The sequence below is a fragment of the Prionailurus bengalensis genome, chromosome A3, assembly GCF_016509475.1.
Source record: "Prionailurus bengalensis isolate Pbe53 chromosome A3, Fcat_Pben_1.1_paternal_pri, whole genome shotgun sequence".
NCBI classification, from domain to species: Eukaryota; Metazoa; Chordata; class Mammalia; order Carnivora; family Felidae; genus Prionailurus; species Prionailurus bengalensis.
Window position 1 is genome coordinate 125,969,975 of NC_057354.1, and position 72,089 is coordinate 126,042,063.

Consider the following 72,089-nt stretch of genomic DNA (forward strand, 5'->3'; position numbering starts at 1 on the left):
GACTTTGCTCGGGGCTAGTTCCTGAACAATACATAAATTGTCGGGATCAACGAGAAGAGTACACTGTGTTCTCTAAGTGCCTTTAGGACCAGTGTCTCCACCTCCCAAGACAATATTACTATTGTCTCCAACGCTCAAGCCTGTTGTTTTATCTTTGAGGAAGTTTATTCCTAGATAGAGATCTTCAAACACCAGCTGAAAATGGAGGCATTGACAGACTGGCTCACATTTATTGCTGCTGTATAAGAGAACCATTTAAAAGCTGGTGGAGTTTTCCTCCTCAGCAAATACAGCCACTTACTCTGGTCAAGCCATCTGCCTTTCTAGAAGGCTCAGGACTTAGGAATCAGCCCAGTTATGAGCAGAATCCACAGAGCTGTAAAGGCCAACAGGGAAGGGAAAGAGTTTAAACTTTAACTTCTTCAGACATCATGGAACCATCACAAAAATGAATCAGAAACACCCAACGGAGAGCATTTTTCATAGTCACTGTGCAGATGACAGAAGATAAGAAATGTCAGTAAAGGTGGAAAGTTCTATACTGATAACATCTTCTACCTTGTGGATAGAGACACTATTTCTCAGGAGTTCGCTGGATAGTTCACATCACTGGTTTTCTTCTGACCTACAGAAACGGAAAGAAAAATGTATCCAAAAATCGCTGTTAGGAGACATATTGTCCACTCCTTGCCCCTGGTTCTGGAATGCTGAGTTCAGAGAGCCCCAGCCCCAACACTTGTCTTTTTTTCTTGAGGAAGAAGAACCAAGAACATGAAAAGAGAGGGACTTGTTTACAGTGACCTATAATGTAGCAGCCAAGTGAAATCTTGTACCCAGTTTTGGACTCTCATTTTAAGGTTTTTTTTTTTTATTTCTGTTCCCCCCACCAGGCCATGCTATTCCCTCTCTCATTTAATCCTCTTCCATGACCGCTGGAGATTAGGCATCCTTCCAGTGAAAATGATTGCTCACTCAGTCTCATTCTGCACTTCAAGCGTTACTTTATTCTCATGTTTGCTATGATGATTTGTGCAGGGTTTTAATTAACTCTTCAATGAATTCGGCAAAGGAGCAGTTAAAAATGAATTAGTTTGTGATTAAAAAAAAGGGTCCTTTGGGGCACCTGGGTGACTCAGTGGGTTGAGCGCCGACTTCAGCTCAGGTCATGATCTCACAGTCCGTGAGTTTGAACCCTGCATCGGGCTCTGTGGTGACAGCTCAGAGCCTGGAGCCTGCTTTGGATTCTGTGTCTCCCTTTCTCTCTCTGCCCCTCCCCCTTGTGTTCTCTCTCTCTCTCTCTCAAAAATAAAAAAAACATAAAAAATGTTTTAAAAAAATTTATAAAAGGTCCTTTATCCTAGAGACCTGAGGACTTTTAGAACAAGGTTTTCCTTCTAGTAAAGGAAGAGAATCTTATTTTTCCTTCCCTTTGTTCCAGGTATGGATGGGTCAATCTCCTGATGTCTCTATCAGGTGACTGCAGAACCATGGGCAGAACATGTTTAGTGGAGATACTCTCGGGCTTTTGTCTCATACCAAAGACCAGGAATCTAAAGCTGTTTCAATTGTTTAGGCACCTAGAGTGGAAAGTCATATCAGTCTCCTGATATGGTCTGCCAGGCTCTAATCTTTGGATAACTATCTGCTACCCACTGGTAGACAGAACTGGACAGGTTCTTAGAGGCCATGAGATCCAACCCATTTTATGAGTGGAGAAACTTAGTGCCATAAATGGTATGGTAGTCAGAATGGTGGCCCTCCCAAAAATGTCCATGTTTTAATCCCAGAACTTGTGAATATGCTACCTTACATGGTACAAGCGTCTCTGTAGATATGAGTGAATATAGAATAAAATTAGGGATCTTGAGGTGGGGAGATTATCTTGGATTATCCATGTTGCCCAGAGTAATCACAGGGTCCTTATAAGGGGAAGAGGGAGGCAGGCGAGTGAGAGTTTGAAGAGAAGTGAACATGGAAGTAAAGGTCAGGGTGATGTAATTGCTGGCTGGGAGTCACCTGCCAAGGAATGTGGGCATCCTCTAGAATCTTGAAGAGCTAAGGAAATGAGTTCTCCCCTAGAGCCTCCCTGCGGGCACCTTGACTGCAGCTCCATGGGACCCATTTCAGACTTTTGATCTCTAGAACTCTATAGTCATAAGTCTGTATTGTTGTAAGCTACTACACTTGTGGTAGCTTGTTATAGCAGCAACAGAAAGCAGATGCAGGGAATAGGAAAAACTGGGACAAGGACATCCCTTCTATCTGCTTCCTTGGTCTGGAAACCTTCTCTCTTCAGCCCCTTTCTTTGGTTGACCAACTGCTGTCATGTTCAACCTTAGCCGAGGATGTGTTATAGCAGAGCCTCCCTTCGCTTGATTCAGAACCTTACCTCAGTTCTCCTACAGTTCCCTGTGTCTTCTATGGAATATTCCACGTTGTGGGCTGTGAGACTGAGTTTTTCCCCTCCCCCAACCAACTGTGGACTCCTCCAGGGCATCAACTAGCGTCATTCATTCTTTGATCACCAATCTCTATCACAGGAGAGTCTTGATTGGTTCTGAGTGAATACATCAATGAATACACAAAATATATTTTTTAAACTCAGCATTTTGAAGCTTTTTAGCAATCATTAATGAATAAATGTATTTTTCTCTGAATATTTTTGCCTTTTTTTCTCCCCCCCCCCCCTTCATCCAGGCAAGTTTGAAGATGACTGCGGAGACTGTAAATTCAGGAGTGTTAACTGTGGAGTGACAGGACCCTGGGGACAGGCTCAGAATTGCTGATCCCAGGCAGGACTTGTGCCTCAAGCTCCTCACAAAGGGGCTTCTTTAAGCTTGTCACTGAGTTGTCCCAGCAACCTGGAAAAACAGCTCCCCTCTTTGAGGTGGTAGACCAGTTTTCTGATATTCCCCAACCCCCAGACTATCAAGTTCATCTCCCCAAAAGGGAAGCTTTTTTTCTAAGATGGTGAGAAAACACCAATGCCAGATATCATCTGGTTTCCGTTGAGGGGCTCCAAAACTCTGTCATGGGCTAATTGTTTCTATTCATACACATGAAGATAACCATGAATGGAGATCTGTCACCAGCTCCTGGTTCTTGATATCACTGGATTGACCTAGGCATATGGGTTATTTTGGAGAAGCTAGTCCTTTGTTTTCTAGGCTCTTCTATGGCACATACTCATGATTCCTGCAGGGGCCTTTGGTGGCTTCTTGAGTATCTCAGACCCTTAGGAGACAATAGGGTTCCTTTACCTCATTCCTTCAGTCTGGAAGTTGTGGGGCTGTTTCTGTCATCCAGCTCCTTCACTTTAACCTCTGTGGATGTGGCTCCTGCTCAGGGTTTAGAGGGTGCAGCTCATATGCCATCACCAGGAAGTATCTAGATACTGGTGAGATAGGAACTCAAGTTGCTGGCTGCTCCGTTCTCTTTACCAATATTTATTTCCACTTTGCAGATGAAAACAATTTATTATGAAAGCATGCTGATAGCCTGAAATAACCTGAAGTGGGCACAGTCTTGTGAAATACTTGGCAAGGAAATAAATACATATTCAGCCACTGAAACCAAAAGGTTTATTGCCTAGGAGGGGCTCCATGGAAACTCCTTCGCAAGGATATGTCTAAAGCAGTTATTTTCCCGACTTTGGTCTTTAGTATATCACTCAAGAAGACAAGATTCTGGAGAACCACGTGGAAAGGCGCTCAATGACTAGGTGAACTTGGAAAAAGTGGCCTTGGATGTCTCTCACAAATTTACAACACACCCTAGAAAAATCTACAGCACAGAAACCTATTTACATTTGTTTAACTCAGAATTTCCTATTTCCCCATGAAATTTTCCCTGCACAGAATACCTGTTAATATGTCACAGAATCAGTGTTCTGCAGCCCACATTTTGTGAATCCCCACATCTTGAGAAGCTTTCTCTAGGCTTCTTGGAGAGGTAGGCTTCCTTATCAGACTTTCTAAGTTGCACATATTTATCATTTATGAGACAAGTGTCAGAGACCATCTCAGTTAATATAGCAACTTTGAGGTAGCTATTAAGCCTTCAATCAGTATTTAATTACATAATTGATATTAGTTATCTACTATGGCATGACCCCAGGGCAAGTTTGTTATTACCTTTATTTTATAGGTGTAGATGGGGAAACTGAGTCCCAGGAAAGGTAAATAATCTATCCGAAGTCACATGATCTTCAGGTAATAGAGCCAGAAAGAAAATCCAGTTTCTCTGATTCCCAGTCTTTGGTTGTTTCCACTTTTTTCAGACTGCAGAGGAGTTACTACTGCCATTCTTGCACCAACATCACTCTAGAAGTTCAGAACAGGGTTGCTAAAGAGGTCTTTTTTATGAACTTGATTGAGATCTTGTCCTTCCTCATCTCCCAGCCTGTGCTTTCCCTGCGTCCAGCTCTGAGTTAGAGGAGGGAGGTTGGAGAGTTACTTTTTTAAAGATGTTTTTATTTATTTTTGAGAGAGCACAAGCAAGGAAGGAGCATAGAGAGAGGGGGACAGAGGAACTGACATGGGCTCTGCACTGACAGCAGCGAGCCTGATGTGGGGCTTGAACTCACAAACTGAACCACAAGATCATGACCTGAGCTGAAGTCGGGACACTCAACTGACTGAGCTACCCAGATGCCCTGCATATCACTCAAGTAGAGAGACCCACTCAGACCTGGGGAGAAGGAGTCATGTCCACACGACGCTCAGAACCCCAGTGGCTTTTGCATTTGCATATCCCAAAGACGGGAAGCAAGATGGCTTAACTCAAGACCTTTGAATCTCCCCCTCCTTGGCTGCTATGTAAGAGATTCTCTCCCAGACACGAAGCTTCAAGATGATCATTCTAATGGATTCCGAAGCACAGTGTGTAGAGTGGGAAGCCTTTGGACTCTGGGTTTCCTGTGTTGTGGTCTAAAACCTGTTCAGTCAAGTCGAATTGTACTGGTATTCTTCAGTTTGTGTTGGGAGCCCATGGCCAGCTGTTTATTATTTTAAAAACTCTGGGTTGCTGCCTTTATGCATGGGGGTGGGAGGGCAGCCTACTGTGCAAGGCGGCTGCCACCTTCTTCTGGGAATGTCAATGTTGCTCTGTATACTCCACGGGGGCCCCTCAGGCAGAGCTACCGCATTCCGGAGCTCTACCCAGCCAGATGAACAGAGACTATTTCATCTCACCAGTTATCGAGACAAAGTCAGGGCTCTAGCAATTGTGTTCCTCCCTGTCATATAACCTTTTCATGAGGAAGACCCCACTAAGGCCTTGAGACCAGGACCCTCACAGCTTCACCAGAGTACTGGGGAAACGTGTTCACACTGGGCTTTATGAAACACACTCTTGCCTTCCTCACCTTTCAAAATGTGTCCCTGCTGGGTGCCCCATGGTAAGAATTTCTCAGTGTCCCACTGGAACATTTGTTATTGCCCAATCCAGCTCAACACCCCTTCCAGCCATGTCCCAAGAAGCCAGCGCTGAGCACTTGAAATAAAACAGAGCGATGTCCTCGAGCTGTAAATGCCTCCCAAAGACAAACGGACAGAACTTCATTGTTTCAGGGAAGAAGGCGCCTCACATAGCGGTCACATTGTGGTTACCGGGGGCCCGATGATTAATCCACAGAGAGGATGTGCAGGAGAGAGGAGCTGGCATCATTCCTGCAGATGAAGATTCTTTAAAATTTCATGTCTCTGACTGAACATGTGCCCCAGAAACACAAGATTTCCATTGTTAAGGTCTCTTTGGTGACCTCATTTTCCCAGTCGTGAGTTGGCAGTAAGTAATTACCTTTTCTGTCTGCACAGGGATACCGTGTTCCTGAAACTTAAGTGTTTCACACTTTAAAATATACATTGTGCTGCTTATAATTATGCTTCTGAAGGGGCACACTTACAGCGATTTATGAAATTTCTAATTTAGAAATGGGATATGAGCCACTAGTGCATGGAGAAATTAGCAAAATCAGATACTGATCAGTGTACATATATACTCAGCATAAATAATTAGATTATTTTTAGAATCATTTTTTTAAAAGCTCTGTGCTAAGCTCTTTTAAAGGCACTCCAGAAGATTCCAGCAGTATCCACCAATGCCTACCATCGCTCTTGTCCATTGCATGATCACCACTGGGGGAGGTGGACTCTCTTACAATGGCAAATACTGTATGTGAGGGGCCGACGCAGATGTCATGATGATGCTGATGGGTGAAAATCCACAGTTCTGTCACTTACTAGTACTGGGCCGAGGACAACTTCTCTGAGCTTCTGTTCCCTCATCCAGGTATAAGGAATAAATCATAAACTATGTATATAAGATGCCCTTGCACATACAGCTTATTGGAGTAACCTCTTAAATATGAATTTCAGCTCAGGGTGACACTATGATTTGGGACTGTTGTGGAAGTTTTTAGACATGGTTTCAGAGATTGTGCCTCTCAGGTCACTTTCAGAACTCGTGGGCTAAATGGACAGTATAATACGGATGGATATGGGAGTGGTGCAGGAAGCAATGGGGGAATGGATTGGTTACCAGAATGAGGGAGATGAGTCTCAGAGAGTTTGTATTTATGTACCAGATGACTGGGTCTTTGACCCAGCTCCTTTACTGCCAAGATTAAATGGATGCTAGAGCCTTTGGGGGGACCCACGTCAGAGGGCACTGCCTCCGGGTCTATGTCCAGAAGCTAGCTCTCTGTCAAGGCAGACTGAGATAAGATGTCACCTGTTTTTATAACCTCCCATCACACAAGCCAGGTCTAAAGCTCAGAAGACAACGCAGAGAGAGTTGTGTCCCTTTGTTTTGAGCTCAAGGGCTTTTTAATGCCATCAAATGTCTCCTTGTTCCCTTGTTGTGCAACAGGGCATGCAGCTCTGAATGGGACCTTTTGTAACTGGAAATTCCACAGTTCCAGCTGCCCCTGACTCTCGTCCATGCCAGACGACATCCCCAGAGACTTTGAAGTTGCATGTTTGAATGAAGCACAGCCCCACCCCACCTCTCACCCTATGTGCCTGCCCACAGTATCAGTCAGACTCTGGGAGAGCAGTGGGACCAGCTTCTGGCTACCAACAGGTAAGAGCTAGAGCTAGGGGGCCGGTGCTGCCCCGCCAGTCAGCTCTCCTAGTGTCTGGAGCTACAAGGATAGCACTTCCAGCAGCTCTATCTTAAGGAGGGACTGGGCTCATCTTGAGGGAATCCATCTAAGTCTCTTCTGAATCCTGGTTAGGCTGTCTTATCTGATGTAGACCCAAGCAGCCCTAGCCACATCGTGCCTGAAGTCAGCACAGCATCTGCTTTGCCTGCAGCCTCTGCTTTCCTGATTTGAAATTTTTTAAGTTTATTTTTGAAAGAGAGAGAGAGAGACGCAGAGGTGAGCAGGGGAGGGGCAGAGATAGAGGGAGACACACAGAATCCGAAGCGGGCTCCAGGCTCTGAGCCATCAGCACAGAGCTCGATGTGGGGCTCGAACTCACCAAGTGTGAGATCATGACCTGAGGTGAAGTCGGACGCTTAACCGACTGAGCCACCCAGGTGCCCTACCTGCTTTCTTGATTTGTAGGTGAAGAGATATATAGCCATGTGGATTGAAAACACATCAAAGCACAGAGATTGCTTTGTACTTAGTAAGAGAGGAGAAAAGAGTGGCATTTATTGAGCACATGCAATCTAACTGGCTGTTTGGTACTAAATTTTATTTATTTATTTATTTATTATTAAAAACAATTTTTTTTAACGTTCATTTATTTTTGAGACAGAGAGAGACAGAGCATGAACAGGGGAGGGTCAGAGAGAGAGGGAGACACAGAATCTGAAACAGGCTCCAGGCTTTGAGCTGTCAGCGCAGAGCCCAACTCGGGGCTTGAACTCACGAACCGCAAGATCATGACCTGAGCCGAAGTTGGATGCTTAACCAGCTGAGCCACCCAGGTGCTCCACTAAATTTTATTTAAACATGACAACAGACACCATGAGGCCATCTCCATTTGCACAGATGAGGAAATTGAAGATCAGAGACTATGAAGTTTGCCCAGGTCTTTCTAGCTACTAAGTGGAGAGATGAGATTCAAACTATGGTCTATTTAGCTCCAAGATAGACTTTTTCTTTTAGAGCATCATTATTTTCAGATCCCTTTCCCGCTGAGACTAATTATTAATAAGCCTTCCTCCTGGGCCAGCTCCTTCAGTGATGTGTCTTAAGCAGAGACATTCTGACTTGGCCCCCTCTAGCTCTTTCCTTTCCTCCCTGACAATCATTTCCCTGGCCCTCTCTAAATGCCCAGAGGCCTCAGGTTCTCCCTATTTCTCCCTCAGTGCCCCAGCCAGAATGTATCTGAGATCCTTCATTCATGTTCCAAAGGCATAAAGGACATTTAGAGAAGAGCTTCCTGTGCACACACTGTCCAAACTCAAAATAGGGATTTAAAACCATCAGCACAGGGGAAGACTGTTGTGGAGTAGCATCCAGGTCTGATTGTGTTTTATACTACAGGAATCCAGCACAGTGTTGTGCCTATCTATGCAAGGATAGATGAATTAGCGGAGCTCTGAGAGATGAGGCCCCTGGTGGAAGGGCGCTTGAGGACATCAGGCCACTTTCCTTGCATCTATGAAGTCATACCATGTTGGCTGACACCTCATAAGCCTGGACACAATGCAAGTATCCCAATATGTTAAACTTATTTGTCCATTTACAATTTCATTCGATGTTTACTGAGCACCAACTTTCTGTTAGGTCATGCTGGGGAAGATAGCAGAATGAAAAAATGTAGTCTCTGTCTCAACAATCCAGGTGGGAGAAGACTTGAGTTTCATGCAGAAAGCAACATAGCAAGGAATGGACACTTATCTCACCTGAGGGATATCTATGAGAAGTGGGATGGCTTTGAGTTGCTACAAGGATGTAGTAAGAAATAAAAATCCATAAAGGCATTAAGCAACAACCACAGCAACACTGTTTTTTTCTGTATTCACACCAACATTTCTGACATCAGATGTGTGGGTTTTTCCACACCAAGCAATTCTCTAGGTCTCGGCAGTCACAGTTGAGTGTCCTACAATTTAAATTCCTACACTAACTGGACAGACCACACAGGTTAAGAGCTTAGTCCACAAGACTGTCCCCCACTTCATAAACCAATTGCAAGGCCTGGATTGTCACCTGTACTTCTAACTGACTGGCCATAAATGGGGGTTCCCACAACTCCTCCTTGGATTGGTACATTTGCTAGAACAAGTCACAGAACTTGGGAAAATAGTTTACTTACTAGTGTACCAGTTTATTATAAAAGGATACAACTCAGGAACAGCAAGAAGGAAGAGAAGCAAGCATAGGGCAAGGTGGGAAGGGGTTCATGGAGCTTCCATGCCTTCTCTGGGTTCACCACCCTCCCAACATCTCAATGTGTTCACTAACCAGGAACCTCTCTCTACCCTGTTGTTTGGGGCTTTTGTGGGGGATTCATTACGTAGGCATGGTTGCTTAAATCATTGGCCACCAGTAATTGAAAATCTCCAGCCCCTCTCCCCTTCCTGAGGAGGTTGGGGAAGGGACTGAAAGTTACAACCCTGTAATCACATGGCTGGTTCTCCTGGAAGCATCCCTCCATCTTTTGGAGCTTTCCACAAGTCACCCCATTAGTATAAACTCACGTATGGTTGAAAGGGATATATTATGAAAAATAAAAGATGTTCCTTTCTCCTCTATCACTCAGGAAACTCCAAGAGTTTGGAAGTTCTGTGCCAGGAATTGGGAACAAAGATCAAGTATACACTTCTTATTATATTACAGTATCACAGCTTTCCATGCAGAGGGGGCAGAGCAATTAAAGCAGAGCAGGTGTGAAAAAAAATGTGAGGTGTGGCTATAACGAATTTCTGTGAGAGGGTGGGAATGAGCTTGAACAATCAGTAGCAGACTTGCCGTGTTAATGAGTTTGAAACTATATTATTCTCTTGTGGGGGCATGGATAGTAATTATACTTTACACACATAGAATGATTCTGTGAGCAGTAAGCAGTCTGCTTTTTGTGAATGATCTCATTAAATATTTGCTACTACTCTGACTTGGCTACTCTTATTATTTCCACATGATATATGAATAAACTGAAGGCCAAAGCCACACAAATAGTCCATGTCAGAAAGTTTTAACCACCATACCCTTCTGCCTCTAAGAGATATGATGGAGTGAGCTCCCCAGAAACGGAGGTTATCCCCTCTGAGGACAAGCAACTCATGGACATAAAAGACAAATTATAACCTCAAGCCCTGGCTTGGTAGCTGTGCTCGCAAAGATCCACCTCCAGATGACACAGCCAGGATGGCAAGTACCATTGTGCTGGCCTGGCTGGCTCATCAAATTGGCTTAGTGTGTTCAACATTTAGGAGACATTTAATCCATTGGAAGCCAAGAACACGTGGAAAATGACCTCGTTGGCTCAGGGCTGAAGTTGAAATGCCTGGCTTGAATTTTGGCTTCACCTGCCCCTTCCTCTTTTCTGGCTGCTCCTGTGGCCATGTGGCCCAATCCCAAGGCCACTATAGAGTAGTCTGTGCACAGAGTTGTAGCTCCTGGCCACCTCGTGTATCTACTTTGCTCCATTACAGAATCCACTAATTTGAGTAACAATCTGTAAAATTATCCAAGAAGACCAAAGTTGAGACATTGCTAATGTGTGAAAAGGTTCCCTGCTATGAGAAAAACTGGAAGGAGATGTGATTCATTGAAAAATTTTGCTGAAAGTCCCAAATAATCATTTGGGGTGCAACATTTCTACATTAGTTCATATATATATATATATATTTTTTTTTTTTTTGCAGAGAACTCATATATCTTCTTTTCTCTACCAGCCCAGTGAAGCAGGAAAGTATTCTTTTCCTTTTTTGCAGGTGAGAAATCTGAAACTCAGAAAGTGACTAACAGAGCCAGGCTTTCCAAATCAAATCTGTTTGACTTTTCCTTCAGTACTTCTCCTTGTTGGCGGTGCTTTTCCTAGTCCTTTGAATCCAAGCCAAATGCTCTCTTCCACCTGAAATGATGCTGCTTAGTTTGTTGATCAGCAAGGATGGTGTTCTGCTTGCTTGCACCAGTGTGACATTTTTGTTCATTAATGGGTAGCACCTTTCTGATTGGTCGATGACAATGTCATAGTAGTTATTAAATATTTTGATTATTGATTCTGTTTTTATATAAATATGTAATATTTCTACTACATTACTTTAATTCGAAAAGGATTTATGGCTGTTTATAAAAATACCACAAACCAGTAGGATAGCATCTATCAGAAGTAGATAACAGTAGGGGCCCCTGGGTGGCTCAGTCGGTTGGGCGTCTGACTTAGGCTCCGGTCATGATCTCACAGCTTGTGAATTCGAGCCCAGCGTCGGGCTCTGCGCTGACAGCTCAGAGCCTGGAGCCTGCTTTGGATTCTGTGTCTCCCTCTCTCTCTGCCCCTCCCCTGCTCGCACTCTGTCTCTCTCTCAAAAATAAACATTAAAAAAATTTTAATAAAAGTAGACAACAATAAGATAACATCTATCAGAACTAGGTAAAGAAGCAAAAAGTAATACAAGGGTAGAAAGATAAATTTACGCAGGAATGAGACCACCACAAAAGTGTAGATTGTAAGTCTGAGACACTTGCTAGAGAAGAGATGAGCTACTTGTTGGATTCTAAACCTGCCAGGAGCCAGTGGCAGAAGAAATAGTGATTGGTTACGATGCACTGTGTCTTCAAGAAAAACTAAATGAAAAGCGTATCTTAAAATTATCTTCCCTAGACCCCTCAGAAATAGATCACTAATTTCATTAATACTATTCCCATGATATCTACGGAGTGGTCAGGATGGCAATGAGTTTCAAAGGGTCATTCCATGGGCTGCTTGACTGACAGCCCCAATATCCTGCACATGTCTCTATTGCCTTGAGTTGTCTGGTGACCTTTGGGGCAGATTTGCCTTCTCTCTCTACTTATAGTTTCTCTGATTAGATTCAAAGTTTCCTTGGAAAATTACCAAAAACAGTAACTTTTTAAAACTAGAAAAATAAGAGTTAAACAACTGAGGGGATGGGAATACCAGGTTCTGCTCTAAGATTTTACATTTCTTACCTAACTGAGCTCCTTTGTCCACAAGACAGGAAAACCAAGTCGTGTCCATTGCCTTCTGACCTAACAGGTGGATAATATTACAGATGTTCCTGGAATGCTTGTCAACTTCAGACAGAAAGTAGTCAGTGCAATTCTTATGCCCATTCATTGCCACTTATTCATTCATCCTTTTATCAGAAGTGTGTAGAAAGTGACTGTGTGCCTGCCCTGCAGACATAGAGGTGGGTACGACACAGTGCTATCCTGGAAGGGCTTATGCAATGAAAAAGAAGACAAAAATGCTCATGGATGATCATAGCACAACACAAGAAGAACCGTAATGGGGATATGTACAATGTGATGGGGAATAGGGAGAAAAGAAGCATTATTACCATCTGGGAGGCCAGAGATGGACTTCTAGTGGAGTTGATGCTTGATTCTAGTCCTGGCACAAATCCCTCAAAGAATGAAGGATGGAAAGATATTGATGGGGAGAAAAACATATTTATAGCAGGCAGTGAGCATGTGTTTGGGCAATAGAGAAAATCTGAGGAGCACAGAGCAGAGTTGATCAGACTATCTCATCCACAAACCATGACTGTTTATTATATTCTAAAAGAAAAAAATGCCTAAGCACATGACTAATTTAAATTTTAACATGGTGTTCTTAGGAGCCAAACCTTCTCCATCTGCATTCATTAACACTCTGACGTGGGTTGCTGACAGAATCAGCCAGAAGCACAGTGCCATGTGCTGGGCACACGCAGGGCTGTCTGATGGCCATGCCTCAAAAGATGAGCTAGTGACTGCCCATTTCCCCAAAGACATAACACTTTTTTTTTAATTTGAGCAACAGAATATGATGTTACATCTTCCATGATGTACTTCTCTTCTTTTTGGTGAAAAGTGTTGGGCTTTGGCTTCATGTTTTGGTCTTGCATAAACTCTACTCTGTATGATTAATATGCAGCTCAATGGCCAAGAAAGAATGTTCTGCCTCCAACCCAGTTGCATAGGCAATAATCCCAAAGCCATAGATTTTCAAAAATCATACTACGAGTTAATTTTTTTCTAGCGGGAAGATCACATTGCCAGAAGAATGAAGTGCATTTGGAGTTGCCAAGTGCCAGGTTAAAGCTTTGCTTTGTGAGCTGTCTTCAAATGGGGGGGAAAAATCAGTCTTCAGATAGTAAGTGTTTGAGTTTTAAAAAATTAAATCCATATTGGAAGTAACCTTTGAGGATTTAGGACACATCATTCAATATTTTTAATTTCATCAGTAGCAGTGGAATCAATATGAATATCAGGGGATTTGTTATGTAAATTTAATAGACTTGAAAAATCTTAAAGTCCAAATGAATGAATTATAAATGTTCTATTAAGACAGATAATTGGCCAAATATATAAATATATAATTCTCCTTAAGAATTGGTGGTAAAGTCCTTTTTATTTTCAAAGAGAAAAAAGTTAGAATATTTGTCTTAACTTCACAAGAGTTCACAGACTCAGAATCTGTGCTCACATCCCTTGTTTGCTGAGTGATTGGAGTCATCCAAGCTAATCAGTAGACCTAATATTGGGTTTCAGTCAGTTGTCTAAGTTTGCCAGATCCCTGAAAGGGTTCTGCCACAAGCAAATGCTCATTAGCCAGCTTCCTTACTGCAATAGTAATTTTCTTTCATTCTATTTAAAGCAACCCTCACTCATACCATGGTAAATGATTTTACACTGCACAAAATGTGCTGAAGTGCTCACATTTTGGCTGATCACAAACCACACAGGAATAGGACTTTACTCTTAAAGAATAGTTTGTGCCTGCCTTGGGTCTTTGCTGCTCGCTTTTGACATTCTTTGCCAACTCCACATTCTCCAAGAAAGTGTAAATCCTACCACGGGAAAACGAGGTGTAGAATATGTGCCTCATTTGATGACATCACCTTCTGGTCAGGGCCGTAAATTGTGTGAGACTATGCATACAGATATTGGCTCCTAAGTGCTGGATTTTATAGGTGTATGTTCTGAGCTTGAAAACACATCATCTGAGGAATGGAGAGCATCGCTTCTGCCTAGCTGAGTGTTGTTCTGGGATCTAAAGGGAGTGCACTGGCCCAGAAGTCCAATGAATCGGAGGTTTTACACCTGAAACTGCTACTGCTTTGGGCCAAATGCTTGTGATCACTTTATTATAGGTCTCAATTATATAATTCTGATAAATGCTAATGACTGCATGGGATGCCTTACCCTCAAGAAGAGCCTGCCTTCATTAAGTGACCTCAGGATCCCCAGGAAGGGCATTAAGCTGGTGAATGCTCCAAATTTCATCATTATAAGACAGCTAATTGTCAATTTCCTAGGAAAGGGTCACGTTGAGGTCCTTTTGGTGCAGTGGTTCTCCATCTAGGATGATGGTGTCCCCAAGGAGACATCTGTCAAAGTCTGAAGACATTTTTAGTTGTTATAACTGGAGAGAGACAGGGTGCTACCAGCATCTAATGGGTAGAAGCCAGGGATGCTGCTAAGCATCCTCCAGTGTACAAGGCAGCCCCCCCCCACAACAAAGAATTGATCGGCCCCAGATGTCAATAATGCCGAAGTGGAGAAATCCTGCCTTAACATAAATAAAAGAAGCTATGAAAAGGGGGAGAGGGAAGCAGAATGGGGAAAGGCCCTTTGTGTGGGGAGTTGGAAGCCATCAGCACAGAGAGGAACACATAATGGCAAACTTTTCATTTCGCTGAGGCTTACCCTGAATCTATGCTAGAAAGGCATGGTTATTAGGATTTGTTGCTATAGTTAAGAGTTCAGAATGAAATGAAACAAAAAAGTAGAATGTCCCTAGGCTTTACTCATGGCTGGTGGAAAAGAGGAGCATGAAAAGAAGTCCCCTAGAGAATACAGAATGCAGGATCTAGATGAGCAGCCTGGATCAACCCCCGTGGGGATCTTTCCATTGAGAAAGATGGACATAGTGAACTGCTTCCCCTAATTAGTTGGGTTTTCCATCTTTGCAAAAATACACAGATCAGTATTATCCAGTCAGTTGGGAATGAAATTGCACACCTGCGGCAGGTAGTGGGATGATAGATTCGGAACCCTCAGATACCCACAGACAGGCCTCTCTAAAAGGTAACAATGGGAAAATCATGGAGAGTAGTCATTTTTCCCAGGCAAATTCTCCAAAAGTGGTGTGTATTCAATAATTTCCAACAAAGACTTGAACATGGCAGTTGTTGGCTACTCTGTGATAAAAGGGCATTAGAGAAGGCTGTGGAAAGCCAGACTGTGAAGCATGTAGAGAAGGTGCTGAAAGGGTAGCACATTATATTGCAGGCTTGCTTTTCCCCATCAACCACCAACACACGCCCCCTCTCAAACACGCACTGTTGATGTTTAAATTTGTGTACGTCCCTATCAGTTCCTACAAATTCTATCACTGAGGTATCCACAGCGACTCACTACCTTCTTACACTAGACCATGAGTTAGCTCTCTCTTTGCTTCCTGTTTGTCCATAAACTGTCCAGACTTATTTGGTGTTTTCTTTGCTCAGATGTCAGCTACATGAAGTCACATTGTTCCCACAAGGGGACTTCTTGCTTGTGCCGCTGCCTAGTGTTAACAGAGCGCTAATGCTGCTTGGCATGAAGAAGGCTAGTCATTGTGGCCAAACTTCTGAGAGGTGCAAGAGGCCAAATGTCAGACTGCCAATTAAGCAGCAAGGTGGAAAATTCTTGCCTCTCTTTTGGCTCCAATGAGCCGGTTGGGGGAAAAAATAAACTGAACAGGCAATGAGAAGAAAGATTTCATTTGTTAATGTATTTGAGCAGTGCAACAAATTGTGCTACCATTACTGTCCTGTTCATAGTCACAAATCACATTTATATCGCACACACACACACACACACATGCATGCACCACAAGGACTCCAAGAAAGGGTCTCTTTGGCTTCAACTGCTGGAGCTCCTCGCTGGGAAAATCTATATGACAGAATAAGTCAGCTTGCACCCCAAGTTCTGCCCACATGGTCCTATTAAGCCAATCAATCCAGTTTCGGGGATTCATATTGAGTTATAGAATGTCTATTATTAGGAAAATAGTAGTCATACCTCCGTGTAGTGTTGCACAGTATGTGCACATGCACAATCTTGTTTGATCTGCACAACATCATTCTCCCATTCATTCATAGGATGACACACACAACACACACACGGCAAGTGTGTTGTGTGCCTGGCAAGGGGTTTGTGGGATTAACTGGGGAGAGAGATTAAGTAACTTGACCAGGATCATACAACTTCTAAGTGGTACAACTTGTACCTAAACCTGAGTCTTCTGACCTGAAGCCCACAGGCTTTCAATAAGCTACATGTTCCACTATTCACTCCCTTCAATAATTGGCATTTAGCTCAAGTAGGATTAGTCAGTGGGGGCCCCAATTTAATGACAAGCTACTACTGCTTTTTATTTATCTCCTTGAAGTATTCCTCCAAGGAGGGGTGGACTCAGCCTACTCTTTGGCATATCTGGATGATGTCTATGATTAGAAACCCTTATTACCAAAGGGGACAATGTCACCTAGTGATAGCCCTTCAGGTTTTCCCCAGTGGACATTTTCTTCCAAGCTCCTGCCTGTGCTTCTCAACCTTTCAATGATATGCGTAAGAAGTGTGAGTGGGTGGGGGTGCCTGGGTGGCTCAGTTAGTTAAGCATCTGACTCTTGATTTTGGCTCATGATCTCACAGTTTGTGAAATCGAGTCCTGCATCAGGCTCCACACTGACAGTGTGGAAACTGCTTGGGATTCTCTCTCCTTTTCTCTCTACTCCTCCCCCACTTATGCTCAATCAATCAATAAAAACATGAAAAAATAAAAAGAATTGTGAGTGGGTGATTTCATCTTATTTTACAGGTGGCCAAATTGTGTCATAGGGATATAAAATGACTTGCTTATAACCACATGCAACATTCCATTGCTCCACAGACAGATTTTTGGTACCCTTGCAACATACAGGTTTTACCTTTTTTTTTTTTGTAACGAAAATTAAATGCATCACAATGATGTAGACATTTTGGCTCTATAGCCCTTTGATTTTCCTTGGACTTGCTAGTTTAAGGTCCTGTTGAGTCCAAGTTTCTTATTTCATATACACATATCACCCTTTATCCAAAGCCTTGAAGAACTTCCTCTTAAGCCAAACTAAAAGCCCATTGAATGGTCAGTGTGGCTTACATTCTGCACCTCTGAATCCTAGTTCTGAAGTCAGGGATTAACATTTCTCTTTCTCTCTCTGTGTCTCTGTGTCTGTCTCTCTGTCTTCTTCCCACCCTCTCTCTATATATATCATTCATTCATTCATTCATTCATCTGTTTAACTTACTCCACAAGTTTTCTAGGAGTATTTATTGAGTACATACTCTGTGCCAAGTACTGTGGCAATCCCTTTGGAATTTATCAACAAATGACCCAATGCTTGGGGGGTGTGTGTGTGTGTGTGTGTATGAAGATGTGTATATGAGTACAGGTGTGAACTAAGTCACCTATAATTCATATGCAAAAATTCTCAGTTTTTTCATGCCTCTTAGACCCAATTTACAAAACAAAAACATTTCCAAAGGATATCTTGGTTTTAATTTCTCTACAACTTTTCTGTAATTTTCTTTTTGTGCAGTGTAATCTGGGGAGGGCTTTTATTTTTAGGATCACTTCCTGTCTTTTAACTTGGATGTGTCAAATGGAGGATTTGCATACTTTTCTTCCTACTGGAGACATAAGGTAGATTAAACAACTAAGTCCTGTACTATAAATGTTGAAACTTCACATTTTCAGATGCTTTAGCCTCCCCGCAACAAATCTGTGAACATGCCACCCAGCTGACCAGGAGTACCAGTTATGATAAGGCTGGTCCTTCCTTGCCACAAGTTCCCTTCTTGCTGTCCCCTGACTGTGACCTAGTGATAATCATACACAGTGGTAAAATCCCCTCATGCCTGATTCCCAATAAAGACACTAGTCCACAGGTCCTCACTCTCTCTTGGCTCCCCACCTGCTTGCTTGGTCCCTTTTCTTTTATGCTCCCCCTCCATGTGGCTCCTTCATGGCTTTTGGTGTCCCTATATCTCTAGGATGTGTGAGTATAATACAATGTGTTTTCCTGTGCATTTCCTGTGTCAGCTCTTGTGGCCACACCTGACTGACCATCTCTGAAATAATGCAAAACTTGCCCATATATCAAATTCTTAATCTCTCCTTCCTTCTCTACTTCTAAGGTAATAACATGTGTTTATATCTTAAAACAACCAACCAAAAGACTGTCCTGAAAAACCAAATCAAAACAAGATCTGCTTGATGGATGACTCACCAAAGGCTTTCTCTTTAGCTGCATGGGACCTGGATCTTGGTCTGGGATGACCAGGAGTTTCCCACACTTCCAACCAGGCTCCACATGGCCTCCTAACACTGCCTTCTGTTGTGCTCTACATAGATTCTGACCGATGTGTGTATCTTCCATTCGCTCTGCCCAAGGGAGGCAGAGGAGCCAAGCACCAACCATTCCTTTATGGCCCCTTCCACCAGCTCCAGGTAGGTAGCTGGACTAATTATGAGGATGTACCCCCAGTATTGGGGTTTCTGGCTTCTGCAACCATGCTGTTCCAACTAATTTGACTTCAGTCTTTTTCTCAACCTAATGTATTGGTATATTTTACCTAGGGTTGTCTCCCTTAATATTATTCTCGTTACACTGCTCTCTCAATATCTTCAGGTACCATCTTGCTCATCAATGGTCCAACACCATCCATTTATTAAGCATAACAATGCCTTATATTTGGAGAACTTTTACATACATTATTCTGTTTTTTTTTAAATTTTTTTTCAACATTTTTATTTTATTTTTGGGACAGAGAGAGACAGAGCATGAATGGGCCAGGGGCAGAGAGAGAGGGAGACACAGAATCGGAAACAGGCTCCAGGCTCTGAGCCATCAGCCCAGAGCCCGACGTGGGGCTCGAACTCCCGGACTGCGAGATCGTGACCTGGCTGAAGTCGGACGCTTAACCGACTGCGCCACCCAGGCGCCCCTATTCTGTTTAATCCACAAGACTGTCCTGTGAGGTAGGCATCAGTCTTACACATATTTAGAAAAACAATGTAAACTAGAGAGCCGGGAAGAAAAGCCCTCGTCTGTAGTGAGTTCTAGACTTTTCTGAGTCAGACTCTGCTAGAACCTCCACACAGTTACAACAAAGATGGAAGGGCAGGCAAAGCTCTGTCCACCAGGGACACTGGTGTCCTCTGTATGTTCTACTTCTTTTTAAGGCCTATACTCTGCTCCTGGGATCATTGCTTCTTCTGTCTCAAAGTCCATGTTGCCTCAAAACATGGCACTGATGAGATTATTGCATGTTGTTATTATTCTATGATATATGCTATATTTTATCTATATATTATATAGGTTACATATATCTTTCTATACAAAATTTTAATGTAATTGTATATAATTATAAATTAACATTTATTGGGTAACTCCTTTAGGATGAACTTTTTATACAGTACACTATTTAATTCTTAGGAAAGATTATGAGAAAAATATTGTTTTCCTAGTTTAAGGGGCTCAGAGATTGGGCAATTTCTCCAAAGTTATACCTGAACAAAGACAGGAACTCTCATCTGACTATCCCTTAAACTCCTCTTTTTACTATACCAATTCAACTCATTTAACTCATGCAAGATGTAGGTAAGTACAAACTGTGCTCTTGCTCCTGCTTGAATTTCTATGACAGAAAAAGGCAGAGACTGCAACATGGCCCTGTGTTTGCTTAGTAATTGATCAGAGAGGTGAGAGGAACGACAGGGCACGGCAGATGTCATGGGTATGTGACTCACCATGGCTGGAGTGATGGCGGGGGTCCACGGAGCTCCCCTCCTGCTGTCCTAACTGTAACACCCCTGAGATCAGTAGCAGGTGCAGCAATGGGTACAAAGGATGCAGACTGCCACTCTGCCAGGGCCTGGGTGCCTGTGATCACTCTCCTGTGTGACTTTTGCAATCTGCTGGCCCTCTCTCTGCCCGGTTCCTGATTGCTGGGAGCCTTTCCAGCTCTTTTGCTCAATCTCATTAAGAAATGTGGATATATTTTTCTACACCAACATTTAAGTACTTGCACAGTGATCTATATAGGAACGTTTTCCTGGAAAGACTTTGCACGGATTTTCCACTGCCTGCTGCCCTTGCTAGCACTCGGGAAACTGCATTTTTTTTTCCTTCCTGGTTGCGTTTGCCACTTACCCTACTGAAAACAGGAATTAAGACTTTAGACAGCTGCTTACCACATAAAATTTTCAAATAAAATATTCCTATTACATTTTCTTAAGGAAAAAGTTCACTCTACTAGATTAGCAAAACTAATGTAAATATGAAGTAATGCCAGTGGCTGCCTGCAGAAGGTGTTTTTAACTTTCCATTTTGACTTAAGGGCCCGTGCATTGAGGTGTCTGTGACACTGCTCTGTGTCACATTTGTGAGTAGGATGATGGTGTAATGCTCCCATAATGGCGAATATTATGTTAATGGAGATTGATGCCAACGTGTACGAATATATATTTAGTCAGGTGGAGGTATTCCCAACTGGTAATGTAACCAGTGTGGTTAAATAATTTACACGTATAAATAGAACAAGGAGGATTCAACTCTTATTCTGGACACTGATTTTACCCTTGCATGAATACTTGATATTATTCTCTGATGGCTAAAGTCTATTTTCACCCTTATGGAAAAAAGTGCAAAAATATTCTGAACAAATTACTCAAAGAATGGGACCCTAGCTCAGTCTTTCAAAACACCTATGATGGAGCTAGAGAAACCAAGTGCCTCAGAGAGAGATGGCAGGCCTCCTCCCTCTGGATGCGGTCTCCTTGGTCACAGTCATATGGTATGGAGCCAAAGGGTCAGTGGGACAATTGCCAAGACAATTCAAGAGGTGAAATTCACTCCCCTCATTCACTTGTATCAGTAGAAACAGAAAGATCAAAAGGTCAAGGGAAAACTCTCTACTATTAACTCCCTATGTGGTTTGGAGGAAATCACTCAACTTCTCAATTCTCTCATCTATCAAAAAGCTGTCTTCTGAGTTGTTCAAATAATATAATTCTGTTAAGGTGTAAGGAAGCAGTATGTAAAGCAATGGTGATTGGGCGGATAGGCAGAGTTCTGCAGAGCATTCTGAGCCAGGCCAGACGTGGGTAACCTCTCCCTGGGTCAGCAGGCCTATCCAGCAATTCCTCTGGAGTTGGTATCACAAAGCACTCCCTTTGCTGCCATAGGCCTCCTGCCCCCAGCCCCTCTCCCAGCCATCCTTGCCACATCTCCACATTTCTGGAGCAGATACCTCTTATCAGGAGCTTTCTCAGAATGTTACGGGAAGATACCTTTCAATAATAGAAAACAGAAGAATCTTTATAGTCCAAAAATCACATAAGGAAGCAGAAAAGCCCCAGTGGACCAAGATGCCAGTCCTTGAAGGCCCCTTTCCCTATGCCAGGGCTGCCGAGGGTCAGTCTTCTTGGCTAAGTTTTTCCCCTTCCTGTGTGGCATGCCTTCATCCCACTGATCCTGACTTCTGTCTTCCAAATCCTCCCAAGGGGACACCGTCTCTAGAACTTCCAGGGTATATTGCTTGTTTCCCTTTATTCTACCATTCACAGACATATGACTCAGGCGAAGCTGTCCAGCCCAGTCCAGCCCTGTGCCAGGGGAGTCTATAATCTGGAGAGTGAAGGAGGAGATGGGATCCTGTCACAATACAGATGTGTGAGGGTACTTTCACCAAGATGGCCCAGACATTTGAGAGAAGAACTGGCAGTGCTTTATATCTGAATTACTAAGAGTTTGCTCCCCTCCCAATTTAACTTTGCTATAAGTCCATGCCATGTCAGTGAGACTGTCTAGGGGAAGAGCTGCAGTGGGTTAGAGCCAAGAAAGAAGTTCTATCTCAATAGGTGGAAGACCTTCCAAGAACAATGAAAAGCCTTTGGAATTTTGTGGGCTCCATGAAATGCAGAGATGACTTAATCCTGGAAGAGTTCCATCAGAACTTGTATGACCAGCTGGCAAAGATACCGTATAGCAAATTTTCATTGGAGCAAAGGTTGCTGGAGTCGAAGTTGCATCAGACATTTTAAAAGTTTTCTTGCAATGCCAAGATACTTGGATTCTACAAATAGGTGGGCAGTTCTCCTTCAAGAAGCTCTCCCTCAATTGCAAGTGTATGCACACGTGCGCACACATGCATACACACATGAACATTCACAGGTGCTCTAAGATAGTAAGCTTCCCCATAGAGATCAGGCCCATGCCTAGGAAGATGCAGGACAATGGTTGGTGCTTAAGGGAATGTTGCCCATAGGTAGTAGCTGACTTGTTTGTTATAGGAACAGGAACTGCTGGAGGAAGGGAGAAGACGCAGGAAAGAGGATAGGAGAAAATACCCAGAAGGCAAAGCTTACCTCTTGGCCTCGTTAAAATACTGTGCAGTGGGCCCCAGGAATCTAGTTCTGGAGCAAGTCCACAAAGTAAGTCTTCAAAACGTTTGTACAAAAGATTCTTAAGTAAGCTCATAAATGTGACACCAAGCAAATACTTGGCAAAATTCACCCAAGTCATAAAAGGAGCTGTTGGGACCCTCCAGCAGCATTACCTGCACTGGCAAAGGCTTGGGTGAGGGGCTGCCCTTCTCCTAATTAGGGATCAGGTAAATGACAGAGATTTCAAGTTTTATTTACATTTGGTCCTGGGCCAGTTCTTTCTGGTCCCTGGACTCCTGTCATAAAAGGGAACCAATATAAATTAGGACGAGACCAAAGAAAACATGTGAACTTTTTATTGTAGAAATGTGAACTTTTCATGGTACGATCAGACCTGATGTGAGCGCATCGTTGCTGGGGACGTTGGGTACGGGGAAAATGCTCTCAGTCATGGACTGTTCTTGGAATTATCCTGACTGCATTTTTCTCTCAATTATTTTGTTTGTAATTGAATCACTAGAATCTTTGATTCAGGCCCTGATCAGAAATGTTCACTGCCAGGCAAAGCTGCATTGGAGGATCCCTCAGCCTAAAAAAATACAATGACATGTGCATGAGTTTCCTAAGGGCTTCCTTGATGAAGTACCACAGCTTGAGTGGCTCAAACAGCAGACATTTATCATCTAACAAGAATGGATGCTAGAAGTCTGAGCAGGCTTGGTTCCTGCTGAGGGGTGTCAGGGAGAAGCTGTTCCTTGGCTCCCGCGTAGCTGGTGCTAGTTTGTTGGCAATCTTTGGCATTCCTTGGCTTATAGAAACATCATCCTTATCTCTGGCTTCATCTTTATGTGACGATACATGCTTGTCTGTGTCCAAATTTCCCCTTCTTGTAAGAACACCATCATATTAGATTAAGCCCATACTAATGACCTTATTTTAACCTGATTGTGTAAAAGCTTACCTCCAAGTAAGGTCACATTCTGAGGTCCTGAGGGTTAATACTTCAGCATATGAATGGGGAGGAGGGCACAATTCAGCCAATAATAATCTGATTTTCAAACCAGGAGGGAAAGGAGCTATTGTAAATCAAATTTTCTTTAAAAACCCAAGAAAAAAGTATTTGCAAAGTCCTGGTAAAGACTGTGATTCCAGGGCTTCAGAAGTACTACTTTAAATAATTTATTTTGCATGTTGATACGCTTGTTCATCGCCCCCATATAAGGATGCATTGGAAAAATTAGTTTATAGTTAAGTACCAAGAAAAACATGGGTCCCCTTCATCCTTTCTGACAAGAACCACATAGCTCACCATGTTTCACCTTTTATTTGTGTTGCCAGAAGTCTCAGAGCCAAATGTAATACTCAGCCTTGGGTTGCTCATTTATTTCTCCACCTTTTGTTGAGTCTGGTTTCACATAGACTTTCATGTGCCTCTTTGAGCAGTTGCTTCATGGCCTTTCTGGTGATAGGTGGATGTATTTTGGCATAGCCAAAAGGTGATTCTCAATATCACCACTGCCTCTCTGGCCCAACTCCTGAAACCCTAGTCTGTCATGAACTTCTCAATAGGGTTTGCCCCAAGCATTCCTGGATTATCTCTTTAGATGCACCTCCAACCTTTCACCTGTTTGCCAGCTTTTGAAAACAGTGGTTTAACCCTGCTCACAGCATGGAGCATTCACTCCCTTGAGTCAAATTTTATTCCAAGGGAAAGTCAGGCTTAAAAATCCAATTGCATAAAATACCAAAGTACCTTCTTTGTATGACAAACAAGAAAGAGAAGGTAAAAAGTCCTGTGTTCCAAGTCTTTAGGGAAGATAGTTATTTCTTTGAAATAGGAGGAATCCAAAATAGAGGGAATACACACACACACACACACACACACACACTCACACACTCACACATACACACACCACCAACAAACTACTAACTCGCTTCAATGTTCATTAGGTCTCTGTGTATCACATTAATGTATTTCAAAATAAAATAATTGACTAAAATGTTTTTTTTTATTTTGTGAATACCTGGTTGGGCATCTAAAGCTAGGACATACCTCCAGAATTTTCATGGGATGCCTGGGTGGCTCAGTCGGTTAAGTGTCTGACTCTTGATTTCAACTCAGATCAGTTTGTGAGCTCGAGCCCCACATCAGGCTCTGCACTGAGAGTGCCCAACCTGCTTGGGATTCTCTCTCTCCCTCTCTGCTCCTCCCATTCCCTCTCCCTCTCAAAATAAATAAATTAAAAAAAAGAGAAGTCTCCTTGGGATTTGACATCTTTTGAGCCACAATGTGGGGCTGTGAATTTTAGTTATAGTTGCCTCAGTTTTACAGACAGCAATAAAATATGGAGGATTGGCTCACCGAGTTAGGGACTTCAATCCCCTTGTGCTTGCTCTGTATTGTGAACTAATTCTTCCACTGGATCTTTCAGATCTAAATTCGTGTTCAGCTCTGCCCGCACCCTTTTCAGTTATCTGTTAAACATTTTTGATCATATATATTTTCAGATCCAGAAGACCTTTAATTGGTCTCTAAGTGACTTACTTTTATAGGTTTCATCACTTGGGAAGCTCTCTTCAAATGCTTTCACCTGTGCAACAGCTGTCAGCTCTTCTAGATTCACACCTTCCTCCCTGAGAATCCTTAAGTGTGTTGTCACATTTTGCCTGCCTCTGCTTTTCTGTGACTTCAGTAAAGGTGCCTGGCAGGCAGAGGGCCTGTGAAGCAGTGGGGGCACAGGAAGGCAGAAGTCTCATCCTGTGGGCCAACCCGACCACTTCTGGGCCCTCATGGAAACCTCTGTGCAGCCAGCCTCAGCCCCACAGTCACCCCTGAGGAGGTGGGGAGCAGGCAGGCAGGCTCTGTCCAGAAGGGACAGGGAATCTGGGGAGCACTCAGATTGTTGGCATTTTAATCTCTGTCCAGACTTTGATGAGTGTTAGGAAGACAAAGACAATAGTGCTTCAGAAACATTTTATACCATATCAAAGTGGAATTTGTCTAAAAAAATATGGATACTTAAACAATCATATCAGCATAAGACCTCACTTCCAAAAATTAAAAGAGAAAACACATGTTTCTTGCTGAAATATAAGCTATAGTGTATGCCTTTCAGCCAAGGTCCTTGGGCAATACTCTAAAAATGTCTTTATTTTGTTGTTATTCTTTTATTTATTTATTTATTTATTTATTTTGAGAGAGAGGGAGTGAGCATGAGTGAGGGAAGAATAAAGAGAGAGGGAGAGAGAGAATCCCAAGCAGCCCCAATGCATGGCTCAAACTCAGGAACCATGATATCATGACCCAAGCTGAAATCAAGAGCCAGATGCTTAACCAACTGAGCCACCCAGGCACCACTTTTGTTATTCTTGAATGACGGTCCAGCTGGTTTAGAATTCTAGATTGAGTTCTATTCCCTCAGCACTTTGAGGTCATTGTTTTCATTGTTCTTTTACAGCCATTGTTGCTGATATGAAGTCTGCCATTAGTTGGATTAGCATTCATTTGTAAGTAATCTCCTTTTTCCACCACTTTTTATTTATTTTTTTGTTTGTTTTGATTTTAATCTTTGGCCACGTGTGATTTAGATTTTTTGTTAACCAAGTTGGTACTCTGATTTTTATTCAGAGTACTCATCTCTTTCTTGAAATTGTACGAAAATAGAAACCAAAAAAACCCAACAATGACAAGAACTAAATATTTTTATTATGAATAATGAATAACGAAATGTGGCAGAATTAGCAACTGAACATTAACTGATAAATAGATGACTTTCAAAACCCCAGATGTTTGAAAATTGGTTGAAAAGAAATCTCTTGGATTAAAGCAGAAATCATAATGGAAATTAATTGCAAAAGCTAAATAACAAAAGCATAAGTGTCAAAATTACATCTAATCTTTTCTTCTTCATCTCCTTTTTTTCTTCTGTATTTCTGGAGTAGCCACTGTATATTGTATACTGAATTGTCTCCTGGCATTTGCTTCCTGCTATCAGATCTCCTTCCCTTTTTTCCCTCCATCATCCTGATCTCTCTCTCTGTTTCATTCTGGGAGATTTCTCCAGCTCTAGATTCCATTTTCAAATGCAAGTTTCAAGTTCAGATGCAGGGATGCAGTGTCAAATTCGGTTTTTGTCTAGCAGACCATTACACTACTAAATTGGGGGTGTTTGTTTGGTTTATTCTGTGAGTATGATTTTCAAATTCAGAATTGATACTGGTTCCTTTTCAGTTCTGATGATCCTTCCTCTGCCAAAACATCCAGTACTTCTTTCAGATTGCTTTTTCTAGTATTTTAAACATCCTTATTTCAAATCCTGTTCCTGACTTCTTTGTGACATAAAGATTTGTGGGTGTGAATTACCCCATTCGTGTCATCCACCGACTTCCTCTCAGCGTGTTGGTGAAGAGCAAGGACTCGGAAATCAGGCTGCCAGAGAGAAATTCAGATTCCACCGCATGGTGGCTGTGTGAACTTGGATACGTCAGATGCCTTCTGGTGCCTCAGTTTCCTCATTTGTAAAATAGAGATAATAGTTTCTTCCTCAAGGAGTTGTTATCATGAAAAAGGTCAGTGTGTATAAACCACTTTTCAGATGCCTTGAGCAGCATAAATACTATTTATTTTTCATCGCATAAGAATGAGAATTCTAGTAGGCACAGATTTGAGGGCTCCTCCCATTTCCCCTCATCCTCTCCAGAGGCCTCTTCATTATTTCCTGTCAGCTTTACAAAAAGCGGACTTGTATTCATTGGCAGGTGATGTAAATTTTTGTTTATTTACTTTTTTTCCCATTGCTTAGAGAATTCTTTTTCATTGCCCTGAAAAAAGGATGTCTAAGTAAGGATTTCTTTTCACAAATTTTCCTTATTACATCTCCTCTCTTGTCTTAGGTCCTTTTCAGATAAAGAAGTTTATTTTTGTAATACATTTCATTATTGCTTCTGTCTGCTATAGACTGAATATTTGTGTCCCCTCCTCCCCAAATTCATATGTGGGAGACTAATCCCCAGAATGATGGTAGTTGAGGATGGAGGTGAGGAAGTCATGGTGGCACAGCCCTCATAAATGCCACTAGTGCCTTTCTAAGAAGAGATACAGAGGCTTGTTTCCTCTCTCTGCTCTCTGCCTTGTGAGCACACAAGGAGCCGACCATCTACCAACCAGGAAGTGGGTCCTCACCAGATCTGGGATCTGCCAGGACCCTGGTCTTCGGTGGACCAGGAAGTGTGAGAAATAAATCTGTTGAAGCCACCCAAACTATGGTATATTTTACAGCAGCCTGAGCTGACTACACTAACCATTATTTATATTTTCTTCTTAATTTCTGTATGCCCCTTTCCTCATCTATAAAATCAGAAAAATAAGACCTATCTAGCAGGATTGTTCTGAGAATTACTCATGATGAAGGATGCACAGAGTCTAGCCCTGTGCTGCATGAATAAATCATATGCCCACATTAAGAATGCCACAGAAAGGGGGCACTTGCTGTTTCTATTTAAAATATTTTCTTATCCTCCACTTAGTCACACCTTGAGCTCTTGAACAAAAGCAGAAAACAACATAACAGAGGGACTGCTCATGATAGACAATAAATGCTGGTTCTTCTCTTTCCTGCTTTTCTGAACTTGAATTCATATATTGACTTTTAGCCTCTTTTTCCATATCTGTCACGATCCTTATTGACATCTCTTCTGCTTCCTCCTCATGTGATGCTGCTTTCCAGTTTTGCGTTTCATGCCATTAATTCAATTTTATGATGCATTTAAAAAAATTGGTCACTGCATTAAAAAAAGATTCTGGGATATCTCTTCTGTTCTCCATCAGAGTAGTATTTCATTTAAGAAGCAATGTCCCCTTGCACCTCACTGAGCACCCAGAAGAGAGTTTCTGACCATTGTTGGTTTTAGTGGCTTTGCTTCAGAAAGATGAGATTTCTTCTTATCTGTATGATATTTTCTTGGATGGTGGATTCCTAATTTATAACCCTCCCCTGTTTCCACTTGCAGCTGTGCAATCAATAGCTCTTTTTAAATACACTTTATCAAGCATTGCTTCCAATGGTCTGAGTGTAGAGTTCTTTGAAAAGGCAGCTGGGAATTTGGTTTTGGAGTTTGATTTTTCGATGTTTTTGTAACTTTCTATAGAAGAAGTTAAACTCTCATGATATGAAATATTATAAAGTGTGGTTTGGGTAAAATTTCTGTGATGTGGATTCTATGATAGTCTTTGGCTGATTTCTGTCAAGGGATACCCTATTACCAGCAGAGGTTTTCTCTTTTGGAACAAAATACCAAATACTCAGTGGCAACAGTCTACCCGAGCCTATAACATGTGTTCAAAGGAAACTAGGCTCAAGAAAATTGCCTCCAGGTTCTTTGCAGCATCACGGGTGCACTATTATTTAAGTTCCCTGTTGACTCTTATGAGGTCACAGAACACTGTCACAGGTGTATGCTGTTTTCTCATGGTTAGAATTACAAATCTAGGTGATATTTGAAAAACTATAAAGATTTGGTTACCTTCCTATTAGTTGTTGATGTTATTAAAGCTAAAGGGATAGATGATTTCTTTTCTTGGGTGTTAAGATGATGTTCTTGAGCTTGGAACATATTTTTCTTTGAATTAGAGAGACAAGGGTCAACAATGTGCTCCTGAGAAGAGCAGGAATTCATGAGTGTTTGCTCTACGATGACAGGCTATAAATCCCAAGGAAACCCAAGTCAAGAGGCTCTGGGCTTGTCCTGCCCGGGTTGTCTGTGGTGCTTCCATGTCGTGGAAGTGGAAAAGTTTCTATACAGTTATTTTTAAAAGGAGACAATTTTCTATATGTTTTGTACTGCAAAGAGGTGAGTTCTGTGGCAGGAACTCATACCTGGCATGTGTGACCATCCAGCATCACACCAGGGTTTATCTGTGTGTAGCATCAGCATGCAGCAAGGCAAGAATGGACAATGGTTAGAGGTGTGGGCTCCAAGGGGTAATACCCTGGTAATACGACAACTGGTAAACATTTATCAGGGGCCAATCTCCATGTGAGGCACTCACATAGACGTTACCCCATTTAGGTATTTAGATTAAATGTTAACCTGTTTCAAGTGATCGCCAGACAAGTACTGCTGTTCCCCTTTTATAAATGAAGCAACCGAGGGACGTGGTGGAGTGGCCTTGGGAAAGTTGCTTGTTCTCTGTCATTGTGGACTTGGCCCTTATTATGCTGCGGTCCCTTCCAGCTCTGACACTCGTGGCTCTGGCCTGTTCCACTGCTTGCCAGTCTGTTCCACATACAGGCCAGAGACATTGCTGGCAGACGCTGTGTTTCCCTTCACATTTATGTGATTGTGGTTTACAAATATACTCATTCTTTGAGTATGCCAACTACTCTCTTCAAAATACACCAGAGCCCAATACCCCACCAGAAGCTGGCTCAGAAAATGCTCCAGAGGCTGCTCAAGGCTGGCTTGGAAACCCATTCTCTGAATTAAGCCAAAGAAAGATGCCAACTTACTCTGCAGGGGAGAGAAGGCCTCATATAGAGTGGGACACAGGCATCCTGTGCTACTCATTCTTTAAGACCAGAAGTAATCATCAACATGCTGTTTTTGGTGCCAACCATGGGCACAGGAGTTACTAATCATTAATACCATGAATGCAACCTTCAGATTATTACCCAGAGTGATTAAAAGCAGCCAATATGGCCACAAGTGCCGACTATGTAGCTCAGGGTGCATTGGTAGCGTCATATTCCCTGGAGGAAGGACTAGCCTCCTCCCTTCATAAAGGCCCTCACCCAGCCAAGAGCCTTCCTCTCAGCACTTTGTGGCCTTCCCAGGATTCAAATCAGAGAACTTATCTCACTCATCAAAAGAATGTAGTTTCTAAAACATTGATCTTAGCAGCTCTCAGTGCCCTGAGGACTATTTCATGGGGACTAATTTGTGAGCCCTAACTGTATGTTTACACTTTAAATGTTACATATATTTACATGTCAGCTCTTGCAAAGGATACATTTGTATAACAGGTTCAAAGAGAACTAAACTCTATAAACTCTTTGATGAGGCTATTTTTTATTTTAATAAATGTAATGAAGATCAAAACACTTGGAAGAGTTTTAAGAGTGTCCGAATGCCATCAATCCTAGAATTTATCTTATTGGATAAAAGGAGGTGGATAATCAGAATTTGTCACCCAATTATTCTTACATAGTGGAGGTTGTGAGTACCTTTCTTTGGACAACAATGTAATAACAACATGTGATACCTGCACTCACAAAACAATCTTATAGAAGCTATAATAAAAGTGGCAAAAAATGGCTTAACGTCTTTAGAATTGACAGAGTCCTGTTGTGCTTGGCTTAGAAAATAAGATGCTCTCCATGATGGACAAGCAAGGTAGAGGTGTTAACATTTCAAACACATAAACACTCTTAAGTACACACATGGATGATATCCTATTGGTACCTTCTCTTTATACTACAGAAACATTGTTCAGGATTCCTAGTTCTACTGACCAAGGGGCCTGATGAATTTCCCAAGTGAAAATATCAACAGTTAATAAATCAATTTTCTTTTTAATGGGATAAAGGAGGCAATAGTTCCGGTGGGGTAGTAAAACCTGGGTAAAGGCATTATCCAAACTCCATTCTATGTGCTAGTCAAGACAAAGTTTACTCTGAGAGTCTTTGTGGTGTGTGTGAAAAATAGGCATGAACTGTGTTGTTTTTGCAATTTAATATCCATTTCAGTTCAAATTTATGGCAGAAAACTATAAAGTTGCAAATAAAAAGCGTTCAAAAGCAAAACATATCCAATCTCCATATCCCTCTATAAAAGTCTGGAATTCTTGTCGGGCATTCTTCAGAAATGCTATCTAGACTTCAAAGTGCCCTTCAATCCTCCCATTGAATGCTAACCCCAGCCTTCAGGCTGCCCTCATTTCCGATGTCACAGCAACCCTACACCCCCATCTTGACAGGAAGATGGCCTCACTGCCAGGTATCTCTTCCTCCCCCACCTCAGCTGGACTTTCCCCACCAGCTGGAAAGACTTTGTTGCCTTTCAGACAATAGAGCCCATAGTTGTGACATGTTAAGTCTCACATGAGATTCGTACACATTTACCATCCCCACTTTCAACCTTCCCTCTCTACCTTCTCTGTAGTGATGTTGACTTCCTGTTATTATATCCGTAATTAAGACAGTTACTGTCAGGCAAGTTTGTTTTGCCACATCTGCAGTCAACAAAGGCTGAGAGGGGAAATCTCATTCTATACTTCAGAGAAAAAAATACAGAGTCTGGCCTTTTAGAATAGAGATGAATGGGCGAGAGAAGGAAATAGTAACTAGAGTAAAAAGACCACACTTTCCCAATTCAAGTAGCCTTGAGTGTCAAATCCTTGCTCAACTATTTACAGTGCATGAGACTTTGGAAAGGTTATTTCACTTTTCTGAGACTTTGGTTCTGCACAGGCAAAACAAGATAAAATGCCTTCTTTATAGTGTTCCAGGGAAGATTAGGGATTATAAGATTAGGGATCATAAGTGCCTTCTGACCCTTACAAGTGTGGGCGCTGCTGTAGTCACAGATGTAGTGGTTATGGTGGTGGAATTATCGCAGGTAGATGGCGCTCATGGAGTTGTTGGTGTAAGTGGTGGTGTTGGTGATGGTGCCGGTGGTGGTGACAGTGGTGAAAGTGAAGGAGAAGGTGGTGTTAGCAGTGCAGTGGTGGTTAGAAAGTTGCTGAGTCACACAGAGAGGACCTCCAGACTTCTATGGAGAGTCTGACAACAGGCTTCAGTTAACATGGGCTCTGGAGACATAGACTTTCCTTAATTTTCCAGGCACATAAGCCTTGAACAATGGTGCAAAGTTAACATGCAAAGTGAAAAGTGAAATCAGTTTTGGATGCGTGAAATTTAAGCGTGCACATTAGGGAAACTTAAAAAAAATTTTCAAGGACAAAAAAAAATAAAACCATTTGTTTTAAATGCTATGTCCATGTCACTGGATAATGCTAGAGAAACAGGCCAAAGAATTAGAAAGAGATTTAACATACACACACACACACACACACACACAGACACACATCCTTTGGTTCAATTAACAATCTTAGAAAAGAGGCACTGTATTATTATCTCCGTTTTACAGATGAGAAAGCTAAGGTTCAGAAAAGCAGGAAGCACTGTAGAAAGTTCTTGGGCTTCAATCCTAGGTTTTGTATGCACCGGTTGTTTGACTTCATCTTTCACTCCCCCTCTTCAAACTGTAATTTCTTCATCCTTGGCAATAATGCTAACAATCATGTTCAAGAATTGTTATAGGGCATAAACAAGTTATATTTTTGGTCTACAACAGTGGCTGCTTCATATAAAAGATCAAACATGATACTTATATAGAAAGCATTCAGCAAAAATACCTACCTTCCATTCATTCATTCATTCATTCACTCTTGAAATTATCCTTCTACCCTCTATTATTTTATTCAAACAGTCCAGATAGGCTGTATGAGAAGCCAAGAAGTCCATGTTAAACCTCCAAGAATTCTATCAGTTGGGAATTTTGGGTTTCAAGGAATAGAAAACCTGATCTAAATTTATAAAGGAATTTATTGCCTAATGTGACTAAAAAGTCAAATATCAGACATGGCTGGACCATGGGCTTCACTGATGTTTATGACTCAGTTTCTGTCATTTCCACTCAACATAAGCTCCTGTGAGCTTGTTCCTTTTTTGGTCTGACTCACCTCTAATGATTGTAAGATTAGGAGCTTCTAAATGTACATACCCCCACTGTTAAGTATAGCATAAGGAAAAAGTTTCCCTCATAACTCTCCAGCCCAGGGCCTGACTTCCAGGCAGGGAGATAGATACAGTCCAGAACGAATCACTTTTCCCAGTGAAATTGGTTACTCTGTTCAGCTTCAACCAATGAGTACTTGCCCCAGGAATATTGGAGGCAATCTCCCACACCACACACACTGAAGGGGGAGAAAGCTGTTTCTCCAAGAAAATGCAAGTTATTGTGCTATCAGAGGAAGGTTGAATTGACTCTGGGTGGCAAAGCAACAAGTTACCACTATAGGAACTAACACTGTTCTTCCCAAACCTGGTCTTCCCCACACCCCCCTCCCTCAATATTCCCTCTCTATGATCCATCTTTTCCAAAAGCTGAAAGCCCAGGAGTCATCTTGGACACTTCCCTTGACCTTCCTGTCAGCCACTGTGTCGCTATGGCCAGTTTCTGTCAATTGTATCTTTTCTCTCTCTGGCCTCCCATATGCTATTGTTCTGTCAACACAAAATGCTGTTTACTGCCCTTTATCCTAGTTAGTGTAAGATATTCGCTTAAATGTCAAACTTTCCTGATCCTCTGCTAAATGTAAGTTTCCTCTGTTACGTTTTCGAATCTCTGACCACAGTTTGTAATTATAAATGAGAGTGAATGGTCAAATGAAAACTGGAGCTTACAATGGCATGGTCTGTTTTCATTCACCGTGGCCCTAGTGACAATCAAAATGATGACATGGAGGGTGTAGTGTTCCATGAAATATTTCAATGAATGAATGAGTGAACGAACGAATAAATGAATGAATCCAGATGCCTTGTCCATTATAATGGAGGTAATAAGTGATCAGTAGGTCAGGGTGAGGTCTTCTGACCACATATCCAGAGCCCTTTCTTCTCCCCTGGGAAGAAGTTTGGTGTAACTGGGCAAGGTTAAACAGATAGTCTGTTAGAGTTTTCTGACCAGAAGTGTAGAAGCTGCTTTTAGACAACTGGCTTGAGCAATGGAAACTTGATCAAGGCAAAAGAGCCCACAGAACCACCTGGCTGAATACAGACAGGCCCATCAAGTGACCCACCTCAAAATATCCATAAGGCCTACCTAACCAATGGGCTACTTATAACTAGGCACAGTTACCAAAAAAGGAAAAATTCCATATGTTGCCACGCCTCTTCACCTTCCCTTTTTAAAAATAGCCTGTACCCATTGCCTCCTGGTTGACAGCTTCTCCTCTGCTGTTCCACCTGCTGCTCCCCATGGTGTATTCAGTAAACCTCTATCTACTCTGTTCTGCCTCTGGTGAGTCCTTTCACTGCCAGCATCACCTTCTTCATATCAATTGTCCCACATTTGGAGGCCCCCATGTGAAGAAGAGACACCACTTTTAGACACCACAAGAAGGAAGTGGGGAGATAAGAATGGCTCATTGACTGGATAAGGTGGGAAACTGGCCCTGAAAAGATGGCACAGCAGAGCAGTAAGGGAGCTTAATAACTTTGAAATGCCAGTGAACTTGTGTTTGAGGGACTCATAAAGGGATATATGCCTTAAGAAGTGAAGAACAAGAAGATGTTGACTGAAGTCCCCTTCCTCCTTTCTGTAACAAAATCCCTGTGAAGCTGCTAGTCACAGGCTGGGATTAGTCATCTTCAGGTCCTGGGACCTGAAGCATTCAGGCCAGAGCCTATAAGAATGGCTTTTTTCCCCTCAAAATCTGCAGAACCCTGTCCTAGTCTAGGATACCAGAATTCTTCCCATTCACTCTGGAGTTCTGTTGGGGCAAGAGCCAATATCAACCTACTAGTCTGTATCTGTTGGGTTTCCCAGAGAAGCAGAACCAACAGGGTGTGTGTGTGTGTGTGTGTGTGTGTGTGGAGAGAGAGAGAGAGAGAGAGAGAGAGAGGCAGAGGGAGGGGGGACAGATTTATTTTAAGGAACTGGATCCTGTGACTATGGAGGCTAAAAAGTCCAAAATCTATAGGATGGATCATCAGGCTGGATACTCAGGGAAGAGCCTATGTTGCAGTTCAAGTTCAAGGCTGTCTGCTGGCAGAATTCCTTCTTGCTCAGGGGCAGTCAGTATTTGTTCTATTCATGCCTTTCATCCACATTATCCACATCTGCTTTATTCAAAGTCTACCAATTTAAATGTCAATCTCATCCAAAAACCATCCTCAGAGAAACATCAAGAATGATGCCTGATTAAGTGTTTGGGCATCATGGTCTCACCAAGTTGATGTATAAAATTAACTATCGCATTATCTAAACCATTGATCTTGGCCAAAGTTAAAGAAAAGTGTTAAGGTAAAGTGTTTGCTTCTGTGGTATAAATAATAAGAACTAATGAGATCTATTACCAAAAATTATCTTTTCATTGGGCGCCTGTGTGGTTCAGTTGGTTAAGCAACCAGCTCTGGATTTTGGCTCAGGTCATGATCTCATGGTTTGTGGGATAGAGCCCCATGTTGGGCCCTGTGCTGATAGCAGGGAGCCTGCTTAGGATTATATCTCTCCCTCTCTTTCTGCCCCTCCCCTACTCTCTTTCTCTCAAAATACATAAATAAACATTAAAAAAATTGTCTTCCCTGCTTCCTGCCATGTTGTGAAAATTCCACCACTTGAGATTCATTCTTTAGGATTCATAAGTATTTTCATGTTCAAGAGTCCCTTTTAAAACTTAAATATCTTGTGGAGTTCTATCTTTATCTTCTCACATTTTATTGGCAAATTTTATAATTTAGAAATAGAAATAGAATATAATATATATTATATTATATGTAATAAATATAAATATTATATATACTATATATAAATAAATATATAATAAATAAATAAAATATATAAATATAATGAATAAATATATAAATAAATACATAATAAATATAATTTAGAAATAGAAAAAACAGATTAAAAATAAGAAGGTGGTTGTAAGGACTAAATGAGAGTCAAGTTTGGTCCAGTTTCTTTAAGTTGTAAGCACTCTATAAGTAACAATTGCTTTTGTCACTATCATTATTGTTATCATATACAGAATCTACACAATTTTGTGTTAAATAGACTTTGCCATTTTATAGCTGATAAAAAAAGTAGGTTTAGTGAGCTATAGGGTAACTTCCCAAAGTCATGCATCTAGCCGGAGAGAGACAGGGGCTGACCTGTAGTCTGTGTGAAGTCCAGGCCTTTGTTATTTTTTCTGTCTTGCTGTTCCCACTCCTGTATTTCCCAAACTGACCATAATCTCAGGATGAAGGCCGGGTTTTACTCTTCTCTCACTGCCAGCACCTAGCCCCCGAGCCAGCCACATGGCAAGTGGCCTCTAAGTACCCAAAGATAGTTCAGACTATCAGAGAATAACCTGCCTGGGCCAAAACATGGCCTCTCATGCCTGAGAGTGTTACCGGGATTCACAAAGGTGGGAGCCACTCTATTTGCTGCGGAGATAAAGAGTGCTAGAGTAACCATCCCCTACAGTTGTTCCCTGAGCACCCACTCAGGAGCCAGCAGCCCCAGCTTCTAGGAAGTTAAGCACAAGGAGTGCAGCCCACAGGGTTAGACCTGAAAGAATCTTGAGGCATCTTCCCAGGAGCCTTTGGTCAAGGCAAGAACATTGAAGCCCCTTCTCTGAATCCCTAAGGGAAGCACAGATTCCTGTGCCTTTCGGTGGGGCCAGACTGGTGTGTTTGAGCCGAGACTGAAATGTATACCACACATCTGGCCAGTGGGGAGATGGGGGGGGGCTGGTGTGGTCAGCGGGGGTGCAAGGCCATTTCAGGGCAGTTAAGCTAGAGTAACCCGAGTACAGCAGGGCCTGAGTCACTCTGGACTCAGGGAGCTCCCGATCGGGTGGGGACTGACACCTGAACCCATCTGCGGCTTTGCCCTGGCTGGCCCTGCCCTGCCCTGCCTTGTCCAGCTCCGCTTAGCCTGGCCAGGCCAGGCCCCACTGGTTCCAGCCCAAAGGAATTGAGACCAAACTGCAGAGCCAGGAATTCTGAGCAATGGCAGTGATGTCAGCGGGGGTGAGGTGCGGTGTGTGCAGAGCCCCACGAGGCATCTGCTCAGGGGTCCCTGCATCTGAGTGTGATCTGCTGCTCTCATGTGCTTCCCCCCTGACTCTCGAGTGTATGTTCTGGGAATCTACGTATATGTCTGTGTTCATGCCTATGTGTGTTGTCGGCTTGTGTGTTTGGGTGTGCTTCCCCTGGAAAATGAAATCATAATTGACTTTGTTGTAGAATTTTCTTGGTCAGAGTGCAGCAATCCTTAAGGGTTTTAAAAACTTCGTTGTATGTGCAAGGCCTTATGCTATGGGCTATTTAGGACACTGAAAAGAACCAGCCCTGTAGTGTATAGTCAGCCTGGATCACGCACTTTCTTATGACAGCCAAGCCTGCTGTCCAGGAGTGTTTGTGCAGAGCCAAGAACAAGGCATGGACATGGTCACTGTGGTTTGGTGGCCAGAGACATTGGCCTGGGCAGTTGGGGTGGGGGCAGGAGAGTTGTGTGTCAGGATTTGCCACCTTCTCCAAGCATTTTCCTAGATACAGAAATTTTGTGTCTTCTTTTTATGATACCAAAAATAAATTTTTAAAAATGTGTCAGAGTGATAAGGGCAAAATGTCATTTGTTGCGCTTTCTTCCCCAGAACAATCCAGACTCCCATCATGAGGACTGGTAGTCCAGCATATGGTCGCCGCGGTCCACTCTAGGGTCCCCTCCCCATCATGTGGCGATGACTGCTGGTGTCTGATACTTCTTAGACTAAAGATGTGACAGTCAGGCAGAGGAGCAGTGGGGAGAAAATCATTCCACTTGGGCCAAACCATCACTGCTCTGGGAAAGGGAAATAACATGTAAGAAGGAGAAACTCAACTGTGAATGAGAAGCTCAGGACTCTGAGACTGTGGATGTCTGAAGATTTAACAGCAGGTTAGAGGGAATAATGAGGTACTTGTGAGGATTCCTTGAAGAAGAAAGAGAGAGAGAGAATGGGAGAAGGAAGAGGGAGAGAGGAAGGGAGAGAAAGAGAACAAAACACCAGATAATACTCTGAGGACCAATCCAGAGAAGGAGCTTGACACCTTTTCCCACAATCTAAGTTGCTCTGTAGACTTCTTAACAACTTGGCTTGCACAGCCTGTGATGTCACATCTTTCCATATAACACACAACCCCGTAATGGTGGATGTAGTAATGGAACAACCCAGCTCTCGCCCTGTTTCACCCTCTGTAGTCCTCTGACAAACACCAAGGACAAGCAAGTGCCTGTGTAGTTCAGCTGCCGCCTCAAGAAAATGTCCCCCTCTAGGTCTATCACTTACTATTATGATGGCCTTCTACTTATCCACTTGCAGAGGGAGCTTCTGAAAAGGCATTTTTCAAGATATCCCTCATCTGTGTTTCAAGACACAGAGCCTTGGATATTGAATGTATTCAATAAATACTTAATAAATATATGATCATTTAAAACAGTCCACGTGGAGAATTGTTGTGTGAGTACCCAAATAGAACTTGGAAACTCCTGCTATGAGACTGACTTTGACACTGAGGGGGCTCATTGTGGCATCCTTCCAACCCTTACTAATCCACTTGCTCACCTGAAGAAATGGTAGGACTCTGCTCACTCTCTTCCTATACTGTAGCCCATCATCTGCCAGTGACCATTCTACTCTACTCCTGGTTAGGTTTACAAGGCACTAAGGGAATATTATCAGGCATAGGGTCCTCATGATGGCCTATTCTATTATATCCAATACCACTTTGGATTTGGTGTGGGCAGGCCATTAAAAATTTCAGGAAGGCTGAATCAAAAGTGGGTTCCATCAGTTTTGAGGGAAGGTCTCTCAACTTCCACTAGGGATGGCTTCCTGACACTCACATAAAATCTAAGGACTACCTACCATTCTTGTGGCCAGCTGCATTGTGCGGCAGCCAACATTCTAGACCAATTTCATTCACAGGCTGATGGGTGAGGAGACAGTCTTGGGATCCTCTGGCCACCATGCTTTAAGTGAGGAATTTCCCTGTGAATTTGGACCAAGCCCCCAGCCACCCAACAGAACAAGACAGTGCCAAGAACTTAGCAAAGACAGACTGCCCAAAGTTCCTCAGCTTCTTAGAAAGCAAAACGGCCCATCTCCATCCATCACCATAAATGGCCTGCCTGAACTGCTGGTGTCTTCAGTCTGTGCCATAATATTTCATTCAACTACCCATTCGTTACACACATCCTCAGAGCAAATAATGTTAATGTAAATAATTTGGGAAGCATTGTTCCATCTGTTGAAAATGTGCAGTAGTTTCTTCGCCCCTTGTCTAAACTGGGGCGGCTACTTTCAGGCAAGTTTGGGAGGTAAATGAACTGTCTGGATGCTTTTCTTGGCAGTCTCTCTTATTAGTGGGAGGTGGCAGTAACGAGAACATGAGGAAGACGGAAAGTGTTTACTTAAAGTCATGGCCAAATGGCGAGGGAGAGTTTAAGATAAATCATAAGCTGTCAATGATGACAACTGCAGACTGCTACTAGTTCACTCCTGTTTATGGGGCTTCAGATGCTACATTTAGAGAGTGAAGGAGTTTATTGGTAGAAGTTGCTGATTGTTTAGACGTCAATGTTTGAGGCAAGAGGTAGCAGCCACTTGGACTGCAAATGGTGAATGCATGAAGCTCTCACATGGTCATTCTGGGTGCATCTCTGCCCAGTGAATGGATGCCACTGACTCATATTCTCCTTCAAGACTCAGATAATGGATCACTACACTTTTGTCACATGACAAGCAATCACAGAGTATTATAGTGAAGGGGCAAAGGCATAATAGAGCTGGGTTCTTAGTGTTTCTGGATGCTTTTCTTGTCTAAGTTAACTTTGGGTGTTGATTTTTGAATTGCAGCTTATGGCTTGTGAACATGTTCATGCGTTGTTCGTGTGAACAAAAGACCAGAATCTTTTGAGGTTAGCCAGCATTCTCAACAGTTTTCCCCCCAAACTCCTCTCTGTTATACATCCATAAAACACAAAATGAATTCTTATGAAACTTCCATGTTTATCTTACTGAATTACAATGTCTTCCTCTGTTCTAGAGTGAGTATACTCTTAGCAAGACCCTATATCAGTGGCAAGTTGCAGAGAATGATTATGTTTTCAAAAGGCCTTACTCAAAAGGCCTGTGAAGACCTGGAAAGAGCTCTTCTGTGACTTGTACACCCTTTCTTTCTATGTGTCTCTCAAACATTTATGAAGTGCCAGTGAGGGCCCAGATACAACGGAAAGTGACAGTCCATACTATCAGAGGTATGGGGTAATCAGAAGGACCACGCTGTCAACAAACCACAGTGAAAAATGGCCAATGGATTCTATGATGATAGAAACTTGTATAAATCTTTGCGAAGGGGGAAAGCAGGTAGAGTTCAAATCCCTGAGGAAGTTGGGGAAGATGGTACTTAATCCAGGTGTTGGAGGTTGGCTGGAGTTTTCCAGATTCATAAGTGAGGCTAGGTTACTCCAGACAGAGGAAAAGAGAATCAAAACTCTCACTTTGGTTCAAGAATTGCTTAGAAGTCCTATGTGGCTGGAACATGATTTACAGGGATAGTGGCTGAAGGTGAACAGGGGAATTAGTTGTAAATTTTATAAAGATGGGAATAATTTGTAAAAGGAAAAAGAACAACATGGAAAACAAAATAACTTTCCACTTCATTATTTCATTTGTGTTCTAACACTGCTTTTCTTTGAAATTTTTGAATGAGAAAGATCACCCAGAGTTTCTAATAGTGGGAATTTTGTTGGGAGAAAAATTGATTTATTTTTCAGAAGAAAATCAAACACCCCCAAAATTATCTGGGATGTTTAATCAACAGGGTTAAAATTCTGGATTTTGAAGTAGGAAAAGTAGAGTTTGAGAAGGAAGGAGAAAGTTTCAGACATGACTGCTAGACTGGGAAATTAACTTAGGAAACCATTATGAGTGTAGTGGAAAGGGGGAGAAGGGCCTTCAGGCAGAGCCTTCTCCCCAACCCCTTTTTCCCCCTCACCCCATCTGTTATGGATTGAACCATATCCTTCCAAAGGATTTATTGCCCTAACTTCCAGTACCTATAGATGTGACTGTGTTTGTTAAGAATCTTTGCAGATGATCAAGATGAGGTCATTAGGGTGAGCCCTAATCTAATATGGCTGTATCCTAAAAAGGGAGAATTTGGAAGTAGTGTTATATACATGAGAAGAATGCCATGTGAACATGAAGGCAGAGACTACGGTGATGCCAAAGAGCGCAAAAATTTCCAGCAACCACCAGAAGCTAGGAGAAAGGCATGGAACAGATTCTCCATATGGCCCTCAGAAGAAACCAGACATGCTGGTACCTTGATCTTGAATTTCTAGCCCCCAGAACTATGAGACAATACTTTTCTGTTGTTTAAGTCTTGTAGTTTGTACTACTTTATTACAGCAGCCCCCGAAAACAAATATAGCACCAGATTGTGGAAATGGCTTTGAAACAGCCAGGGGATAGGTGGGGACATGGGAAGTAAGAGTAGGATGCCTGGCTGGTGCACCAGAGAATGAAGATAGGAAGATAGGTGGGAAATATTCATGAAATCGTCCAGAGGAGTGGTGCTCCAGAAGGTTTTGAGCTTCACAAGATGATTGTCCAGACCAAGCCTATCACCAAGTATATGGTGATTTGGTATTTTTCAGATGAAAATGGATTTTATGATAATAAAACAAATGGTTTTAGATCAAAGAGTACTGTAGAATGCAAATAAGTGCTTTATCAGGAATCAAAATAAGTTCTTTCTTGAATGAAGACATATACATTTAATGGAGTCATCCAAGGAAATAATATGACATGTGCTTTAAAAAAGAAAAAAAAATGAGTATTCATTTTCCCCCTAAAGCTTACTAGTTATCTCCAAAAACCTAGGACTTTCTTGTTATCTTAAGCAATTTTCCTTTTTATGCTTTGACCTGTTTTGCTGGCATGTTCTTAGTGTCTTTCCTGCTAGTAACCCCCTTGTGTGAGATCTTTGCTGTCCTGGCACTGTTGTCTTTGTGCATGTCTACCCTGAAGTCCCCCTCTACTCTGGGCTTAGGGAGTCAATACTACTACTCTTTCTGATTCTCACAGCCCAATTGATAGCAGGCTAAGACTTTGACAGGACTTTATAAAAGGCCTGAGGGGAACCCCAAATAATGTCCACGTCCAAACCCAAACATGCCTGTGAAGCAGGCACCTCTGCACCTAAGACTCTACACCAGACTTCTCTCTGGCTCTGTATGGAAGCATGAGCATTCCCTCAGCCCTGTTTCAGGGTGACTGTAGGGATGTGGTTCTCCCCCAGGGGCAATCTTGCTTTCTACTCACAATTGTCTGACCCCAATGGATAGACGTTGCAGTAAGAATCTTGACCACAGGGCTACCTGGGTGGCTCAGTCAGTTAAGTGTCCGACTTTGGCTCAGGTCATGATCTCACAGTTCATGAGTTTGAGCCCCATGTCAGGCCCTGTGCTGACAGGTCAGAGCCTGGAGCCTGCTTCAGATTCTGTGTCTCCCTCTCTCTCTGCCCCTCCTGCCTCTCAAAAATAAATATTAAAAAAATAAAAGAATCTTGACCATATATTAGACATGATTCAGTCATTCAGAAAGTATCTATTGTATGCTTACAACAATGAATAGGATAGGCAAACTTTCTGCTCTTGTGGAGCTTATGTTCTGGTGGGGGAAGGAAAACCAGAGGAAATAAAGGAAAATGTTAGGGAATATGATAAATGCTGTGTAAAAGTATGGGACTCTAACACCTGACAGAAAGGGAGAAGGTGGATAGTGTCTTCTGAATTAACAAGATAATGATATTATACAGTAGAATAACAAATTACAAGAAATGTACCAGTGGGGATGTAAAGAAGGGAGAATTTCTCTCCATTGCCTTATTTCATGGGTTGTGAAGCTCTGATCCTATAGACTCATCCCTGCTGGCCTTTCTAAGTCTCTCATGAGATTTTGTGCTCCATTAACTTTCTTGTGATCCAGTTCAGTCCTCTCAAAGTATAAGAGAACTAAAAAGAGTAAGATGACCATCCATAGATGTCATCTCAATATGAAATGTTTCTCCATGGAGATTTGTTGAAAATCAGTATAAACTCATGTGTGACCTACTGGACATCAACTTGGACAGGTTATTAAAAAACCCATTTGTTGGGGCACCTGGGTGGCTCAGTCGGTTGAGCGTCTGACTTTGGCTCAGGTCATGATCTCACGGTCCATGAGTTCGAGCCCCGCATCGGGCTCTGTGCTGACAGCTCAGAGCCTGGAGCCTGTTTCAGATTCTGTGTCACCCTCTCTCTCTGCCCCTCCCCCACTCGTGCTCTGTCTCTTTCTCTCTCTCTCAAAAATAAATAAACATTAAAAAAATTTTAAAAACCAGATTTGTTGTTAACTATATATCCTTGGACAATGGTATTCAAACCCACTGTGTATAATTTTCTTAAATGTAAAATGGGGTTAATAATACTTGTTGCATTATTGTGAGAAATGCATAATGCATGGAAAATGCATGAAACAGTTCCTGACAATATTGGATGTTGGCAAAAAACTGGTTATCACATGATACAAGGATTCAATCATATATTGCTCTGGGGATTGGTTTATTGAATGAATGAATGAATGAATGATCCAAATCTATGCTTAAACAGAATTATAAGAGAAAAATAGGTGATAATGCAGCAACAAAGCTCTAGGCCAAATTAAATGTCAGGGGACAGTAATGGTCTTCACCTCCAACTGGTCTCAAATAAGGGAGCTGTTCCATCAGGGGACATCTGTGGTTCCAGCTGCACATCTGTAAATTTGCAGATGACGCTATGGTGAGAACATGTTCTAAGGCACATACTTATGTGGAACTAAGGTGCAAGATGCAGATGGCCAAGAAAGGTCCTCAAATGATGCTATGAATCCAAGAAAATCTATGATACGGCTTGATATAATCCTGAGGCCCAAAAGGATCTGGAGTGGTGGGATCTAACATGTAATTATGTTCATTTAAAGAGAATAATATCTGTCATTAAAAAAAGACTGGGGATTGGGTCCCATATACAATGAATAGTGAGTAAATATACATGAAATGAATGATAATGGTGTTCTTGGAGGACCCATTACAGAGTCTTTAGGAAACAGCTTTAGTGGGTAGTCCAGCTTGGATTTTTTTTAGCTTTATAGACTGCAATATCCCACAAAAACATCAAAACCTGGTGGCTTGGAAATAATCAATAGTGACCTCTAGTTGTTTCTTGAATTCCTTCTCACATAGTCCCAACATCTGTGTCATATCTGAATCTATTTATATTGATTGATTTACCTCTTGGCATTATATCATTTTTTCCTTACCTTTTCAAATACTTTGTAAGTTTTTGTTTAAAGCTAAACATTTTGTGTAGGACAGAGACTGAGATAAATCATTTGTTATGCAGGGGGATGAATGTATATTCCTTTCTGCTATGTTTTTAATGTGGGGGTTTGAGTTGATCTAGTCAAGGGTACTGCTGGGTCTTTGGTCATATTATCGCTGTGGTTTCTCTTTGTGCATCACGGGCTTCCAGTTCCTTTAGTCATGCTTTATCTCTCAGCACCCCTGCCTCAGCTGTGCTTCTGAGCCCTGAAAGAATTTCTGCACCTGACCCAGAAACTGAAGTTTTCTTCCTGTTTCTTTTGACCAAATGCAATGGATTTTCACCAATGCCTTCCTTCCCCAACAGATTAAGGATTGCATCCCCTTGTGAAGGAGAAGAGAGAAAGGTCCAAACCTACACAACAAAAACACTTTCTCAAGATATTGGTCAATCATTTATGCTAGTTCCTAGTGGGGTCTGTGGAGAAGAAGGTGCAAACCCCTCTTATCTCTCTAGGTCTAAGGAGGTCCAAACTCTCTTGCCTGCTTATACCTGGCAGCCATCAATTTTTGTGACTATACTAGTTGACATTTCCTAAGTTATGTCTGACTGCATTTGCCCCAGGTAGGCCATGATTCCTGTCCCATGTTTTCCTGCAACTTTGGTTCTCTGATGCAGTCAAGAAAAGTGAACTTGTAGTTTGGCTTTTGTTGTTGTTGTAGGGGTGGGAATAATAATCCTTCTGGTTCTTTACATCCCAAGCAGAAACCAGGTGTCTAAATGTTTCTTAATAGTAATAACCATGATATCCATAGAGTGTGTACTGTGTCAATAAGGATGCACATATATGCACTTATACATATATTTGAATATTTAGATGGTGAAATTATGCAAAAGCTGGAAAGCACATTCATATAAATTTATGCATAAATTAGGAAACCCTCATTTTTCTGGAACTTTTTAATGAGGTCAGTCATACCTCCCTTATGGGAAGTAAATATGTCATATACATAATGCAGAATATATGTACATATTCCTACGATTGTTTGCACTAAGTGGTTGTTTCAACTCAGGTACCTAGCTACCTGGGGTGAGTAAGCATATGAATACGGTGATTATGACTACTTATAAGAAAGAATGTTTTCTTTGGAAGGACGTATAAGAACTTGTGTGTGAAGAAGCTTCTGTTCTTGACAGTATCAAGATGCCTTAGAGAATGCTGCAAAGGGCGTGGTGAACAGTGCCTGCTTTGTGTCATTTGTGTACACGAAATATAACTCAGGACTGACTTTGACTATTTCCACTAAGGCCAAATTGTAATGACTAATAAGAAAAAAATCAAATGATTTCCAAAACCTGTTCTAATTAATAATGCAATTCTGGTATAATAAACTCAGATGAAAAAAATGACAAATAGCATATAGGCTCTGGATACAGATAATTCAAGATCACATTTAACAGCTGTGAGATCTTGGTCAAAATGACCTTTCTGAGGCACATTTTCCTAATAGACGCAGTGAGGACTGGGATGTCTGGCGCAGTAGGTAATTGTGATGCTTGCGGGAATTCCTACATAAGTCTCCCTGCAGAGCGAAGAGACTCACAGTGGCAGTATTGACCCCAAGCTACAACCCCAGGTCAACGATGACCTTTCTTTCCTGACCAATCTCTGACTTGTGGGGGGAGTTGGCAAGCGGAGTCTTCACGCTCTTGTCCCATTTCTCACTTCTTTCTCGGAGAATAAAGTCCTAAACTAACGGTGCCAGATGCTGGCTGCCATTCGGGCCGTGTTCCCCAGCAGGCAGTTCATTGTATGCTACGATCTTCTTTCTCCTGCAGTCACATGGCCAGATCAGCGAGGGCGGCCGACGTCACTGAGCTCTTTTCCTTTTCTTACTCTCAGGGTTGTTGTTGGAACCTGCAATCCCTCCGTGTCTGTCACTTAGGGATTAGGTCCAGGATACCTATCTGCCTGATAATGAGAAATTATTTTTTATGATAGAGCTGTTTTTTTATGCTGGAGCACTTTTGCTTGTTGTTTTGTTTAATAAAGGATTCTTTTTCTGAAATTTCTCCAGATTAATTTTATTTCTTTTTCCACGCAGTACTTTCCTCATTTATTACTTCTGTTCCCTCTTCCATGTGAGCAGCCCAAGGATGTGAAGATTCCAAGATAAGATACTCAATTTAGAGTTTGGGGATCTGGATCAGGATCTGAGAGTATGCCATGTGTCCTAGACACATTACCAGAAAGTTCTATGTTTGTTTATTTGGCATTGGCCAGGCTAATAATAAAGTGTACTTTAATTTCCCGTTTGCTGTACTCCCCTTTTTAAAAATAATTCCTTTGGGGACTTTATGGGAATGAGCAATGAGATTGGGGCAGGATTCCAATGTTCCCGGTCCCCCTATTCCCAGGAAAACATGTAACATTACAAAAATTTTACACCTCTTTCTAAAACATCACTTGCCCTTTGAGGACAGAGCCATCTTAACGTTTTCTAGATTTGAAGGAGATACATAATTCTTTTCTGAATCTTTTCTTTTTTTTTTTTTTCTGAAATTTATTGACAAATTGGTTTCCATACAACACCCAGTGCTCATCCCAAAAGGTGCCCTCCTCAATACCCATCACCCACCCTCTCCTCCCTCCCACCCCCCATCAACCCTCAGTTTGTTCTCAGTTTTTAACAGTCTCTTATGCTTTGGCTCTCTCCCATTCTAACCTCTTTTTTTTTTAACAGGAACCCATGGAGGAGGGGAATGAATCTTTTCTTCATTGAAAGTTGAATATTAAGAAGACAAAGATACAGTTGGGAAGTTCTCATTTGGTATGAGATTCAGGGGCTAAGAAGTCCAAACTGCCAAGAGTGGCACTAGGATCAGGCTTTCTGGGTGTCGACATGGTCAGGAAGGTGTCTCATGTGGCCCATTTTGGAGTGGCAAAAGCAGGGTTTCTGGTTCCACCTGCTCGAATTCATGCAGAAGAGTCACTTCCACCATACAGAAGAGGGAATAGAAATTCCCAGGAAAGGAGGGAATATGAGTAAATTGCTAATCTTTGTTCAGAGTCCCATGGTAAACATGTCTCCTCTTGTTTAGGCAGGTGGCACTGATCTGAATCCTTCTGTGACACAGAGAACATTTATCTTTAGTGGTGTTTCTCACTAGATGGTGAGGGCCTGCTTTGTCTGCCACACATACTAGCCTACTCAGTGGCTCAGAGAGGCAAACAGTCAATGATCTGGAGCTTCTGAGATTAAAACGTCAATTTTCTCCAAATTCTAAAGAATCTTTTCTAATTCTATACAGTTAGCCAAGATGAGTCAAACAAGGGTGTGGATTTTCTGACCACTGTTTTATCTGGACTGTTTGTCTTTTCCCCTTACTTTTGTGATAGCTTTGATCAGTTTTATGAATCTTAGAATTTTCTTAGAAGCTGAAAGTAAAAATATGGCAAAGGTTTAAGACCAATCCATTTTAAATCTTAGTTTATCAGGGGAAGGAAAAACAGAGTAGACTTTAATGAAATGTGAGACTAATAAAGTTCTTCATTTAATTCTTCCTTCTCCCTGGAGGGCACAGGTAGAAAATAGCTATTTTTCATAACAGACTTATAAAGCTGATTTTTCTCCTGACAATTATAAGAGAAAGGACCACATCTTAATCCTTGATATATCTCTGGTGTCTCTCTGATGGGAATTAACACTTTTTTTTTTAATCTTTTTTTTTATTTGTATTTATTTTATTTAATTTATTTTTTTTTCTTATTTTTTTTTTCTTCTGAAATTTATTGACAAATTGGTTTCCATACAACACCCAGTGCTCATCCCAAAAGGTGCCCTCCTCAATACCCATCACCCACCCTCTCCTCCCTCCCACCCCCCATCAACCCTCAGTTTGTTCTCAGTTTTTAACAGTCTCTTATGCTTTGGCTCTCTCCCATTCTAACCTCTTTTTTTTTTTTCCTTCCCCTCCCCCATGGGTTCCTGTTAAGTTTCTCAGGATCCACATAAGAGTGAAACCATATGGTATCTGTCTTTCTCTGTATGGCTTATTTCACTTAGCATCACACTCTCCAGTTCCATTCACGTTGCTACAAAAGGCCATATTTCATTTTTTCTCATTGCCACGTAATATTCCATTGTGTATATAAACCACCATTTCTTTATCCATTCATCAGTTGATGGACATTTAGGCTCCTTCCATAATTTGGCTATTGTTGAGAGTGCTGCTATGAACATTGGGGTACAAGTGGCCCTATGCATCAGTGCTCCTGTATCCCTTGGATAAATTCCTAGCAGTGCTATTGCTGGGTCATAGGGTAGGTCTATTTTTAATTTTCTGAGGAACCTCCACACTGCTTTCCAGAGCGGCTGCACCAATTTGCATTCCCACCAACAGTGCAAGAGGGTTCCCGTTTCTCCACATCCTCTCCAGCATCTATAGTCTCCTGATTTGTTCATTGTGGCCACTCTGACTGGCGTGAGGTGATACCTGAGTGTGGTTTTGATTTGTATTTCCCTGATAAGGAGCGACGCTGAACATCTTTTCATGTGCCTGTTGGCCATCCGGATGTCTTCTTTAGAGAAGTGTCTATTCATGTTTTCTGCCCATTTCTTCACTGGGTTATTTGTTTTTCGGGTGCGGAGTTTGGTGAGCTCTTTATAGATTTTGGATACTAGCCCTTTGTCCGATATGTCATTTGCGAATATCTTTTCCCATTCCGTTGGTTGCCTTTTAGTTTTGTTGGTTGTTTCCTTTGCTGTGCAGAAGCTTTTTATCTTCATGAGGTCCCAGTAATTCACTTTTGCTTTTAATTCCCTTGCCTTTGGGGATGTGTCGAGTAAGAGATTGCTACGGCTGAGGTCAGAGAGGTCTTTTCCTGCTTTCTCCTCTAAGGTTTTGATGGTTTCCTGTCTCACATTTAGGTCCTTTATCCATTTTGAGTTTATTTTTGTGAATGGTGTGAGAAAGTGGTCTAGTTTCAACCTTCTGCATGTTGCTGTCCAGTTCTCCCAGCACCATTTGTTAAAGAGGCTGTCTTTTTTCCATTGGATGTTCTTTCCTGCTTTGTCAAAGATGAGTTGGCCATACGTTTGTGGGTCTAGTTCTGGGGTTTCTATTCTATTCCATTGGTCTATGTGTCTGTTTTGGTGCCAATACCATGCTGTCTTGATGATGACAGCTTTGTAGTAGAGGCTAAAGTCTGGGATTGGGATGCCTCCTGCTTTGGTCTTCTTCTTCAAAATTCCTTTGGCTATTCGGGGCCTTTTGTGGTTCCATATGAATTTTAGGATTGCTTGTTCTAGTTTCGAGAAGAATGCTGGTGCAATTTTGATTGGGATTGCATTGAATGTGTAGATAGCTTTGGGTAGTATTGACATTTTGACAATATTTATTTTTCCAATCCATGAGCAGGGAATGTCTTTCCATTTCTTTAAATCTTCTTCAATTTCCTTCATAAGCTTTCTATAGTTTTCAGCATACAGATCCTTTACATCTTTGGTTAGATTTATTCCTAGGTATTTTATGCTTCTTGGTGCAATTGTGAATGGGATCAGTTTCTTTATTTGTCTTTCTGTTGCTTCATTGTTAGTGTATAAGAATGCAACTGATTTCTGTACATTGATTTTGTATCCTGCAACTTTGCTGAATTCCTGTATCAGTTCTAGCAGACTTTTGGTGGAGTCTATCGGATTTTCCATGTATAATATCATGTCATCTGCAAAAAGCGAAAGCTTGACTTCATCTTTGCCAATTTTGATGCCTTTGATTTCCTTTTGTTGTCTGATTGCTGATGCTAGAACTTCCAGCACTATGTTAAACAGCAGCGGTGAGAGTGGGCATCCTTGTCGTGTTCCTGATCTCAGGGAAAAAGCTCTCAGTTTTTCCCCGTTGAGGATGATGTTAGCTGTGGGCTTTTCATAAATGGCTTTTATGATCTTTAAGTATGTTCCTTCTATCCCGACTTTCTCAAGGGTTTTTATTAAGAAAGGGTGCTGGATTTTGTCGAAGGCCTTTTCTGCATCGATTGACAGGATCATATGGTTCTTCTCTTTTTTTTTGTTAATGTGATGTATCACGTTGATTGATTTGCGAATGTTGAACCAGCCCTGCATCCCAGGAATGAATCCCACTTGATCATGGTGAATAATTCTTTTTATATGCCGTTGAATTCGATTTGCTAGTACCTTATTGAGAATTTTTGCATCCATATTCATCAGGGATATTGGCCTGTAGTTCTCTTTTTTTACTGGGTCTCTGTCTGGTTTAGGAATCAAAGTAATACTGGCTTCATAGAATGAGTCTGGAAGTTTTCCTTCCCTTTCTATTTCTTGGAATAGCTTGAGAAGGATAGGTATTATCTCTGCTTTAAACGTCTGGTAGAACTCCCCTGGGAAGCCATCTGGTCCTGGACTCTTATTTGTTGGGAGATTTTTGATAACCGATTCAATTTCTTCACTGGTTATGGGTCTGTTCAAGCTTTCTATTTCCTCCTGATTGAGTTTTGGAAGAGTGTGGGTGTTCAGGAATTTGTCCATTTCTTCCAGGTTGTCCAATTTGTTGGCATATAATTTTTCATAGTATTCCCTGATAATTGTTTGTATCTCTGAGGGATTGGTTGTAATCATTCCATTTTCATTCATGATTTTATCTATTTGGGTCATCTCCCTTTTCTTTTTGAGAAGCCTGGCTAGAGGTTTGTCAATTTTGTTTATTTTTTCAAAAACCCAACTCTTGGTTTCGTTGATCTGCTCTACAGTTTTTTTAGTTTCTATATTGTTTATTTCTGCTCTGATCTTTATTATTTCTCTTCTTCTGCTGGGCTTAGGCTGCCTTTGCTGTTCTGCTTCTAGTTCCTTTAGGTGTGCTGTTAGATTTTGTATTTGGGATTTTTCTTGTTTCTTGAGATAGGCCTGGATTGCAATGTATTTTCCTCTCAGGACTGCCTTTGCTGCGTCCCAAAGCGTTTGGATTGTTGTATTTTCATTTTCATTTGTTTCCATATATTTTTTAAATTTCTTCTCTAATTGCCTGGTTGACCCACTCATTCGTTAGTAGGGTGTTCTTTAACCTCCATGCTTTTGGAGGTTTTCCAGACTTTTTTCTGTGGTTGATTTCAAGCTTCATAGCATTGTGGTCTGAAAGTATGCATGGTATAATTTCAATTCTTGTAAACTTATGAAGGGCTGTTTTGTGACCCAGTATATGATCTATCTTGGAGAATGTTCCATGTGCACTCGAGAAGAAAGTATATTCTGTTGCTTTGGGATGCAGAGTTCTAAATATATCTGTCAAGTCCATCTGATCCAATGTCTCATTCAGGGCCCTTGTTTCTTTATTGACCGTGTGTCTAGATGATCTATCCATTTCTGTAAGTGGTGTATTAAAGTCCCCTGCAATTACCACATTCTTATCAATAAGGTTGCTTATGTTTATGAGTAATTGTTTTATATATTTGGGGGCTCCGGTATTCGGTGCATAGACATTTATAATTGTTAGCTCTTCCTGATGGATAGACCCTGTAACTATTATATAATGTCCTTCTTCATCTCTTGTTACAGCCTTTAATTTAAAGTCTAGTTTGTCTGATATAAGTATGGCTACTCCAGCTTTCTTTTGGCTTCCAGTCGCATGATAAATAGTTCTCCATCCCCTCACTCTCAATCTAAAGGTGTCCTCAGGTCTAAAATGAGTCTCTTGTAGACAGCAAATAGATGGGTCTTGTTTTTTTATCCATTCTGATACCCTATGTCTTTTGGTTGGCGCATTTAATCCATTTACATTCAGTGTTATTATAGAAAGATACGGGTTTAGAGTCATTGTGATGTCTGTATGTTTTATGCTTGTAGTGATGTCTCTGGGACTTTGTCTCACAGGGTCCCCCTTAGGATCTCTTGTAGGGCTGGTTTAGTGGTGACAAATTCCTTCAGTTTTTGTTTGTTTGGGAAGACCTTTATCTCTCCTTCTATTCTAAATGACAGACTTGCTGGATAAAGGATTCTGGCTGCATATTTTTTCTGTCTAGCACCCTGAAAATCTCGTGCCAATTCTTTCTGGCCTGCCAAGTTTCAAAAGAGAGATCAGTCACGAGTCTTATAGGTCTCCCTTTATATGTGAGGGCACGTTTACCCCTTGCTGCTTTCAGAATTTTCTCTTTATCCTTGTATTTTGCCAGTTTCACTATGATATGTCGTGCAGAAGATCGATTCAAGTTACGTCTGAAGGGAGTTCTCTGTGCCTCTTGGATTTCAATGCCTTTTTCCTTCCCCAGTTCAGGGAAGTTCTCAGCTATGATTTCTTCAAGTACCCCTTCAGCACCTTTCCCTCTCTCTTCCTCCTCTGGGATACCAATTATGCGTATATTATTTCTTTTTAGTGTATCACTTAATTCTCTAATTTTCCCCTCATACTCCTGGATTTTTTTATCTCTCTTTTTCTCAGCTTCCTCTTTTTCCATAACTTTATCTTCTAGTTCACCTATTCTCTCCTCTGCCTCTTCAAGCCGAGCTGTGGTGGTTTCCATTTTGTTATGCATTTCGTTTAAAGCGTTTTTCAGCTCCTCGTGACTGTTCCTTAGTCCCTTGATCTCTGTAGCAAGAGATTCTCTGCTGTCCTGTATACTGTTTTCAAGCCCAGCGATTAATTTTATGACTATTATTCTAAATTCACTTTCTGTTATATTATTTAAATCCTTTTTGATCAGCTCATTAGCTGTTGTTATTTCCTGGAGATTCTTCTGAGGGGAATTCTTCTGCTTGGTCATTTTGGATAGTCCCTGGCTGGTGAGGACCTGCAGGGCACTTCCCCTGTGCTGTGGTGTATAACTGGAGTTGGTGGGCGGGGCCGCAGTCAGACCTGATGTCTGCCCCCAGCCCACCGCTGGGGCCACAGTCAGACTGGTGTGTGCCTTCTCTTCCCCTCTCCTAGGGGCGGGATTCACTGTGGGGTGGTGTGGCTCGTCTGGGCTACTTGCACCCTGCCAGGCTTGTGATGCTGGGGATCTGGCATATTAGCTGGGGTGGGTAGGCAAGGTGCTTGGGGGCAGGAGGGGCAGGCTTAGATCGCTTCTCCTTAGGTGATCCACTTCAGGAGGGGCCCTGTGGCAGCGGGAGGGAGTCAGATCCGCTGCCGGAGGTTTGGCTCCGCCGAAGGGCAGAGTTGGGTGTTTGCCTAGAGCGAGCGAGTTCCCTGGCAGGAACCGGTTCCCTTTGGGATTTCGGCTGGGGGATGGGCGGGGGAAATGGCGCTGGCGAGCGCCTTTGTTCCCCACCAAACTGAGCTCTGTTGTCAGGGGGCTCAGCAGCTCTCCCTCCCTTTGTCCTCCAGCCTTCCTGCTTTCGGAGCAGAGCTGTTAACTTATGACCTCCCAGACGCTAAGTCGCGCTTGCTGTCGGAACACAGTCCGCCCGGCCCCTCCGCTTTTGCAAGCCAGACACGGGGGCTCTGCTTGGCCGGCGAGCCGCCCCTCCGCCCCGGCTCCCTCCCGCCAGTCCGTGGAGCGCGCACCGCCTCGCCGCCCTTCCTACCCTCTTCTGTGGGCCTCTCCTCTGCGTTTGGCTCCGGCGACTCTGTTCTGCTAATCCTCTGGCGGTTTTCTGGGTTGTTTAGGCAGGTGTAGATGGAATCTAAGTGATCAGCAGGACGTGCGGTGAGCCCAGCGTCCTCCTAAGCCGCCATCTTGCCGCAACTCAACAAACACTTTTTGAAAGAATACATGGATGGAATGATTGACTGGTGGACTGGCTTTGATTTCTCAATCCTTGGTGAATTCTTTAAAATATATTTGGGGGGTGCCTGGGTGGCTCAGTCGGTTAAGTGTCCCCGTTCAGTTCACGTCATGATCTCGTGGTTCATGAGTTCAAGCCCCACGTTGGACTCTGCACTGACAGCTCAGAGCCTGGAGCCTGCTTCAGATTCTGTGACTCCCATTCTCTCTGCCCCTCTCCTGCTCATGCTCTGTCTCTCAAAAAATAAATAAATGTTAAAAAAATTAAAAATAGGGGCGCCTGGGTGGCGCAGTTGGTTAAGTGTCCGACTTCAGCCAGGTCACGATCTCGCGGTCGGTGAGTTCGAGCCCCGCGTCAGGCTCTGGGCTGATGGCTCGGAGCCTGGAGCCTGTTTCCGATTCTGTGTCTCCCTCTCTCTCTGCCCCTCCCCCGTTCATGCTCTGTCTCTCTCTATCCCCAAAATAAATAAAAAACGTTGAAAAAAAATTAAAAAAAATTAAAAATATATATTTTGATTGCAGCACGTAGAGAAGGGCTACCTACTTACTCCAGATGTGTCCATGGCCCCCTCTTATTTTATCTTAATGTTTTCTCTTTTACCCTCCACCCCTCCATTTCTAGTTGCATGAACCTGTCAGCTACCTTATTTTAAATAACTGCATTAGGGTATCTCCGCCTATTGTTACAAAAAACCTGGAATTTCAGTGGCTTAACATATTTGTTTTTTTCATTGTAATTTCATTTGAAGATAGATCACTGTGTGATTTAGATACGTATCTTATTTTGTAACAAGCAGAGGGATGATCTCTTCCACCTGTAGGTGTTTAGAGGATGTTTCAAACTTCTGGTAGTTCTTCATAAAAGTAAAGTTCTTTACAAATTGCCACTCTGGTTTATGATTTCTACTTTATTTTTTTTAACATTTGTTTATTTTTGAGAGAAAGAGAGACAGAGTGTGAGCAGGGGAGGAATAGAGACTGAGACACAGAATCGGAAGCAGGCTCCAGGCTCCGAGCTGTAAGCACAGAGCCTGAAGCAGGGCTCGAACTCACAAACCATGAGAACATGACCAAAGCTGAAGTCAGACACTTAACCAACTGAGCCACCCAGGCACCCATATGATTTCTCTCTTAACTACTACTGTTTGAGAGCCCTTCCTTTCTCCATGCAGCTGCTTCTGTAATAATCTTACCATTTTCGTTTCCTTTCCTACCATGAGTCCTTCCACTGCCACAGATTCCTTCGACCTCAAATTTAGCTCTTCCTCTCCCCAAGCTCCACTGCTGCTTTCACCAACACAGATTTCACATACTCTCCCACCTAGGAAATCTTGGCAGGGCCACCGTAATGTAGAAAGCACAGGAGAATGGGTTCAGCTCCCATAGGCTGAAGTTCTGAATTCGGCTATCGGGATGGTGCTCGAAAATGGGACTGGATTCCTTTAACATGTTTACAAGAGTTTTATGAAGAGCCTTTTGGGGGATTTAACCATTTAGAACAATGAAATTACAAATTGAATTTATCCTTCTAAACAAATGGTTTCATCTAAATATTAGAATCAAAGTCATTCTTAAGTATGTATTCTAGGTATTCTAAAGAAAACACTATGCAAATTAAAGACAATAACAAAAGATGAAATGAAAGCAAGGAATAAATACTTGAAAAAAATTTAACTTCACTAATAACCAAAGAAATGTAAATTAAAGCCAAAACATTTTGCATTAAAGAAATAGAATTAATTCTATTTTCCAGTAAAAGAAATCAGGGGTCCTTGGATAAATGGCCAATTCCAGAATGAGAACAGGATAATTGCGAGAGCAGAGTAATTGGAATGTGGGGTTTGTGTGTCTGTGTGTGGGGAGTGGGGAGCCAGGATATAAGAAAGGGCTAATAAAATGATGAAGATATGTCCAAAGAACTTAGAAACGAGGGCTCCCATTAGTCAAATCAGGGACAATTTCAGTATCAAAATGAAAAATAAGTGTAGTGGATTATAACACACTGAATATAAAAAGAATCCATGTATCCATTCTGTTAAAAATATATATGAACAAATGACTGACTGACTACATACGTACATACATGCAAAATAGCAAGAAAAAGCAAAAGCTTTTTGTTAAAGTAAAATGGCAAATAATAAATGCAGAAGGGATTCTGGAGTTAGAAAAATGAGTATTTTGCAACAATCATAGTAATAACTATTTCGGACACATATCAAAACAGATGCTAAAACCCATGGGCGAGAGTTTGTTGAGGTCCAGGATATTTACACAGTCTCAAGTAACTTCCCATAGATTACTTATTAAGTACAAAAGGGAAAGCTACCTTTACAGTGGGGAAACATGGCAGAATCATTTTAACCTAGTGATTAAAGTGAACATCACTAAAAATAGGACAAACTGACGTCATGATGTATATACACTGAGAGCAGAACATCACTTCTGTGGCATACTTGCCCAAAATGCATAACCTGAGTCTAATTATGAGGAAACTCAGAAAAACCCAGATGGAAGTACATTTTACAAAACAATCTGCCTGTACTCTTCAAATGTGTCAAAGTCATGAAAACTAAAGGCTGAGAAACTGTTCTGAATTAAAGGAATTAAAAAGACATGGCAAGAAAACACAATACATCATCCTGGCTTGGTTTCTAGATCAGAAAACAAAATCCTACGAAGGACAACATTAGGACAACTTAAATATAGGGCTGTGTGTAGGATGATAATATTTATCAAAGTTAAAGGTGCTTAATTTGAAAATACAACAATATAAAAAAGTTTTTCTTAGAAGACAAAAATTGAAATATTTAGGAGTAAAAATGTCTATAACTTATTCTCAAATGGTTCAGCAAATAATAATAATAATAATAGTGATAATAGTTTGAGGTCATTAATGCATACGTAACAAAATATTAATAATTGGTGAATATAGACAAAGAGCATACAGGAGTTCATTGTACTGTTCCTGTATGTTGTCTGTAGATTTGAATTTTGTAAGAATAAAAATTCTAAAAAATTAGAATAACTAATGTTCATGAAAGTCTAATGAATTAGTTACTTTAATATATCCCTGAAGGAAATGTAAATTGGCACAAGCTATCTGTAAAAAAAAAATGTCAACAAATACCAAGGGCCTTAAAATATCCACACTCTTAATTTAGGTTTTGGGGAATTGATCTTAAAAGTTAATTACAAAATACAGAGGAAAAAAAGTTTGTTGAAAGATACCGTTAGATTATTTAAAATACAAAAGCTCTAAAAAATCAAGGTAGTTAGTTGAATTGTGGTATGTTTGTTAATAAAATATCAGATGATCATCAAAAATATGTTAGAGTTTCTATTCATGTTGGAAAATACTTGTGTTATATTACGTGTTCAAAAAGCTATACAAAATTATATATAATTATGATCCAAATTATATAAACTAAACTTTTCATAATAAAAAATGATATTGACCAAAACATGAATATTAGTTATCCATGACTGGATTATGAACTGCTATTATCATTTTCTTTGTATTTTCCAATGTCTTCTACTTTGTTTTATTTTCTACAAGAAAGGAGCTCTGAGCTCAAGCCCAAGGGGCCCCCAAGTAGCACATGATTATTGGCAAGGCCCTTCCTGTCCCCTTAGCTTCCTCATCTTTGCTGTGAGGGGCTTTGGAAGGTGCATTTCTCCTATATTCCCTCCTGAAGAGAAAACAGAACGTACAACTTGAGAGCTTGTGGGGTTAGAGGCTTAAGTAGGCACTGAATAGAAAAGATCCACGAAGTCTTGGTCTATCTGCAAAATGCACGTAAATTTTTTTCTCATTGTATTTTATAAGATAGGTGTTGGTTTTAATATGACAATAAAACCGTTGGGCAGAGCCTAGAAGTAGACCATTATAAGAAACAAAGTTCTCAAGAGATTTCCAAGTTTTCCTAAGAGTCTTTAAACCCAAGGGATAACAAAGCCAAGTGGTCCACAAATAAAAAAAATTAAAAATTAAAAAAAAAAGGAGGGCTGGTAATTGCATTATTTCCTACCTTGGGCAACTTCGTTTCAAACTGAAAAGAACAAGTGAAGGGTGTTCACTTTCAGCAGAAAAAAAAAATTGTCTAGGAGAAGCAATCCCATGGGTTAGTTTTTACGAGGAAGTATAACAACCTATTTGGATCTTCAGCAGATGTTTTTTAAAAAATCCTACTGTGAGCCTCAGATGAAAAGAAGTTTCATGAGTATCCAGAGTGCATGGGAGCTGATGGACTGGTAGAAAAACAAAGACCAGAGGAGTGCCTTTAATTGTGTGCTGCAAGATTTACTGGGGCCCGACAGGGGTCAGACTTGAGGTCCTCCCTGTTCACAATCTATAAAAGATGATATAGACAGGTTAATTCTGCTGACAACACAGAGCTGAGGGAGGCATAGCCATTCAATAACAACAACAAAAAAAATCAGCCAAATTCAGAAGTGTTTGGGGCTATTCCCCTGCCCTGAAAGTTCTCGGAAATCAGCTGATGTTAGTTCAACACTCACGTTTGGGAGAGAGTGTGTGACCTGCAGAGTAAGTGTAGAAGACCCATCAAAAGTTGTTTTTGGCACAAGAAGGAAGATTACATTAGTGTAACTTGAGTTGAGGATTGTTTTGGACAATGCCAAGATCTGGGACTCAATTCTAGATAAGGCAAGTTTCCCAGCCTCCTATTTCAGTTGTGTCATAAAGAAAGTACAGCAATCTGGGACCGTGCATATACATTTTTAGTGGGATGGAACACTTCATCTTGATTTTGCCTTTGGTAGGCTGGCCATGGAGCAGGAACTGCTTAGACTAGTCACTGGCACTCTGGCATAAGGTGGGTTCTTTACCACAAACAACCCCAGAAATCATGATTTTTGGTGATGCCGGTGTTATTTTTCCTTGCAAGTCAATGGAGGCTAAGCAGAAATGCTATCTTCTCCTGAAGAAGTAATGGAATGCATCCTATTTATTTGCTATTAAGTACTGAATTTGTTTCCCCAGTACAGAAGATGTAGGCATTTCTTACAGGAGGAAAGGCCATTGACACCCATATTTTTTTTCTGTTCTTCTCACTGCTTATTCTTCTTTCCAAACAAAATATTTTGGTTGGGGTTAACTACGGTGTTTGTTTCCATTTTGATATCTGGATACACCACTTGAATTTGAAAGATCTCATTCTCCACTAAATATATTGTTGCACTGTTTGAACAAAGCTAGAAGAGTGGGCTTCCAAAGGTGATATTTCGGTGGGGGTTAGGGCACTTTCAGAGAGGAAGAGTTCCAGGGTCTGGCTGATGGTCTTTGGAATGAATTGTATAGGTGGGGAGGAGACTCTAAGGCCATTCGAATTAGCAAGGTTTTAGGATTGTGATTGGTGAAGTCAACACTACATTTTAGGATTTAAGGTGGAGAGTAAGACATTGTGTCAGGTCATAAGAGGTGTTAAATATGAAGAAATGACCAACATAGAGGCTGACATATGACAGCCATGAAGGTGAAGAGAGCTCATTAGTGGCATCAGGCTTAAGGAGGAGGGTATTCTCAAGGAGAGTAGGAAAGGAGTGGCCAAGAAACCTTGTGGGTCTTTACAAATTTATTCTATACCCCCTAAAACTAGTATCTAGGGATCACATGGACACAAGTAGCCGCCACCGGAAGGCTTCAGGGTTTTTGAGACCACTGGTAGGAGAAGAACTTTCTGAGGAGTTTGAGGACTTAGGAGCACTGTTTATCACAGAGCGGTACTTTCTGGGAACACGATAGGAAGCACTGGGAACTGCTTAATGAAAGGCTGAGGCTAAAGGACTAGGGCGAAGGTCACATTTTGTGTAGATAATTATTCAGAAGAGACTGCAGCTCTGGGTGGTCCTAGAAAGCACCAGGAATTAGAGAAACAGAAACACTCCAGTTGGAGGGAAGTGATGGGGCTTAGAGAAATTTAGCAAACCTTTTAGGTAGGTAATACTCTTGGTTCCCTACAAAGCTCAGAAGTGGAATTTCTTTTTCAGGTGAAGAGCTTGATTCCTAAAACTATCCTCATTTAGATCATCAAATCCTTGTGTGGATTTGTCTTGCCATCTGAACCTTGCTTTCTCTTCTAAGCCAAGTTGAGGTTCACTCCAGTGACTTGAACACAAGTCTTAGATAATTTAGGGAATGGACACCATTTTGTGAGAGTGTTCTTCCTTTTCAAGCCATTCGGAGTTCTGACAACATGCTAGGGATGACGGCTAGGAAATTGTAGCACTTGGAAGGCCTCAGAAGAAGGAGAAGGTGCTGACTCCAAGAGTAAAGGGCTGAATGATTGTCAGGCGGGGGGCCAAAGAAAAGGGGAACAATTCTGCCAATTCTCCACTCCCCCTCCACACGCTCCAACTTCCCATCTGCCGCCAAGACACATTTTATTTTTCTGACATGAAATATGTATATAATTCTAGCCTGATTTTTTAAAGCACAAGAGGGTTGATTCTGTTTATGCCTCCCTCCAACTCCCACCCAGTACAAACATTGGCCTCCAGCCTGGTAGTGACGACAGCATCTAACAAAACAGAATCCTAGAGCCAGGAAGTAGATGGCTAAGTAAATATACCCCAAAACACTGACATTTTAGACCAAGTAGGTGCGGTGGCAGAGGACTTGGATGAGGAGTCACAGGAAAGATAACCGCATGAGAAGATAGCAGCAGACGTTTATGACTGACTTTGTTCGGAGGCTAATGTGATTTGTCCTGTCCCAGCATTGGGACTTCAGGTATCATCTTCTGCATCTAGATCTTGGTGGTTGAAGCAGGGAATGGGTAGCCTCACTGAAATTTGATCTATTTCAGGAGGTTTCATAGATGTACCCAGATTCATCGTTTAGCATCTTCATGAACATATATGATTCAGGTAAGAAAGTGGAACTTAATGCCAATAAAAGTAATTGGGCAGTTGAAACTATGTGAGTCCGTGAATTAACACACTAACATTATGGAGGGCTAAGTCACATCCATTTGATAATGGAAACGACCATGCTCTGCACCTTGCAGTTCTTATCTCGTTTCATTTAATCCCCATGCGGCTACATATCAGCTATGGGAAAAACATTAAAAAAATCACTCCCACTGCAATAGGCAGGGATTCATGTCATCAAAATTTTTTTTTTTTTTTGTTTTGAGAGAGAGAGAGAGAGAGAGCGAGCAGGGGAGAGGCAGACGGAGAGGGAGAGACTGAATCCCAAGTAGATTCCACACCCAGCACAGAGGCCAATGCGTGGCTCAGTCTCACGACTGGAAGATCATGACCTGAGCCCAAATCAAGAGTCCTATGCTTAACTGAGTGAGCCATCGAGGCACCCCAGCATCAAAAATATGGTATTATTTTTCATTTATTAAGTTTCCTGAAAAACTATTAAATTTCATCCTTTGTTTCAATAATTCTATGAGCAGAGTGGTTCCATTTCTAATGCTGTGTTCATTCCTAGAACCTTGCTCATAATATGTGCATTCTTACTATGTGTTTTTGAATGAATACATCAATGATAGATTGCTCACTCTCCCAATAGCTTGATTCTGAGAAACATAAAAGAAAAATGTGTAAATTCAGCTTAATTTCTAATAATCATTCTATAGTTTCAAAGAGCTGTAGAGAGGATGCTTTCCCAAAACCAAAGCAAGACCTTCTTCTATATGGCTGCCTCTCTGTGTTGCTCCTTTAGTCTCAGGTGCCAAAGTGCAAAAAGGAGGGTTGTTATTCTTGTTGCTGTGATCAGTAGCTTCATAGTAGGACATGACACCTGCTCCCCAGTGGCCCAGTCTAGACCTTGACTAGGAAGGTATTTGACATTTCTGGAGCGATTGAGGCTTGAGGCTGAGTGAAGTGTGGATTATATTGGGGTGTGAGCCAAGCTGATGCTGATTTCTTAACTTTAAGATCATTGGACTTTACTATTTGATTGTTTATTCTAAAATTAGAGAATATTAAAATAAAATAAAATTTGAAAAAAAATCCTTGAAGGGTTTTTTCCTGGATCCTTCTTTCTCTTCCTCCCTGCCCCCCGCTCCCTCAACCTATAACTCTGTTAATGTCCCTGCCTGTCCTAGAATGGAGACCTCAAGTATCTGCCACTAGCACTTTGATTGCCCAAGGTAAATTCAAAATCTGAAAAGAATCTTTCCATAGATTATAACTCAAATCAGTGTTAGTCATGCTAAGACTCAATATCAAAGGATACATATGGAAATGCCTTTAACTCAAGTTCTTTTCAGTTAGAAAAGGTTATTCTTAATAAAATTGGCTGGATGAATTTTGAGCATTTTTAATTCTTGTTTTTTGTCACCATGCCTACAGGATATATAGCGCCTCACTGGACTGCTCCATGGCTAATCTACTACTCAGTTCTTGGCTTTTCTTCTATGTTTAGACATCTGAGCTCATCACCACACTCCTCTTTCTCCAACTATTATTGGGCTCTTTCCCATGCCCCGGCCTCCAAGCTGGACAGCTATCCGGCAGGATTCTCACTACATTAAGATGGTATCTCAAGGGCAACAGGGCCCTTCTCAGCCAGAATGAAAGGAGTATCTTCTATTCTTCTCAGCCAACACGGGAGATTCTGGAGAAGTGTAGCTGATATGAGACGATTCTTTATTGGGCTGGATGGTCTAATATGATCTCCAATTTTTCGTGATGTTTTCTTTTGAGATGGATTTTTCCCATATAACAACATATGTAACATTGAAGTTTTCATATCCCACACTCCAGAGGGGTCCATTCACACACACTGCAGTGAGAATGGTACTCCCTTGGTGTTTTGAGTATACAGCTCAATAGCCGTCCTGTGGTGTGTATATTCTTAGACTCGTTGTTTATTAGCACTAAAGGGGAGAGTATAGAGAGTCTACTCCTACTTTCACCTCTCACAGATGAAGAACTGAGGCCCAACAATGGACGCTCTTATGTATTTTCATACAACCAGCTATTTGTTGAGTGGATGTATGAGTTCATGTATAGACCCCAAATCTCACCATAATCCCCATTTCATGCTAATAGCACTTGATGGGGGGGGGGGGTCAATATTTTTTGAACATATAAAGTTATTTAAAGATTTTTTTTGATGAAATTTAAGACCTACCTTGACCAACACATCCTCATTATTTAAAAGCCATTGATAGTTGAACTAAAATAAAAATTTCATTCCAAAATTCCTTGCATGAAAAAATAAATGCCATTCTTATGGAGGAGTAGTGATAGCATGGCACATAGAAGTAAAAGCTTATACAAATTACTAAAAGAAGACCCACAGTGATTTCTTAAAAAATACTCAACCTTGGGCAAAAGCAGAGGGCTGAGATCCTTAGAACTGGCTATTCTTGAGGTTCACAGTTTGGTCCAGACATGTTTATTCCCTTCTTTGGTCCTTGACTTACCAAGTTGTGAAATAGGTTAAACTAGATGACCCCTAAAGCTTCTCGTCATCTTTAATATTTTTATAATTCATTTTCCTAGAATTAGGTACAAAGTAAAGACATATAACTGCAGTAACAGAATATGAGTCTCTGAAGAGTAAAATATACCTAGCTTAGGATATCTCATTTTCAGACTTGTTGCCCATATCTCCTTTTAGTGGGATCATTTTGCTGTACTACTCATAGCTAGTATATGAGTCTCTCCTTACAGTTGACTACATGGACCTACAGTGAAATGTCCTGGGTTCCTCTGACCATCACCACCCTTATTTTCTGAATCTTAGGACTTCTCAGCCTTGAAGCAGCTTGTTGGCTCTGAGCTGGGTATTTGTTTACTTGGTGTTTTCCTTCTTCTGAGAATTCTCATCCAGGACTGTCTGTTCTATATTCACTGGCTCCCTGCTCTCTGTGCTCCCAGGCCCCTCACTGATTATTCACTTGCACGGTTTCCCTTCATCGCTCATTTTTTTCATGTGTTTCATGATGTTCATGTCAGTGTACTTAAAATCAGGCCTGGTATTTCTGGAATCTTTCTAACAAAACTTTGTTTACTTTTTCCTTTCTTCTTTCTCTCCTTGTTTGATCATCTGTGCCTTTTCCTATAGTTTGACTCCAGCAACAAATGCAGAAAATTTACCAACGCAGTTTAAAATTTTCCCATTGGATTACTGGAAACTTACTTCTTGTTCAAGGTCTTCTTCTTCTTCTTGTTCAAGGAGGTGTCATTTTCCATGTGATATCTCTTGGTTTCTGAAGCTTCCTCATACCAGAAAAAAACATGCTCTGGTGTGGGGCAAAATTTATGAAATGGCCTCCTCCTGCCAAAGATGTCCTGGCCTAATTTTCCAAACCTGCGAATATGATGATGGATAATGTTTGTGATTTTGTGTACGTTATATGGCACAGTTGCCCTTAAAATGAGGTTATCCAGGTGGGCTTGATATAATCACGTGAGTCCTTCAAAGTAGAGGTGGGGGGTGCTCAGAGAGATTTGGAGTGCGACAGCTGCCGCTATGGAGATGAAGGGACAGGAGGAGGAATGTGGGCGGCCAGACAAGCCAACAGGAGATGGAGACCTTTGTCTACCAACCAAGAACCACAAGGAACTAAATTTGGCCAACAACCTGAATGAGTTTTGAAGCCCAGTCTTCCTCAGAGCCTGCAGATGAGAGCCCCCCACTTGGCCCTACCTACCTACCCGGAGCAGAGAGCCCAGTTACACTGTGCTCAGAACTCTGACCTACTGAAACTGTGACATAATAAATTAGTGTTGCTTGAAGCTGGAAAATTTGTGGTAATTTGTTACACAACAAGAGAAAAGTAATATTCCCAGCTGTTGTGCTGTGTGGTGCTTCTCTCCTCCTGTTTCTGGATCTAGTACCTACAGACATGGGATCTTTGGGTTCATTGAGTTAAGTCTGTACAAACCATAATATTTCCTGAATACCAAGGTTAGGGGAAGCTTCTAATTAATGTTTTAGATGATGTTAATTTATGGGATATAGGTTTCCAGTTACGGAAGGAATAGATCACAGGAATAAAAGGCATAGCATAGGAAGTACAGTCAATAGTATTGTAAGAGTGTTGGATGATGACAGATGGTAGTTACACTTATGGTGAACATAACACAGGTGCAAAGAAGTTGGATCATTATGTTTTACTCTTGAAACTAATGTAACGTTGTGTGTCAACCATACTGAAATAAATAACGAATTTGAGAATTGCAAACCAAAAATAAATAACGAATTTAGAATTGCAATATTGCCTTATTCAAAGAGAACTGGAAACAACTTGGCACAGAGTTTCCATTACTCAGTTACCAGTAACTGAAATCATTAGCAAATTATGCCTAAACTCACTTAACGATACAGTGTGAGAAGGAGGAGTGTGGGAAGTGGATGTGAATAACATTGACACAATCATGTGAAAAGTGAGTCTCTTCTCTCTCTCTCTTTAAAGTCTATTTATTTATTTTGAGAAAGAGTAGAGAAGAGGGAGAATCCCAAGCAGGCTCTATACTGTCAGCCAGGGCCCAACAAGGGGCTGGATCCCATGAACCCTGAGAGCATGATCGGAGTGGAAATCAAGAGTCAGATGATTAACTGAGCCACCCAGGTGTCCCCAAAAGTGAATCTCCTAATGCAATTTTAAAAGTAAATAAAAATGAGTAATGACAATTTGCAAAAGTAAAAGGAGGCTAGACTAGAGCAGAATCAGAAATATTGTAGACAAGTTGATGGATAAATTCTGAGAATTTGATTCAAACTACTTATAAAATAGCCACTGCCTTTAGAGGTAAAGGGAATTAGGTTGGAGAGGAAAAAAAAAATTTGTATGTAGACAATCTCCAGGCAATATTCTATGTTATGTTTTTCCTTTCTGCCTCCATACAAAGTGAGGGATAAACTAGGAAACTGTAGATAAGTTCTATTTTTACTCTGATATTTGCATCTGTGAATATCAAACACATATTAAAAGAAGAATAAGATTAAAGATAAAAGAAAGTTAGCTGTAAGAGACTACCACATCAGATTGCGCTGAAGCTTTTTGAAACTCTCAAAAGGATTTTACCTAAAAAAGTCAATAAAATATAGGTTCAAATGCTTTGTTTATGAATAAAGTTGGAAGTATTCAATTTGGAAAGCAGCTACAGTGAAAAAGATCTAGAGAAGAGATGTCAAAGAATCAAGTCTTAAATTTATCAATTTGGTGATTTTTAACTGTTTTCATTTCTATAGATCTGTCTCAGAATGGCATATCATTTGTGTATCAAAAATTGTCATTATGTAAGCAAACTTCTTTTTATAGAATATAATAATGTGTTGGTGTAGCAACATTCGTGGCCTGGGCCTAGCAAGTACAAAGAATAGTAGAAGCTATTTATGAAATCAGGGCCTTGAAAACTTCAGACTATTACAGAAATTAAGGATTGTGTTCAGACATTTCCCTGCTGCCTGGCAAAGTCAAGTTGTGATGGCTTCTAAAAATAAATCTCTGGGTGGGTGTCCCCAGGTGGGAACCGTGGTGGTTCCACATCAATTCTTTGGGGTGTACAATGAATGAGAGCTCCGGAGATTGCTGACTTGGGCTGGGGGCTAAGGGAGGGGATGAGAGGGCCACTGGAACCTGAAATCTGACTACTAGTGAGTCAGGTGAGGTGGGGAAGTGGGGAGGAGGAGAGCATTCCAGGTAGAGAAAACAGAGATATGGAAATGTAGGCAGCTCATGCTACTTTTTTCAGGGGACAGTGATGTTTCCAACTATGATGAAGACGATACCTTTATTTTCCCACATTTCCTAAGTAAAATGTCTGTGTCTCTTCTCTTATGGTATTTTCAAAACAGCTTGTTGAGATTTAGAAGGCAGGAATTTATTATCCTGGTTTTAAAGATGAAGAAATCAAGGTCCCAAGGGAACTAAATGGCTCTCCCATAGTTGATCACAACTGACCACCTGACACCAGCTGCAGGCAGACATGTGTGCCATGTACGTATGTTTTACAATATCTGCATTTTTTTACATGTTAAGTTACTTAACTGACATCCTTAGGTATTCTCATTAAGGTCATCTCCATTTGGAAGTAAAGAAATGAACATCAGGATTTACATAATTTATCCAAACTCACCCCAGCTGGTAACTATGAGAGCTAACTTTAAAAATACCTCCATTGCCTAGCCTGCCCCTTGGCTGAATGATGAAAGACCTATCTGAGTGATAGAGCAAGCCCCAAATAATTCTCATCTTCCTGAGTTAGTCAGCCGCATGGACAAACCAAGGCAACTTAAATCTGTTCCACTGTGGGTTTCCGTCCTACATCACCGTGTCCAACATTGGAAGCTGCCTGTGATTCGCTGTGACAAGCATCAAAGTACTATGTCATCTGTGCTGTGTATATTTCAGTGGTCTAACAGCCATGGGCGAACATTTGCTAATAGAACATTAAATATACATCTGCTTATTGTGTCAAAGGAGAGTTTCTACAAAAAAATTTTAGGGGGAAGATAAGAGAAATGAGAGATATCTTGACAGATGATGGGGGAAATAGGGAAGGGGGAGTGTGGGGGTGATGGTTCCAGGAATATGGAGAAACTTGGAGGAATGCCCAGAATTTGGAGTGGGAGCTAGGGAGGGAGACACAGGGAAAATAAGGGAGGCGATAAAGACAGCCTCAAAGTGTAAGGAGGCCTTGAATGTCAGGACAGGAAGTTTGAAATTGATGATGGAGGTGTGGAGGAGACAGAAGAGACATACAGGAAAGCAGGGAGTGATGCTGCATCGGGAGCTTGGGAGGCCTGCCACAGGCATAGGGAGGCTGGGACTTCGGGGAAGGAAGAATTGCAAGGGGAGGGAGAATTTCCAACTCTCATGTGCCTCACAGATACATTTTTAAAAAACACAATAAGGACTATAATGAGGAAATAAATGTCATAAAAATGTTTGATAGCAGATGGGACATAGAAACCCGAAGAAATGCCAATACCTCCAGCCAAGGGCAATAAGGGAAAGAGTTTGGTCTAGCTGACCTCGAAGCTCTGTTCCAGCCTTGCAGAGACTGTAATTCTATGCTTTGGTTCAATTTATTGAATTCCACTCACAGTTATTTGCCAGCTACCGCCTATGTAGAAAACACTACGCAGAGTGTGGTGGTGGAGGATGGGGTTGAAGGCAATCATTTAATTTCCCTCATCTGAAGGAGATGTGTGCATCCTGGGGAGAAGGTCTTGTAAACTATAATGCACCCCAGAATGAGTAAATGAGCTCAGAAGATTATACATGCAATGGAAGCCAAGAGGAGAAGGTGGACAAACTTCATCATCTATGCATGTGACCGATTTAGGGACTGGCAGAGAAAGGTGAAGCCACTTACTAAGCAGCAGTAAAATTTGTCTAAAAGGGGTAAGAAAAATGCTCTGGGAATGATAATTTTGGAGGCAGAATTTTAAGATGATCCCCCGTGAAACTCACTCTTCTATAACTCCCTGTCCCTGAATACAGCTGGGACCTGTGATGTGCTTCTAGCCAATAGACTATGTCAGGGGTGGTTAATACCACTCCCTGATTAGATTATGTTATATAGTAAATAAAGTAATTATCATGCATTTGACGAAGTGAGTTGCCATTTGTGAGATTTCTGCTTGGCAAGGAACTATGGGGTCTCAAGGAGCTGAGAGCATTTTCCAGCCGGCAGTCAACAAGAAAGCAGGACCTCAGTCCTACAACTGTAAGGGATGTTAGTCTGCCAACAAATAGCAGAGCTTGGAAAAGGACCCTGAACTTGAGAAAGGAAAGCAGCATGGAGGACACCAGATTGTAGTCTTATGAGACCCTGAGCAGAGGATCCAGCTAAGGCATGTCTGGATTCCAGACCAACAGAAATGATGAGATAATAAAGGAATGTTCTCTAAATCACTAAGTTTGTGATAATTTGTTACACAGCAGTAAAAAAACTAATAGTCCAAGCTATCATGTGTGGCTGAAGCTCTGAGGACATGTTAGGAGTCAGTGGGAAAAAGGCTTAAAAGATTGTTTGGGATGAGATAATTTAGCCTGGTCCAAATTAGAATTTAGGCAATGAACGGAATCTGGTTCAAATGAGAACTAAATTAAATTCCAGTAGGTGGGACAATGTTGGGGGATGCTGTGTGAGCCACCATGTTCTGTGGTAATGACAGTGGCATGGTCTGGGGAATAAGTGGAAGGATAAGCTAGAGAACCAGATAGCAATCAGCCCATACTATCTTTCCAGCATTTGTCTGGAATGTGGCTGCCAATTTGCAGCCATTGTGATTACTTATTCTGCAGCTATACCATTCTCTTTGCAATGTATGTGTAAAATCACTATGTTGTACACACAAAAATAATATAACATAGTATGTTAATTATATATCAATTAAAAAAAAAGGCCTGAGCACATGCAATTAGAAGGCACAAGGCAGGGGCACCTGGATGGCCTAGTAGGTTAAGCATCAGACTTCAGCTCGGGTCAAGATCTCCCAGTTCATGAGTTCAAGCCCTGCATCGGGCTGTTTTGACAGCTCAGAGCCTGGAGCCTGCTTTGGATGCTGGGATTCTATGTCTCCCTCTCTCTCTGCACCTCCTCCCCACCCCCAACACTCTGTCTCTCTCTCTCAAAAATAAGCAAAAACAAAAAACAAGCAAAACAAGAAGGCACAAAGCAGGAGTGAATTTAAACAGAACTGCCATGGAATTCTAGAAGTAGGAGATGAGTAGAAGCCTTAAATACATCTCTCCTTATCTACTTATATAATGAGTAGAGTTAGTAACTCCACTAACAAATCGATCAATACTATGGAAAGAGTGGATTGTTAAACCTCAGCAATCATGAGAACACTTTCTTAATCTGAGCTGTAATTTTATGGAATCACAACTGTCAGAGATGGGAAGTACTTTCACAATCATTAAAAGATGAAGAATTAAGACTCAAAGAGGAGACAGTAATTGTCCTATCTCCCAGAGTCATTCAATGATAGGCCAGATACAATCTGCACCCCTTCTACCACCACACACTCAGGTATGGGATGCACAAATGAAGGAGGAAGGATTCGTTTAAAGATGTCAACTATTAGGAATTAAAAGGGGCCAACTTTGCCTTCTGAATTTATATGCAAATCTAACAGTTGCCCAAACACTGCCACGGCTACTAGAGCATCACATCTGTTATGAGCACAGTCACCTCTCTGACAGCTGTTCTTCTTGACTGCTTCCACTCCCATTTATTTGTTTAATATGTTTATTGCATAGCGTTGTACCTTTCCCTTTAGAAAAGCACAGCTAATAGCAGGCTCAAGTTCCTATTTTAAACTCTTAAAATTGGGAAATGCCATCCCTCCTTCTCTTTCAAGTCTACTCTCTTCTCCAGGGGCATAGATAACTCTCATGGTCTTCCTCTCAATTTCAAGTAGATGTTAGAAATAATAATCTTCTATATACTTAAATTTTAATGGCTCTCCAGACCCAGAGGTCCAGGTCTGTATCACTGGACAAATAGTTGAGATGGCAGTTGAGGACATGATACAGCTCAGAGCCAACCCGCATAGGCACTCTAAGACAAAGTCTGTTATTTTCCCTGAAATTCTTCCCTAGGGAGGACAGACATGAAGGGAGAAGGAGAGAAGAAAGAGGAGCATGGCAGAAAAGGAAGAAAGACACAGTAAATAAATATTGGGAGAAGAGAAAAGAAAGGGAGCATATAATGTTAAGCCTAAGATTTTTTTCCTGACTCATTAACATTAAAAGCAGTTTATCAAACTGTGTGTGCACCCAGACATATTTTCCTGGATTGGAATGCTGTGGCCAGTCCAGTCCTACAACCACCCACCCGTTAAACACAAACTGATGTCCTGGAAGGAGGTCAGTGACTATCTCAAAATGAAGTGAAGTCCCTGTAGCCAGGATAACTGAGTAGAGAGAGCCCTTTGCGTTCTTCTGTAGAGTCTGTCGAAGGCCTCACCTTATAGGAAATGACAAATAGCCACACTCTCTAATAGCAGAATTGCCCCTGGGAGACATTCCTTGGAAAGAGCATAAAACCACAATCAAATGACCATGCTGCTTCCCATGTTAAGTACACAGCAAATGGTTCACGTGTGGGCTTTGGACAGAAGTCTAACTCTCCAGATAGATGACTGTGTTGTCGGTGTCCCTAATGACTTCACTGGCCTTGACATGTGAGGAAGCAGGACATGTACCCATTAGAGGCAAATTTTTATTAGAGTGGCCATTCCAGGGATTATTAGCAACTTGTAAAGAATGCAATTACCACTTAAGCTGTATTCAGCTGAATACATTTTAACTCTAATTGAAAACAAATGTATGCTTAACTGTATGGTTGGTTAAGCCTCATGATTGTGACTGTTATCTTATTATTTGCCATTAATTAAAACAGCATGTGCTGGGATTTATTTGCAATTATGCAGTTGCAATTTGATGAAGGCTCAAAACAGACGTCTCTGTTTATTGTTTGCTTTGCAGCAACCAGCTCAACATGAGCCACTGTGATTTTTGCCACAAACTTTTAAGATCCATTGACATGATGAGAGAAGCAATACAGGTGCACTTTTGTTTCCATTATTTTTAAGGAACATTTAAAACTCAGCAAAACTCTTGTTACTCTTATGT